This window comes from Anabrus simplex, chromosome 9 (assembly GCF_040414725.1).
Source record: "Anabrus simplex isolate iqAnaSimp1 chromosome 9, ASM4041472v1, whole genome shotgun sequence".
Classification (NCBI taxonomy): domain Eukaryota; kingdom Metazoa; phylum Arthropoda; class Insecta; order Orthoptera; family Tettigoniidae; genus Anabrus; species Anabrus simplex.
This window is the reverse complement of record NC_090273.1, coordinates 104,212,985-104,285,073: the sequence shown is the minus strand read 5'-3', so window position 1 is coordinate 104,285,073 and position 72,089 is coordinate 104,212,985.

The following is a 72,089-nucleotide window of genomic DNA, read 5'->3' as shown; positions in this document are numbered from 1 at the left end:
TGCATTCCATCTACGACATCGACAAGCCAACAGGGAACTCGCTGTGACATGGAATGTAGCTACGCTAGACCACTGCTTCCATCCCAAATACTTGGGCGTCACTCTCGATTGCAGTCTCACCTTCAAGGTGCACTGCATGAATGTAAAACAAAAGGTCTCTTCCAGGAACACACTACTTAGAAAACTTGTTGGATCTACTTGGGGCACACACCCACAAACTGTTATAACTACTGCACTAGCCTTATGCTACTCCGCCGGTGAATATGCCTGTCCAGCGTGGTACAAATCTGCCCACGTTAAACAGATTGATGTGGCACTCAATGTAAGCTGTAGAATAATTACTGGTGTCCTGAAGCCAACTCCTCTCGAGAAAATCAATTACCTTGCCGGTATTGCTCCTTGTGACGTCAGGAGAGAGGTTGCTGCTAACAACGAAAGGCTTAAAATAGAATTAATGCCTTCACATCCACTCTTTGGATACCAACCTGCCCAACGAAGATTGAAGTCCAGGAAAGCATTTTTAACATCTTCAGAACACCTGGAAGGATCATCGGACAAAGCCAGGATTACCAAATGGAAACAAAAGACCCCTGGCCTTTTGAAATGGATGGAACCACGGGAAGTGTTGCCTCCCGGTCACACCGAGGACTGGTTGACATGGAGGTCCTTAAACCGACTTACATCTAGAGTGGGTAGAACCAGAGCGACTCTACAGAAATGGAACTTCCCCCTTCATACGGCCTTTTGTGACTGTGGTGAACTTCAGACAACTGCTATGTTGTCTCTTGTGTCCATCAAACTGCACAATGGAAGACTTGGTGCTGGCCAATCCAAATGCCCTTGAAGTGGCCAAATTTTGGGCCGAATCTGTATGACATATATTGTTGTAGACCTTTTACTTGTATATATTTGTGTATATAGTTTGTTTCTTTTAAATGTAGTATTATTCTATTGTACTTCTGATTCGAATAAAGAAAGAAAGAAAGATCAAAAGGAACAAAGCAGAAAAATATCAAATTTATCTCCGTTAATATTAGCATATTTGAAAAACTGTAAATCATAAAAGTTGAATAAAAGATAATTCTCAATATTTTATGTCTGATGCATTTTAACCTAAAGAATATTAACATAATTTTTATAAATTTCTAAATGTCTTAGTTATTATAAAATCAATCTAAGAAGTCTGCATAACAATTATAGAAAATATATCGTAAATTTCAAATACTCAAAAGAGTAGGGAAAATGACACTTTAGTGTACTGTCAACACCTTCTACACTGTTTTATCAGAAATAGTCTCTGGTTGGTCGAAATCCACTTGCGAGTAAGGCAGACAAGGATAGTCAGAGTGATTAAATCAGAGAACACCTAAATTAACGGAGTTGAATTAATAGCTTCTTCGCCTGATTACCGGTACTACACTGAGGTTCCGTACCCATCTACAGCAAAATCAAAATGGTGACTCTGCATTCCCAGTTCAAGTAATCTGCCGCCATTACCGTGTTGACTAATTTATAGATTAATCCGTTTCCGATAGATAAATATCGCATATATTGTACAGTGTTACAAAAAATTTCATATTACCTTAATTAATCCAGGACCAGATGACCATGCGTACGACTGTGTTAGCTTAGTGGACTGTTCGCTACTTCAAATAAAATTTTGATGTTTTTTTGCTAGTGGCTTTACGTCGCACCAACACAGATAGGTGACGATGGGATAGGAAAGGCCTAGGAGTTGGAAGGAAACGGCCGTGGCCTTAATTAAGGCACATCACCAGCATTTGCCTGGTGTGAACATGAGAAACCACGGAAAACCATATTCAGGGCTACCGACAGTGAGATTCGAGCCCACTATCTCCCAGATGCAAGTTCACAGCCGCGCGCCCCTAACCGCACGGCCAACTCGCCCGGTAATTTTGATGTTTTATTCCCCTCATAACTGCATGAGTGTGCACCAAACAAAACAGTCGTTGCATGAGTTAAACACGGATGGTTTGCATGAGGTCGTATCAACATTATTTATAATACTAAAATTGAATTTCAAAATAAGTGAATTAACTATGGAATGAAATAAAATATTGTACGCAACAGCCACTAAAGTAATGAGTTTCAAATTCTCACTTGCAACGTAAAATATCCCTTTCCGTGGTAGTTGCGTAAATAACTGTTCTTAATTTAAGTAACAGTTACAACCCGCGTTTCACCCGTTGTGTATATCTCGGTATATTTTATGACACTTGCAGGGCAACTTGCTGCAGATGGATTTGACCTTAATGAAAGCTGGAAGCATGAGTGGTCAACAAAACATTGGGAACAAGTGTCCACCATCTTGATCCCACAAAAAAGCCAAAGGGTTTTGACCTACCGAGGAATCTCTGGTGCCGTATTAACAGGTTAAGGACTGGACATGGTTGCTGCAATTACTTAAGGTACAAGTGGGGCTGGATCAGTTCACCAATGTGTGATTGTTACCTGGAAGAACAGACGATTGAGCACCTGGTCCAACACTGTCCTCTTCATTCGTACCCTGGCACTCCTGACGATTTGTTCGATCTCACACTCGGTTGAACTGAATGGCTGAGAAGGATGAACTTTAAAGTTTGATTTTGCAACACAACAATGGCTGATTAAGGCCTAAGATCTAAAAGTGAAAGGGTTATAATAGTGGTTTTGCATATGATTTGGGTATCACCATTTACCTATATACAGTATGAAATCACGATACGATTAAATAAAATATATTTAGTATCGAGTGTGTGTACAAAAGCTGTAGCTTTTTATTTTTTATTTTATTGATAAATTGGGTTCCAGAGAGCAAGAACTCTGTCAAGAGGAACAATATATGTAGTTAATCACAACATTGGCGGATTAAGGCCTAAGATCTAAAAGTGAAAGGGTTATAATAGTGGTTTTGCATATGCTTTGGGTATCACCATTTACCAAATGGAGAGGATTATATTAAGTAAGTGGATTATTATCAAAGTAACAATACAGGAGGAACACTTTTTTTGACTTTAAAGGTGACTTTGGAAATAAAAAATATAATCGAAATAACAGTTACAGGTATTTCTTAAGATTATTACGAAATGGCACAGTTTTAGAGATGATTGCTATATTGTCAGGAACGCTGTTATATTCAGATATTACTAACTATTGCACTCCCTTAGTGCCAAACCTTGTTGTATAATTTTGAAAAACATGTAATTTATTTTTCTGCCTTGTCTTATATGAATGGATGTCAGTGACTTTAGGAAATTCAGAGTTTGTGAACATTTTATGATGTAAGTTGTTGAGTTTGTATAGTATTTCTCATTCTGTTAAGGTCTGGTGTTATACTGTACATTCATGTACATAATAGTCCTACGGTTGGATGTAACTTTGTGGAACTTAATACTTGGCTGCCGGAGATATGTGGGCCTCTTTACGATTAGCAGTTTGCATCCGTTGAGAACATGAACTGCAGTCATGGTCTCTTCTCTACATGGACACAATCATGGTGGTTTTAGCGATTCTGTGAACGTATTGAATTTCCCAGGGTTGGATAGGAATTGTGTTAGGATAAATGAGGTGAATATGTTGGTGAGTTGTCGGCAATATAGATCTGGAAAGAACAGTTTTATGTATGAGACTTTTGGAGACAATATGTAGAGTGGCCATAAAATTTGACTTATTCATGAATTCAGGCTTTTACCGGCACGTTCTCCAACGGTGAGCATAGATAACGTGGAAATCTTGTTCCATCGTCAGAATAACGAACTAGCCGGAGTTGTTTGTTTGTGGTTGCTTTTATAAGCTGTAACACCGGATGGTCATATTCCTCATTGATCAGGAACTGGGCAACCGTACCAGTGGTAGGTGCTGCTGTCATATTAATATATACATTTTGATATCAAATTTAATTATGATTAGTAATATTCTCTTTGTCAACTTACATAATTATGGTTTATAATATCCTTTTCATGTCGGATTAAATAATTATGACTTATAATTTTAATTCTATTACCACTTATTCGACAACGAACCGTTTCTAAGAAACAGTTACAGCTTGCAATATAAGAAATTTTAACACTATTTAGGAAAAAAAAAATGAAATGCTCCGACACTTCAACGAAGAATGAGGATATCGGCAAAGGAAATGGACGGGCCAGGAAAGACGTAAAAATGAAGGACTCCCTAAATTCTTTATGGTCAGGAAAAAACAAGATCTGATCAACGGTGGTGAGGCGTAAATTATATTTGATACAAGTAAATAAAAGTAATGTCAGGTAGGGGAACCATGGTCACCAACACACGTTCCCAAGGATAGATCCCTAGGTTTCCCTTTTAGTTGCCTCTCAAGACTGGAAGGGGATACCGTCGATGTATTCTACCACTCTCACTCACAGGGCGGTGGTACTGTACATGCCGTCGTGAAATATATTATATGCAGTTCATCAACTATGTCGGCGTCGACTTTCGATCCTACAGCCTTGATTATAGGAAACAAGTGCCTTAATAAGTACACAACACATCTTTGTTAAGAGCAATCGAGATTTTGGTTCCGTGTATAGCAAAGCTAAAGGTACCGATCACGCACGTGTTCTAAAAAATAATACCTTATTAATGAGCTTAAAAGTGTGAAATAACGTTGCATTCACGGTTTACGAATTAAACTACTGTACGTCAAACATCAGGCGTAGCGGTTTAACGGCCGTACTGTTACATCCTCTTTAAAGTCTCCCTCCGGTCTGGGATCGAACTGAACCCTGCATTAAAGGACACAGTGTCTCTCTAACAGCCTTTCTCTGGACGGATACGTATTATAGTCTGGAAAGTTTCCGATATCGTGAGCTGGAGGGAAACAAAGAGAGGGATCTGATGGCGTGAAGAAGATAAGAAAGAAATGAGGCAGAAAAGAAGACATAAAATGTGACCGTGTGGTGAAAGAAGGTGACATTAAAGAACGAATTATTACAAGCTGAAAGCTCGATAAAATATTCTTCTAAAAGCCTGTTCAGTATTCTGGAGGAATAACGCTCGATTAAGTTTTCATCTATTCCTAGGTTCAAAATTAAATCGTTTGACTTCCCGTTATCTATCACTGAAAGACAAGCGAACTAAACGGTTTTTACTTACTGTATCAGACCTAAGAGATAAATGTAAAATATTTTCAGTAATTGTCTATCCTTTACAGGTTCTCTTCTTTCTTCCCTGTATTTCCAGTTCAATAATACAGCAATTTATTTCTTACCGGCTAAACTTTTATATCATACAGCGTTTCAAATATTAATAATAATAATAATAATAATAAATATTATTGGCTCTACGTCCCACTAACTACATTATTAAGGGTTTCGGAGACGCAGAGGTGTCGGAATTTAGTCCTGCCGGAGTTCTTTTACGTGCCAGTATATCTACCGGCACGAGGTTGACGTACTTGAGCACTTTCGAACACCACTGGTCTGAGCCAGGATCGAACCTGGCAAGTTGGAGTCAGAAGGCCAGCGCCTTAACCATCTGAGTCACTCAGACCGGCAATAATAATAATAATAATAATAATAATAATAATAATAATAATAATAATAATAATAATAATAATAATAATAATAATAATATATAATTGGTGCAGTGTGTATGATATGAAAATCATAATTTTTAAGATGCCGTTCGGGAAGAAGCCTAAGACGATTGAATGTCAGGTCTGGAATACAAAAATGGAACACGTAGATCACTTCAAGTATCAACGATGTGTATTCCCCCAGAATTGATAGACTGAATCAATGTACAGCGAAGCTAATGCAGGGAGCTCCCAGTTACGATCAAATGTTTCTGTAAGAAAGAACTACATTTACGCCGGTCTGTGTTCAGACCGACTTTGCTGTATGGGAGTAAAAACTCGATGGACCTAGGATAACTTATTCATGTTAGAAGTAAGACATCAAAGTAACGAGAATGATCGCTGGTACAAACAGGTGGGAATAATTGCAGGAGGGAATTCGGAATGAGGAGGTAAGGGCTAATTTAGGAATGAGCCCGATTGATTAAGCGGTTCGCATAAACCGGCTTCGGTGTTGTGGTCGTGTGAGTTGAATTGAGGAAGATAGGTTACTTAGAAGAACAATACACTCGGTCATGGAGGGTAAGAGAAGCAGAGGGAGACAGAGGTGATGATGGTTAGACTCAGTTTCTAATGATTTAAAGATAATAAGTATGCAGTAAATCAGGCCTCAGAGCTAATTACAAATATATAATAGTGACGGCGTTTGGTTAAATCACAGAGGCTTGCTGGTCGAACGCTAAAAGGCACACAGTCTCTAATGAAGGTGTGTAATCATTGATGATAATAATAATAATAATAATGGGAATAAGAAGACAACCTCCCCCTATTACTCCGCACGTGTTTTCGGAACACTCAATATATCTTAAATAGGGCGTTGAATTTCTAGTCTGTATTCAAGTGACTGTAAATTACAGTATTTGCTTGACTATTTTACGCTTGTAGAGGAAAATTTACTTAAAAGCAAATAGTAGAGTCTATAACTTCTTGTACCTGGAATATCTCTGGAAATATGTTAGCAGAACCACCATTCGAGAAGGAGGCTTCTTGATTATCACATGCATTATGATCTATTACTACATGAAATCCTGGCCTTAATCATAGCATTTACCCTGGCACATTAAGACAAGTGTGGTTCATATACGTCGAGGTATACGCACTACAATCTTGAGTGGAACATCGGCGTATGGCAGGGATTGTTATCCTAGGTGACACGTGAATACGACTTCGGTGGCACTCCACATAACATACTAACATATTTTAATTTTTTTAACATGTACTCAATAGGTCGAAAATCTAGCAACATAGCATATTTCAACATTACGCTTTAATAAAGTAATATGACTCAATGAAAATTCCATTCCCCTTTTTTAGCAAAGTTTATTATGTTTTTAAAATGTACGTGTTTTTAAAATGCAATTTCCAATGATGGTTGCAAGACAAAACCATGAAATATTCAGTCGAATGGATTTATATGTCATACAATGTTATACCTAAACCATAAAATATTCAGTCAAATGGATTTATATGTCATACAATCATATACCGAAACCATGAAATATTCAGTCGAATGGATTTATATGTCGTACAATCTAATACCTAAACCATGAATTATTCAGTCGAATGGATTTATATGTCATACAATCTTATACCTAAACCATGAAATATTCAGTCAAATGGATTTAAATGTCATACAATCTTATACCTAAACCATGAAATATTCAGAGAAATGGATTTATATGTCATAAATCTTATACCTAAACCATGAAATATTCAGTCGAATGGATTTATATGTCATACAATGTTATACCTAAACCATAAAATATTCAGTCAAATGGATTTATATGTCGTACAATCTTATACCCAAACCATGAAATATTCAGAGAAATGGATTTATATGTCATAAATCTTATACCTAAACCATGAAATATTCAGTCGAATGGATTTATATGTCATACAATGTTATACCTAAACCATGAAATATTCAGTCGAATGGATTTATATGTCATACAATCTTATACCTAAACCATGAAATATTCAGTCGAATGGATTTATATGTCATACAATCTTATACCTAAACCATGAAATATTCAGTCGAATGGAATTATATGACATACAGTCTTATACCTAAACTATGAAATATTCAGTCGAATGGATTTATATGTCATACAATGTTATACCTAAACCATAAAATATTCAGTCAAATGGATTTATATGTCATACAATCTTATACCTAAACCATGAAATCTTCAGTCGAATGGATTTATATGTCATACAATGTAATACCTAAACCATGAAATATTCAGTCGAATGGATTTATATGTCATAAAATCTTATACCTAAACCATGAAATATACAGTCGAATGGATTTATATCTCATATAATGTTATACCTGAACCATAAAATATTCAGTCAAATGGATTTATATGTCGTACAATCTTATACCTAAACCATGAAATATTCAGTCGAATGTATTTATATGTCATACAATCTTATACCTAAACCATGAAATATTCAGTCGAATGGATTTATATGTCACACAATCTTATACCTAAATCATGAAATATTCAGTCAAATGGATTTATATGTCATACAGTCTTATACCTAAACCATGAAATGTTCAGTCGAATGGATTTATATGTCATACAATCCTATACCTAAACCATGAAATATTCAGTCGAATGGATTTATATGTCGTACAATCTTACACCTAAACCATGAAATATTCAGTCGAATGGATTTATATGTCATACAATGTTATACCTAAACCATGAAATATTCAGTCAAATGGATTTATATGTCATAAAATCTTATACCTAAACCATGAAATATTCAGTCGAATGGATTTATATGTCGTACAATCTTATACCTAAACCATGAAATATTCAGTCGAATGGATTTATATGTCATACAATCTTATACCTAAACCATGAAATATTCAGTCGAATGGATTTATATGTCACACAATCTTATACCTAAACCATGAAATATTCAGTCAAATGGATTTATATGTCATACAGTCTTATACCTAAACCATGAAATGTTCAGTCGAATGGATTTATGTCATACAATCCTATACCTAAACCATGAAATATTCAGTCGAATGGATTTATATGTCATACAATCTTATACCTAAACCATGAAATATTCAGTCGAATGGATTTATATGTCATACAATCTTATACCTAAACCGTGAAATATTCAGTCAAATGGATTTATATGTCATACAATCTTATACCTAAACCATGAAATATTCAGTCAAATGGATTTATATGTCGTACAATCTAATACCTAAACCATGAAATATTCAGTCGAATGGATTTATATGTCGTACAATCTAATACCTAAACCATGAAATATTCAGTCGAATGGATTTATATGTCATACAATCTTATACCTAAACCATGAAATATTCAGTCAAATGGATTTAAATGTCATACAATCTTATACCTAAACCATGAAATATTCAGTGAAATGGATTTATATGTCATAAATCTTATACCTAAACCATGAAATATTCAGTCGAATGGATTTATATGTCATAAATCTTATACCTAAACCATGAAATATTCAGTCGAATGGATTTATATGTCGTACAATGTTATACCTAAACCATAAAATATTCAGTCAAATGGATTTATATGTCGTACAATCTTATACCTAAACCATGAAATATTCAGTCGAATGGATTTATATGTCATACAATCTAATACCTAAACCATGAAATATTCCGTCGAATGGATTTACATGTCACACAATCTAATAGGCCTACCTAAACCATGAAATGTTCAGTCTAATGGATTTACATGTCATACAATCTAATACCTAAACCATGAAATATTCAGTCGAATGGATTTATATGTCATACAATCTTATACCTAAACCATGAAATACTCAGTCGGATGGATTTATATGTCATACAATCTAATACCTAACTGAAAGTAAATGAGGATTTTCATGACGATTTTAAAAGAAAATAACCGATGGCACACTAGACAGTAAAACGTAATACCCAAGACCTTAATTGACACGCTAGTCGGCTGAGGTTTGCCATTCCTGGCGCACGGTGTGATCGCAGGTGATGCGTATATCGGAGTGGAGTGATAATGGCTAAAAATCGCTTACTTCATATAGTAATGTACCAATACAAATTTTCTCAAAGTACCTATCCTGACCGTAGTTTCTTAAATTTTCTAGAGCCGGGCTGAGTGGCTCAGAGGGTTGAGGCGCTGGCCTTCTGGCCCCAACTTGGCAGGTTCGATCCTGGCTCAGTCCGGTGGTATTTGAAGGTGCTCAAATAGGTCAGCCTCGGTTCGGTAGATTTACTGGCACGTAAAAGAACTCCTGCGGGACTAAATTCCGGCACCTCGGCGTCTCCGACAACCGTAAAAGGGTAGTTAGTGGGACGTAAAACAAATAACATCTTTATTATTTAAATTTTTCTAGAGATTTTATTCTTAACTTCAGTTAGAAGATACGGAATGTACACAGAGTTGTGTTAAAGACATCGTCTGCAAGACCTCTCATTTGGCGGCAATAAATATCGGCAGTGATGGTTATACCCCGAGGACGCAATTCGTAAAACAGCACACCCTCTTTGTCCCACCAGATAGATAGCATTATCTCTTAACGTAGACTTGCGCTCCTCGACAACGGATACATGGAAATATTTTGTTTTTTTTGTTTTTACAACTTGCTTTAAGTCGCACCGACACAGATAGGTGTTAGGCGACGATGGGATAGGAAAGGCCTAGGAGTGGCAAGGAAGTGGCCGTAGCCTTAATTAGGGTACAGCCCCAGCATTTACCTGGAGTGAAAATGAGGAACCACGGAAAGCCATCTTCAGGGGTGCCAAGAGTGGGGTTCGAACTCACTATCTCACGGAAGCAAGCTCACTGCTGCGCGTCCCTAATCGCAGGGCCAATTTTCCTGGTAGGAACATATTTTAAAGTCGCTTTTAGTGTTGGTGTAGATCAGGTATATCGATTGTGTTTAATGTCTTAATTGACAGATAAAGGAAAGAGGAGCCTACCTGTTGCAAAAGAAAAACATGAAAATCTGAAACGTACTTTTTAAGAGATAGCGCCTCAAAGTAAGGTAAAATTTGCGCTAAATACGTGACGTCACACGCATACTCTGTTATAAAATGGCGCTGTGTTGACTCCCGCCCTCAATTGGAGGTTAGCTGTCGCTGTGAATACGTCATGATCAGTTGTATAGAATAACAAATTTAAATTTATATTGAAAATATGTCTCTTATTTCTCATATTACGGACTCATAGTACACAATGCAAGTGTCCCTCGTTCTATTGAATACAATTTATCAACATAATGTTTCTTTTATTTCTAATAAGACCGAGCTCGATAGCTGCAGTCGCTTAAGTGCGGCCAGTATCCAGTATTCGGGAGATAGTAGGTTCGAACCCCACTGTCGGCAGCCCTGAAAATGGTTTTCCGTGGTTTCCCATTTTCCCACCAGGCAAATGCTGGGGCTGTACCTTAATTAAGGCCACGGCCGCTTCCTTCCCACTCCTAGCCCTTTCCTGTCCCATCGTCGCCGTAAGACCTATCTGTGTCGGTGCGACGTAAAACAACCAGCAAAAAATAAATAAATAATAAAATATATATATATATATTTCTAATAAGTAAGTAAGAAACCAACAAAACCCTGCGGCAGTTATATTAGTGACCACGTACCGGCAAGTTTTTTGTGGATGCGGATTGGCCTTTGTTCGGCGAGCTGCTATCTGCTTTTTTATTAGGACTCGTCAGTTCTTTTCTTTTCCTTGGGTTTGCTTAAAAGACACCATTTGTGGTCACCAGTAAATGTATTGGATAGGAATGGTCGATGTTTTTCACAAGCCAGTCGATGACGAGCAAGCAAAGATGCACATATGGCCACCCGATGAATTTTGTTATTTTGGCTTAGAGCATGCGTTACTCTTAAACCGGATTTCTGAACGCGTTGCCCATTGAATGCAAATGTTGCACAATGGCTGAGTGGTCACAGTTCTCCCCCTGCGGGTGGTGGCGGTAGAATAACACCCACGGTATCCCTTGCCTGTCGTAAGAGGCTACTAAAAGAGGCCCTAGAGCCTCTTAACTTGGGAGAGTTGGTTGGCGACCAGGGAGTCTTTAGTTGATTTCATGCATTACTTCCGTTTACTTGTGCCAGGATCATCAGTTTCATCTAGCTTATACGACGTCCCTTGGTCAACTCGTATTATTTTCCGACCGCGACAGTATTAGAGAATTTGAGGGCTAGGGGCCCTTTTTATTTTCACACCCTTCGTGGTCCTTGTCTTTCTTTGGCCGATATATTCATTCTCGAAGTGTGGAATCCCTTCCCCCTGTGTGTGGGGGCGGTAGAATAACACCCACGGTATCCCCTGCCTGTCGTAAGAGGCGACTAAAAGGGGCCCCAGGGGCTCTGAAGTTTGGAGCGTGGGTTGGTGACCACGGGGCCCTTAGCTGAGTCCTGGCATTGCTTCCACTTACTTGTGCCAGGCTCCTAACTTTCATCTATCCTATCCGACCTTTCTTGGTCAATTCTTGTTCTTTTCCGACTCCGACGCTATTAGGTTGCGAGGGCTAGGGAGTCTTTCATTTTCACCCCCTTCGTGGCCCTTGTCTTCCTTTGGCCGATATCTTCATTTTTCGAAGTGTCGGACCCCTTCCATTTTTTCCCTCTGATTAGTGTTATATAGAGGATGGTTGCCCAGTTGTATTTCCTCTTAAAACAATAATCACCACCACCACCACCACCACCAGTGGAATCCCTTCAATTTTTTCTCTCTGATTAGTGATATTGCGGATGTTTGCCTCGTTTTATTTCCTATTAAAATCATAATCACAACCACCACCGGTTGAGAAGTCATAGTTTGAGGATCTTCGGGTGGATCATTGAAGATTGATATGTTTAAATGGTCTTCATCAAACTCAGAAGGTCTTCCAGAACGTGGAGTGTCACCCATGTCAAAACAACCTCCTTTAAACGAGTTGAACTCAAAAAGAAGAATACGTCGGAAATGTTCACTTTCTCCATTTTACACTCCATTTTGTAACGTCCACAGTGAAACTCACTGTCTGCAAAAATGAAGAACGTGTAGAACAATACTTGAAATTCAAAACGAAAATGACAATCAATGAAGTAGCCAACCAGAGTGCTTGTATGCTTCAGAATGCCTGGGATTAACAACCAGGAAAGACAATGAAGAAATTGAGAAGAAGGAAAGAAAGATTCTAAGAAAAATCCTCGGTCCAAAGAAATGTACTGACACATATCGATTACGCAGTAACAAAGGAATATATAAACCATGCAGTAGGATTTCAGATGTCATTCGAAAGCTAAGAATTAAATTCTTTGGACATATATCAAGAATGCCTGATGACAGACTTGCCAAGAAAATCTTTAACCACTTCAATAAGCCCAATAGGAAAGGCATCTCTCATGAAAAATGGTTTGTTAACACGAAGAAGGATTTGCAAGAAATGCACATCACACATCAAGACATCCGCAATAGAACCACCTTAAGAAAAAAGCTACACTCATTTAAGGGTTTCCTAGAGCCAGAAACAGCGACCAAGAAGAAACAACAATGGACGGCTGAAAGAAAAGAAGCAGCAAGCAGGAGGATGAAGGAGTACTGGCGCCAAAGAAAGTTTAAATCATGAGGAGTTATTTACGTGGTCCACAGCTGGCCAAAATCGATAAAAGAAGGAGAAGAAGTAGCCGAAATCAAACGAAGTACCAAGAAGCAAAACAAAAATGTATTTATTTCGTATGGCAAGAGGATACACTGTTATATGTACAAATTAGTAGTAGGTTTTTCTCACATCGGAGTATCCTCTAATTGCTGGGATATCCATAAAGAAAAGCTTTAGATCCAGCAGCCAAAGTACTTGCTATCCTGGCACCACCCAGGGGTTCACGTGTAGGGCAATTTAAAGTTACATTACGGACGTGCAGCAACGATGACCCCGATAGGGCAAGAGAGAGAGATTGCTCGTTCGACAAATGGCACCCGAAAGTAGGGCACCGCAAAGAACATTTTTTTGCTAGTGAATTTACGTCGCATCGACACAGATAGGTCTTATGGCGACGATTTGATAGGAAAGGCCGAGGAGTTGGAAGGAAGCGGTCGTCGGCTTAATTAAGGTACAGCCCCAGCATTTGCCTGGTGTGAAAATGGGAAACCACGGAAAACCATCTTCAGGGCTGCCGACAGTGGGATTCGAACCCACTATCTCCCGGATATGAGCTCAAAGCCGCGCACCTCTAACCGCATGGCCAACTCGCCGGTCCGTTGAGAACTAGTGGAGTGCAAATCTACATGTGGTTTCCTAGGTATCAGTCGAGAAAATTCAATATGGTAACAGCTGGGTCAAGATTTTAAAAACAATAACACTCCTAGTAGATTAATCTATGGACCCATTATATAGAATCAAATATAGAGGAACGCACGGCAATGAAGTTAAGCCAATACACACCATATAAAACAACAAACATAGTTTGTAGATGATGCAAATAATATTTCATCACTATCTCATCATAAAACAAAAACACAGAAATTCTCTTGAAACCGCAAACACAAATGATATCACGAATAAAGATGTTAAAAAGCATTCATATCCACTGCACATTATCTTCATGGCCTGATGCGGCTACGGACTCGCGCATCAACCTAGTACATCGTCTGGTTGAAGGGTGAAACATAACTCTAGCCTTTATAACAAAAAAAAAAAATGATGGAAAAATGCATAACAAACACAATGATAGTGTAAAGGAAATATGGCAGAGAATGAATATGAGCCTATTTTCTGAGAATTGAATCCATTTAAATGTCAGTATCCAGAGGGTGCGATGTGTCTTTCTGCTTCAGTTCGAATGACATGCATTAACACCTATTCCGGCGCGATAAAATATATCCTTTAAAGCTGAAAAATCTTCGTTGGTACATGTCTCAAAGTTTAAAGTGAATGAGATTACGCGATTCATAATTAATCTTCCTTTCCTTTATTTTTCGTGTATATATATATTTCTTTCATAATTTATCTTTCGCTCTGAATCTCTTTCCTCTGCCCCGTACGCAGAGTAGTGTACAATATGGCCCTTTCCTGCTCACTAAATCCTTCCTCTGAAAGCAGATTTAGCATTTCTAGATAAGATAATCCCAAAGTTAAATACAATTTATTCTCGAGGATAATGCAGCGAAAGCAGAGTAGAGCTGAGTTGAGTCAGATAACCTTTGGGTAAATAAGAGCTTGTACCTCATGACGCTTAACTTTAAATTCTTCATCTCAGGTCTAAATTCATATTTTATCCTGGTTCCTGTAAAAGACAGGGCAGTGACATATCAGTTCATTCATATTCCACTCCTTCTAAACCTTTGATAGACGTTAGAGTTTGTTCCAGTGGACACTCATACAAAGCCCTACTCTTTTTCACGCCTTTTCTTTGCTTTAAGCTTTGAACACAGTCAACATGTAAAATTACCTACTGGATTAATCGAAGGCAGTTCTATTTTAAGAAAGGTCACTTCAGTGAGTCTCAGTGTTTCTAGGATTCCAGAAAGATACAGCAGATATTTTAGATTCAGGAGGACAAACGGACTATCTTGATCCATCTATGTATTTTAGTAGAGTAGATCACGGGAGATTACCGATGTAATTGAAGACCATTGGACTAAACAAGGGAGTGATTAATGGTTGACTACGTTTCTACAAAATAGAACTCAGAAAATTATAATATCTGATCTTGCAAAGATTAAGACAGGGGTCGGCAAGGCAGTGTTATTGGACCTTTGTTTCCTCACATATATAAATGATATAGTAAAGCACTCGAATCAACAGATACGCCTCTTTTCCGATGTTGTTATACTGTACAGAATACTAAATAATTTATGAAGGTGTGAGGTGAACAATATGGTATACTGATATTAGCTAGGTGTTAACATAAGGAAAAATATTCATTGCTGTAGTCTCATAAACGGGATAGATCTATTCGTATTTTTGTGAGGGTATTTAGGGGTTGTAGTAAGGATGTAAGGAGAAGGCATGCATGACTTCGGTAAGACCACAATTAGAGTATGGTTCCTTTACTAGGATTTTTTTTTTTTGCTAGGGGCTTTACGTCGCACCGACACAGATAGGTCTTATGGCGACGATGGGATAGGAAAGGCCTAGGAGTTGGAAGGAAGTGGCCGTGGCCTTAATTAAGGTACAGCCCCAGCATTTGCCTGGTGTGAAAATGGGAAACCACGGAAAACCATCTTCAGGGCTGCCGATAGTGGGATTCGAACCTACTATCTCCCGGATGCAAGCTCACAGCCGCGCGCCTCTACGCGCACGGCCAACTCGCCCGGTTTTTACTAGGATTACTTGACTCGAGAACCATGGGAAAAAGTCCAAAGAAAAGAAGCTCAATTGGGTCTAGGTAATCTCCACCGAAAGAGGAGCGTTATCTAAAAGCTGCATATTTGGGCTGGAAAGACTTGGAATCAAGGAGACGATATGCTCAACTAAGCATTGGAATTTGCCAAGGATGGTGTTGTATACAAGAAGCCAAACCAAATCAAACCCCATGGCTCTACAGCCCTTGAAGGACCTTGGCCTACCAAGCGACCGCTGCTCAGCCCGAAGGCCTGCAGATTACGAGATGTCGTGTGATCAGCACGACGAATCCTCTCGGCCGTTATTCTTGGCTTTCTAGACCGGGGCCGCTATCTCACCGTCAGATAGCTCCTCAATTCTAATCACGTAGGCTGAGTGGACCTCGAACCAGCTCTCAAGTCCAGGTAAAAATCCCTGACCTGGCCGGGAATCGAACCCGGGGCCTCCGGGTAACAGGCAGGCACGCTACCCCTACACCACGGGGCCGGCTATACAAGAAGCACTGTATACAAAACACAACTTAAAAGTAAAGAAACAAGCGATTTTAGGAAGTTTTTCCGGAACTGTATTTAGGCTGGAAGTGATTTTCGAATTTTTTTTTGTTTGATATATTTATCCAAGACTCGCAATTTGAAATATTTTCGTTCCGTTTAGGCCTTCAATTTTTCGGCACAATTGAGGTATTCGCTTAATGTTACGTTTTCCGTAGCGTGGGGACCCTTACTTTGCCAAGAAATGTTTTCAACGTTAACACTTTCCAACTCGTTGGCTGAATGGTCAGCGTACTGACCTTCAGTTCAGAGGGTCCCGGGTTCGATTCCCGGCCGGGTCGGGGATTTTAATCTTAATTGGTTAATTCCAATGGCTCGGGGGCTGGGTGTGTGTGTGTGTGGCGTATTCAACATTGGAAATAATCGTAGGTAGGACCCTCATCTTCAGAGACATGCAGGTCGCCTAATAGGCCGTCTACTAGGAAAAGACCTGCACCAGGCCTCTCCGGAGGCCATACTCCATTATTATTATAACGGTAACACTTTATGCAATCTACGGTAATGGGTCATATTTTCCTTCACTAAAGTGTACATGACAGTTGATTAGAGAAGGCTAGGACCGGGCGAGTTGGCCGTGCGCGTAGAGGCGCGCGGCTGTGAGCTTGCATCCGGGAGATAGTAGGTTCGAATCCCACTATCGGCAGCCCTGAAGATGGTTTTCCGTGGTTTCCCATTTTCACACCAGGCAAATGCTGGGGCTGTACCTTACTTAAGGCCACGGCCGCTTCCTTCCAACTCCTAGGCCTTTCCTATCCCATCGTCGCCATAAGACCTATCTGTGTCGGTGCGACGTAAAGCCCCTAGCAAAAAAAAAAAAAAGAGAAGGCTAGGTTAAATTTGAATCTACCGAGCTCGATAGCTGCAGTCGCTTAAGTGCGGCCAGTATCCAGTATTCGGGAGATAGTAGGTTCGAACCCCACTGTCGGCAGCCCTGAAAATGGTTTTCCGTGGTTTCCCATTTTCACACCAGGCAAATGCTGGGGCTGTACCTTAATTAAGGCCACGGCCGCTTCCTTCCCACTCCTAGCCCTTTCCTGTCTCATCGTTGCCATAAGACCTATCTGTGTCGATGCGACGTAAAGCAACTAGAAAAAAAAAGAATCTCTGTTTACGTATTCTAATGAAAGTTAGCCACGTGCGTCACATTCAGACACGCGACCCTTTTAACATCTTTCCTTACGTGTGAAGGAAGTACACCACGCACACGCACGTGTATGAATGCAATACTAATAATAACGTTATTGGCTTTACGTCGCACTAACTACTTTTTGACGGTTTTTGGAGACTTCTACTTGCCGGAAATTAATCTCGCAGGAGTTCTTTTACGTGCCAGAAAAAATCTACCGACTCGAGGCGGACTGATTTGAGCACCTTCAAATATCACTGGACTGAGCCAGGATCAAACCTGCCAACTTAGGGTCAGTAGGCCAGCACCACAACCGTCTGAGCCACTCAACCCGGCTGTTCTGAACGTCAGAGAGCCCGCTCTAGAGTTAAAATCTAGTAGTAAAATGTGTAAATAAGTCACATATATATATTAATATTCACAGTGCATCACGGCATGTAATAAAATATTAACTAGAAATCAGAGCCTCAGATGAATTTCTCAATTTCGTAAGTATTCGTGTCATAGTTCCTTGTTGCTTCGTGAAACTGGATATTAAATTCCTAGACAACGCGAGTAGTGGGGAAAAAGACGATGGATGCAGCAGCAAAGATACAGAGCCGCAGTTTTCCACTGAAACTGATTGCTGTGTCGTAATAATGGTGTAATAAGATCGCGCTGGATTCTTTATTTCTCTTTCTTTCTGGAACACTCCGAGATATATTAATATATGGGAGATTCGTCTTTTCCCGAAAAGCAATTTTCTTGGATATATTCACAGCGCAATACTTTTGAAATAAAAATGGATATTAATGGTAGAATATAAAATTATAAGAATGCTTTTGTGATACGGTCGTAAAAAGAGGTCAAAAGGTGAAACCGATATCCATAATCATACGTGTCGACTTATAGAAAATAGAATTTTAGATCAGAAACAAGTACGGTCCACCTCTGCGGTGTAGTAGTTAGTGTGATTAGCTGCCACCACGGAGATCCGCGTTCGATTCCCGGCTTTGCCAAGAAATTTTAAAAATCGTACGAGTGTTGGAACGGGCTCCACTCAGCCTCAGGAGGTCAACTGAGTAGAGGGCGGTTCGATTCCCACCTCAGCCATCCTCGAAGTGGCTTTCCACTTCTCCTCCAGAAAAACGCTGGGATCTTACCTAACTTAAGGCCATGACCTTTTCTTTCCCTCTTTCTTGCCTATTCCTTCCAATCTTACCATCCTCCACAAGACCCCTGTTCGGCATAGCAGGTGAGGCCGCCTGGGCGAGGTACTGGTCATTCTCCCCAGTAGTATTCCCGACCCAAAATATTACGCTCCAGGACACTGGTAGGTGGTAGAGGTGGGATCCCTCGCAAAGTCTGAGGGAGAAACCAACCCTGGATGATAAACGGATGAAGAAAGGTAGAAAGAAGGAAGTACTTTCTATGTCCACCCTCAGCAGTTAGTTATTTCTCACAGATCAGACAGCAAATCAGTTCCAGGCGAGTGCTATAGTACTATAATTCGTTTCAGCTTCAAGACAACTTCCCGTACACTGGTCTGAAATAACTATGGATATTCACCTAGGAAGAGGAACTCATGATGTGATATTATGTGGCCTAGTGCAAGTCTATCTTGTTGACACCTGTGGAAGAATTGCACGTCTGGACTTCTTATGATGATGATAATGATTTAGAGAGGGGGTCAAACTGGTGTCAGCACACGGCTTACTCCTGGCAAAAATGATGTGTTGAAGCATTAACGTTCCCATCCGACGGACAAATCACCACTTCTCCTACCCTTCAAGCAAACATTTTGATGGTGAAAGTGTTTTCCACAGTCTGGATTTGAAATAGCTGAGTACGGTGTCAGATCATACAGATTTGACACCTTAATGGTCATAGCCACTGGGTGAGCTATACTTGCTTTCAGAATGGTTTTCCGTGGTTTCCCGTTTTCACAGCAGGCAAATGTTATCGCTGTACCATAATTAAGGCCACATTCGCTACCTTCCCAATCCTACCTTTCCGAGCCTTAAGTCGCTGAAAATCTTCGATGTGTTCGTGCGACATTAAACTATTACTAAAAAATAAACCATTGGTCCGATCTCGATCTCCAACGATGTCATTGGTCTACTGATGAGTGGAAGTGAAGTTGCTAAGTTTAAACTGACTACAGTAAAATCTAGGATTTGTAAAAATGTTGACAACATATCTTAGCAGACAAAGTTGGAGTCCCCATTCTTCATCAATCTTAAAATTAAGCAATTTCCTCAATTGTGTTGAAAGTTGAAGGGCTAAAGGGCCCAGAAAGACTTCAAGTTTTGAGTCTTGGATAGCTCTATCACCCTAAAATACAGTTTTTGAAATTCTCTTCCGGACTAAATGCAGTTTCGGAAAAACAGCCTAAAATCGCTTCTTTCTTTACTCGCCTTCATTTTTATTCAACTCCTAGCCAAATTAACTCATTTACACAATTATTTCTGCAATGTGTTCCTTAGTTCAATAACCTCAAATGTTTTTTTGATTTTTTGAAAAATGTCCAAATCGAATGTAGTTAGAAGACCTTAGGTGAAACTCTGCATTGACTCACATTAGCGCTCGTAGTGGTAGAAAAAGGCAAACTGCTAATCTAATCGACTGTATAACGATGATTAAGGAAAGGATTGTAATTGCTTAGGAATAAATAAAGAATACATTCTTACTTTACTATACAGTATTTTATTTACCTAAAATTCGTAATTTATATCCCTAGGATGTTTTCAAAATTGAGTTTCTTTGCCTGAGGGGATTTTTTTTGCAATCTTCTGTACGTGGCACCGACACAGATAGGTCTTATGGCGACGATAGGATAAGAAAGGAAGTGACCGTGACCTTATGAGGGTACAGCTTCTATTAGCCCGGTGTGAAAATAGGAAACCATGGAAAACCAAGGTTATCGGCTGTGGGGTTGGAACCCACAATCTCCTGAATGCAAGCTGATATCTACTTGAAGCAAACCCTACAGTCTCTTGCCAGGTCTAAGACATTCATGAATGACAGTAAGAATATTTGCATTTCATTGGTAACCTTAGGAGAATATTACACCAGTAAGTTTGTGCAAATCCGAACATTGGGTGAAAGTAATGGACTTCAGTATTAGCACAGGAAACTTGTGATCTGATGTGATGCTTGCCTTTTTATACGTCTAGGTTCATTGAGCCTACCACTTACCCGGAAGCTCTGGTTCGATTCCCGATCAGGCCGGGAAACTAGACCTGAATCAGAGGGATGATCTGAGGTCTACTCAGCCTACCTGGGAACTATTGAGGAGCTACCTGATGATGACATCGCTTCTTCGGTCTAGGAAACGAAGAAAGACGGTCGAGAGGAATCGTCTTTCGGAGCATCCGTCCCCTCAATTCGCTAGCCTCCGGTTTGAGCAGCAGTCGATTGGTAGATCAATGTTCAACTGGGATGTAGTGTTAGAATGGTGCTGGTTTGTTTGTTTGCTGATAATCGTTAGCACAGCCATCAGCACAAGGCTACAAGCAAACAGGGAGTTTAACAGGTGATTTTCTAATTAGCTCCTCAAGTTCACTGTTACATCATGCGATAAGAGGATGGTATATCACGTGACAGCATCGCGGCCGAGCTTGAAGTTTTAGTGTCGATCTCTTTTGCCATCTCTTTCTCTCCATGCACCCTTGCAATGGCATGTCATGTGTGGTTACATAGTTTTCGCCATGCTTTTCTATTTTGCGCTAGATACGCCACTTGATATAGAGACCTCCCAACAAAATCCTTCATCTGGTCAATCCACCTCGCTGGAATTCTTCCTCCGATCCTTTTTCCCTTGCACTTTGCCATATAAAATCAGCGTTTCTATAGCTCCAGTATTTCTTGATATGTGGCCAAAGTATTTCAAATAGACCTAGCTACTACTATATGGTCTTCCTTCCTGGTTTCCAACGACAACAGAAAAACTGAGGAAACTAGGTGTCCAGTGAGGAGAAGAACGTATGATTAATACACACATCCCTCTAAACACAGCCACGTAATTGCCACCAGTGAACTCGTTATGTAAACAAATAGACGTGGCCTTCCTTAATAAATCCCTGACAGACAACACCTACAGCTCCCTTTTTCACCGCCTGCAACTGAAACACTGTTCTGTTAAGAGAGGCCAAGAAGTTACTATGTTTCCAACCCTCGCCAGAACAACCTCATATTTAACTGCATTTTACGCACGGTCTGCTCGTCTCTGGAATCTTCTACCCTCTGAAGTAAAACTGCTCCCTCTTCCTCACTTCCTCCACGCAGTGAATAAATATGTAAATAGAGACCCATAGGTGATGTATATAACTAGTATAAATTAGAATTTCAAGAATTATGTTTGCAAGTACAGTTGAATGTGGGCGAATGCGTATGCGTGGGGGTGTGAGAGTGGATGTGAATGAGTATGTATACAGGTAGTATGAATGAGGATATAAATGACTAGGTCTTCTTACTCTAATATGTGTAGTACAAATCAAACCGAGCTCGATAGCTGCAGTCGCTTAAGTGCGGCCAGTATCCAGTATTCGGGAGATAGTAGGTTCGAACCCCACTGTCGGCAGCCCTGAAAATGGTTTTCCGTGGTTTCCCATTTTCACACCAGGGGCTGTACCTTAATTAAGGCCACGGCCGCTTCCTTCTCCCTCCTAGCCCTTCCCTGTCCCATCGTCGCCATAAGACCTATCTGTGTCGGTGCGACGTAAAGCAACTAGCAAAAAAAAAAGTACAAATCAAGATAATTATTATTATACGAGGGCAAGTCAATAAGTACCTGCAATTTTGCTCTAATTGTCTTTAAACTGGCTCTGTAGTGTTGTGTGCTCATCAGCCACTAGATGGCACCGTCGTCTACGTCTGTGGTAGGTTTCAGCGTTATGAGATCAATCCATCTTGCGCTGCTGCGACGTAAAAATGGCCGCGCCACTCGCTGTTTGCACCAAAGAAGAACAGCAGAACCATGGCTAATGTGCATGTGGTTTGCCACGTCATCAACAGTCACTAGTCTGTTATACAGGATCATATCACGCACTTGTTCAATGTCAGCATCAGTTATGGCTGGAGATGGACGCCTGGATCTTTAATCTTCCTGCGCGCTCGTGTGACCCCTTTTGAACTGTTCAGTCCACTGGTAAACACTTTGCTGTGGCAAAATATTGTCCCCGTATTGTGCTGAAAGTCTTCTATGAATTTTCGTTTCAGGTATATCCTCCTACTACAAAAAACGAATTACGAAACGCTGTTTTTCCTTGGTGCAAGCAGAGTGGCACGGCCATATTTACGTCACAACAGCGTAAACTGTACGGATATGATAACGATGAAAACTACCACAGACGTAGACAACGGTGCCATGTAACGGCTGGTGACCACACAATGCCATAGAGCTAACCTAAAGACAATTAGAGCAAACTTTCAGACACTTATTGACTTGCCTACGTGGGAATACAGTGTTTGGAGTGTAAATATGTAAATTTAAAATTGCCTACGCATATGTATTCAGTTTACGTAAATATACATACGGGGATGGAGGCACTTCCGTGTATGTGGGGCTTACCTTTTCTCCATGTACCACCCTTAGATCGAACATATACAATTTAAGGAAAATAATGATAATAATAGTTTTAATAATAATAATCTTCTTCATGAGCATGTCCTTGATCTTGAGGTCTTCGTGCGGTGCTCGGTCCAGGATACTCTTAGAATTCGGCGGTACTCCCACATTTCAATCGCTTGCCATCTAGGAATCCATAAGTGAAGAAATGCACTCGGAAGACAATTGTTATACTTACCAACGAATGAATGTCTGTAACCATTGTGATATGGTGCCAATCACTAAATAATTGGGCGATAAATCCGGTGAACGCGGAGGCCAAGGAAGCATTGGTGGCCATCCATGAATTCTCGAACGATGTGTACCACTTGTGATCGTGCATTGTTCTGTTGGTGCAGAGCCAAAGGCTGGTCCTGAAGGAAGGGGATGATGCAGGCTGCAACACCTCCGCGATGTAATGGTTGCAGGTTAGTATGCCAGCAATACGGGCTAAGCGCAAGCGGGATTGGAGTCTGATGATAGCCCATGCCACAAATTCAGGAGCCAGAGTGCTATGATGGTGCATATTGCAGGACTGAGCCAAGCGTGCGCCAGACACGAATATGACCATCGTGGCGCTACAAACAGAAGCGGGATTTGTTAGAGAATATGATGGCATGCCATTCGTCCGTCATGGTCTGACATTCTACGCACCATTGCAGCCACTGACACCTGATGTAAGCAGTCAGTGGCAGCTGCAGTGATGGGTGCCTGGACAATGTGGCCCGTTGCTGCAGCTGACCACTAATCGTGATGTAAGAAATCCTGAGCGAAGATGTTGGATATTGTTGTACGGTCGTTAATCGCTGTGTACACCAGATGTCTGCTCAAGAACTCGGTTGTGTGACAAGCCCGTTAGCTTCCAGCACGTTCGTCAGCTCATCCCTCCTCGACACTGATCCCACATCAGCTTAAATGTGTTTACATGTCTTCAAACGCTAAAACAAATTTCGTGATAAGAGAATCCACAGTTCCAATAAACCACGATTCTGCCGCAGCCAAAGGCATAAACCTCTTCGTGTTGTAATTGTTGTGTTCATCGACGCGGCATGTAATTTCTGCCTGCGTTCACGAATGACAGTGAAGCTCAATGCCGCTGCCTATCAGCATATCGACCTCCCTTGGTCAACTTTTGTTATTTTCCGACTCCGGCGATATTAGAGCATTCGAGGCCTAGGGAGTCTTTCATTTTCACGCCCTTCCTGGCCCTCGCCTTTCTTCGTCCGTTACTTAATTTTGCGAAGTGACGGATCCCTTCCTTTTCTTCTTTTTTTCTCTTTATCTACCCCCTGTGAGTGGGGAACGCAGACGAAGAATACATCCACGGTATGCCCCGCCTGTCGTAAGAGGCGATTAAAAGGGGAGACCAAGAGATGATTGTATTAGAACCGAGAAACGACTTGTGATTAGTAGCAGCGGAGAAAGTGGCTCACTGTGGGTTTCCAGTACCCGTGATTAGTACCACTGTGAGAAACACCACACGTCTGGACGTCGCCTATGATTAGTACCACTATATGAGCGACATCGTTGGTCTGCGTTACCTGTGATTAGTACCCGCTATATGAGGAACACCACGACAATATCGGCGCTCGTGTTTATTACAACGAGGTGAGGAACACCATGAGTTTGCGTTGCCTATGAGCGGCGCCATTATGTGATAAATACCATAGGTTTGCGTTACCTGTGCGACGTACAATACTAGTGAGTAGTATCTTATTGTGTGGAACACCGTGAGTCTACGCTACTTTTGATTAGTACCGCAACATGACAAATACCATGGTTCTACTTTACTAGCGATAAGTGGCATTATGAGGGGCCTTTGACCTGGATATTGGACCCCTTTAGACAACAAGCATCCTCGATTCAGGATTGTGCTTTAGAAGCAGTCCCTCGGTCAGTAATACTATTGTTTATGCTAGTTTCTGAATCGGATCCACTGATTGTTTTAAATTCATATCAATCCATTCATTCATCACATTTTTATTCTGGTCAGCGGATGATTTTGAACTTTTAAATTGTCATTACATTTTGTACCATTAGGGGCCGATGACCTAGATGTTAGGCGCCTTTAAACAACAAGCATCATCATCATCATCATCATCTCAGCGTATGTACGACCTCTACTAATGTCTCACTTGTCACTATCGCCATTGGTTCATGTGCTACACCAATCGTTCGAACATATAGTCACACTCTACGCACTCTCGCAATGTGGAGTCCATCAGGTTCGTGTTTCTTGGTGTTGCAGTGTATTTCACGTTTTAAAAGAGGACACACAGTTTTATTATCATTATTAGGACATGAAATTAAATATTTCTAGAGGATCTATTCAGTGATGCAATTAAAAGGAATTACGTATCACTGATAAATCTGGATATCTCTAATTGCTCTCCAGTAATGAAAGGCTTGCTCAACGCATTACACGAATAACGCTATCAAGAACTCTGAAAATTAAAATAATCATCTCATACATATAATGAAATCGGAGAGGCGGATTAAATTCTACATATATGCTAGTCTGCTTTCATTTAGTACTTCCTTCTAATCAGACCTATTCATAGAATTCATGACATGTTCACTTCATATTGAACACTTTAGGTCCATATTGAGGGATACCTACCTTCCTTACCTATCAGCAAAGTTCATGAGATCTGTCTCTTGGGTCGTTTCGGGTTCGTCACTTGGTGAGGTAAAGGTAGGGTTCATTAATTCTAATCTATCTACTGGAATGAAAGGTCTGTTTAAAAGATTCCTATTTATTCAGGAAAATTCTGAAGCATGTCAATGGTATCATAGAAGTCAATTGTGTCCACTGGACACCACAATCATTTTTACATAAACGTCAGAACACTGGTGTGAGACTTTAACGTAACTGCCTGATGGGCATTCTTACTAGAAACCATTATCTCAATTATTAATCATTTAAGAAAGGAAAGTCTGGAAATCCTTAAATTCGGCTTCCATGTGAGACCACATGTACCATCATAGTGATTCGTTATGGTCCAGCCCTCGTAACACGAACTCTGGACTCTGGGAATAATTAAGGCCGTCCAATCGGTGTGTGCCACACAGTGGTTCTACGGCATGGACCCTTAATTGAATCGATGTGACCTGCGTCTATGTCATGGACCGACATCTACTCTTCTAAGTTACTTTAAAGTCATTGTGGATGATGACCGCAAGGAAATGATGCTACAATGGCATATGGCCCTAATCTAAGTCACTGAGGTTGATGACCCCCCTGACCATCCAAGTTTCTAGGCTGAAGGCTAAACACAATTAAGTTACATCGGTTTATGACCAAAGTTCCACTTTACTATCCCCAGCACATTCACTGCTCAATCAATCAAAGTTCAATAATTACAACAATAGCAATGCTCACAAACTTTGTGGCAGTAAAATCCATTTCCTTCGGATATGTCCCCTTAATCGTTACTTTACATGTTAACATTCCCCAGAAAACAAACTAAAATTTCCAGAATGCATCTCCAAGTTATTCGCTTGATTAAAGTTATTTCAAATGCGGTTTCACTAAATTTAATAATTAAATAAATTTAAATGATTTAACGAAATATTAACGAACAACAAATTTTATCTCCGCGGACTCTGGTTTCTTCACAAATTTCTACGCAGCTGTGATGTGAGTTCAATATTGCGATGTTTATCTGGCTGGAAAAGAATTTTACATAATTCATGTCCAGCTATATATATCCTGTCTCGTGATATCATGCTTAAAAATCTAATCTAGTCCTAACCGTTATTAACACTTGGATATCCTAATAATCTACGTATAAACCAAACAACTCGCCATATAATTACGATGTCATATCTCGTCATTACCATTATGAATTTTGCACACCCCTCACAGACAAACCGATCATCACGACCATCGCTCTATATTTTGGACAACCCTGAATTAGGTGACACAGTTCCTTATACTCAAAGTTCGTGATTTCAAATGTTCGTTACGTCCCCATTTACAGTATTTCACAATACTTAGATCATTACCGGCTATGAATTTCAACTAAATCCAGCATTTTAACGTTTCCCCTGGCCGAGAATTACAATCTCAATACCAAGCCTGTCCCGTTATCATAACTGAGGCCTCTCATCCCCCCAAGCTCGCTTGGCAGTTACAGGAAACACCTGGTTTATTCACAGTTGACTGACTTCTCAAAATGCTCCCTTTAAACTCTGCCGACATAATTAAACAAATACGATATTCTAACCAACAAAATGCACAGATTATGCTTCAAGATGCCCACACTAATTACACGCGTCGCCAATTATTACCGCTATGGATTTCTATGAATTTCTTTCCATTCCCAACATTATAAAATATTCCTCGGGCTATCATGTCCCGGCTTCAAATGACAGGACTCTAACCTGATTCGCACATCTCATCTCAACTCATATAAAACATTCCTCGGGCTTCCGTGTCCCGGCTTCAATGACAGGTCCAACCTGATTCACAAATCTCATATCAACAAACTAACCTCTGTTTCCCAGCTCCACAATTATCATCGACAAAGAACTGGAATAAAATCCTCACTAGAAATCCCGACGTCTAATATCGCACAATGCATTAATCATGAATAACTTCGCATAAATGATATCGTATTTAATAACTTGATTTTTACGAGAAATGACTGAAACATTCTACTAGATCTTCTATTGTCAGTCAGACACAGTTTAAAATGGGCATTAAAAAAAACCGTTTCTCTCCGTGACCAAATTCATCACCCTAGGTTCTCACCCGACAGCGCGCTTCCACTCGATTGAAAATGAGTGGCCATGGATTATTATTATTAACGTCAAATTGCCGACAGAAGAATTTTACGTCGAATGAACATCTTAATTTGACATCACAAAATATAGGCAGTACACTCACACGGATGACGATCTACATTGGACGTGATATCACTTCGGAACCCTATGCAATAACTTTTTACAACATTATACGGCACTCGCAAGACTTCAAACTTTCATCCAAGTGGAAAATAAAACAAATGACTCTTTTAGTCGTACTCTCACATTTACAAAACTTAGTAGGGGTGACCACTGCGTCGTATATCCCCATTCAAATACAAGAAATCACGAGACAAGATATAAGAGGTAGTAAGATGGAAAGTCACCTACCTCATGTCGTCACGCCAGTATTCGTCATAGGGCCCACCTGTGACCCTGGCATTTTATTTAGCCATTTTTACATTCATGGCTTCACAATTTATTATTATTTCTTCAGGTTTCCTGGAATAAAGCATAAAAAAAAGAAAATACCCTTCACTTGTTTGCTTGAACGCACACGAATTACTTAATCACATTAGAATTTATTCAGTACTTTGACCGTCCTATCTGGTACAATTATTTCACTCAAGAAAACTACCTCCTCATGGAGTCAAGACTTAGCCGCAATGGCTAAAATCTGCAGTTGAACTCAGTCTACTTTCGTTGGTTTGATTTCGCAGAGCAGCTCAACAATTTTTCGTCCGCTTTGTATCACAAATGCCGGAGAAGGAGGCTTCGTCATGGCGTCCCTTCATATTTATAGCAGTTACCCCCTCTCTTCGGATCTCTCCCTTCGCCGCCAAGAAAATTTCTATAAATTTTCTGACTTACCTAAACTGCAATTTCAAGAGTTTTGAAAGTGACTGCATGCTTGCTACATTTCTGGCGGTAGTGTTCACGGACATTTAAAATTTTTACGGGTTCGATTTGTGAGATGATTGACCTCCTTTGATAGGCACTATATTTTTTTGACTTGGCGTGGTCACGCCATGTACACGCGCTTTGAAATAGTTCATAAAAATGACTTGAGATTCTTCCGCCGTCGACACGTGTGGTTGACGTCACGTACCCCAGAGCGTGGGACCGAAGGTAATCACCCCCTCGTCACGTGTCAAATCCATGCTATCAAGAATCCAACTTTTAGTTTAATTGTTACATTATGCATAATGTTCTTAGGGCACAAAGGTCATGGGTTCAATATCTAGTATACTGCTATTTTTAATTACGTATGAGAAAGCAGATGTACACATGTAGAGACGAACAGGACTGGAGCTTACAGTATTTGGAGAATATTGTTTTTTAATTTTCTATCATTCATTCAGCTTTGAAGGAATTATAAATTTCATATTGCGTGGTATCCGCTCCTTTTGCTTAATCCTGCTGATATTCTAATTCTTTTCTCTATCAAACTTGATTCTTGTCGATCATCAAAAATAATTGTTATGCACATCTATCGAAAATCATATCAGCTATATAATTATGGCAAATCCAGTGTCACACCGAGAAGTAATTTATTTGTGTAATGTGTTGTGACTTGTTCTAAAATTTCGTCGATGTCATGCAGTGTGTTCCACTAGAAGTATTTGGGATGGTATGGAGTACCAAAGATGGGGGTGGGAGGTGGTGGTAAACATTTATATTCCGTACCAGGACAGGATACAGTGGGCCTCATAGATGGTTACGCCATCTCTCAGGCGGATGAGATACTTATCGGTGATCTGATATACAGAGAAGGTGAGGTTGGTGCGGCCGTGACCTATAAAGGAACTGTTCCGGTATTTTCTTTAGTGAAGGAGAATGGAAAACCACGGAAAACCATTCTCAGGACAGTCGATGGTTAGGACTAGCCCTCCGTATTCCGAGTGAAGAGCCACAAGGCCAGTCAAAACTAGCCGTTCCTCCGAAGCCTACCCGAACGTTTTTCTGCCCTTAATAATATGGCAACCTAATCAAAAATCACGAGATTATAGGTCATCTAATCAAATTTTAATCGTAATAATTTAATATATACCCAATCAGGTCTTGGATATTTTATGAGGTAAAGGACTAATTACATTTATTTGAAATGCGCTATCTTACTTCATAACTTTCGAATTGGTTTAAACATGCCGAAAGACCGCCTTTTGTGCGTTTGGTAACATAGTGCAATCTATCAGGACTGTTCCAAAATTGGAGAAATGAGCGGAAACTTGCGTAAACAGTCCCAATTTTTTCAAATGTATTAGTATTTATTTTATGAAATACTTCCTCTCATGCAGAGGCCGCCTTGCGACAAGGTATACTTCTACATTCATTTTTTGAAGAGAAATAGATATATTTGAGAAATGTTGAAGGTAACCTAATTGTAACAATGATTTCTTAGATTTATCAATGAACCCCTTAAGGCTATGATGGCGATGTAACTTTGTAACTGGCAGATACATCTGTTTCCAAAATTTGGCGGCAGTAAGGAATTGTTGGTAGGTAAATATTCATTTTCTCGAGGTTGACATCTGAGGGCTGCGACATACGGCTTTAGAAGAGGACAGTGGAGGTCAATTATGTGACTTCTCTTTTTATTCTTGAGAGACAATGATGTCGATCCTTACGTGGTTTCCGTTGTCCGTTAAGCCATAAACCTCTTCAAATACCTGGAAACCATCGTCTTTCAGCGTTGTCGCAATTGACGAGCAGATTTTATGATGACGCGTATTCCTTAAAAGTTCATCACGGGGACAAGATGCCAGAACATCCGCAAGAGTTGCAATCTCCTTGAGGCAGCGCCTACAAAGGGAATCGTTCCGAGATCTTCCTGGTACCGATCGACCTGCTGAAATGTTTGCTGTCGTCTTAATTGTCTCACGCCATTCATTACAAGACAAGCCTTGATGATCTCGAATCCAAGAGTTGGCAGGAGAATATTCATTGTAAAAACATACACCTATTCCTTTCTGCTACAAATTACACCACTTACTGAATGCCCTTCTTCTCAGTACTCTTCTCGCTTTTCTGGCATGCGTTGTTCCTAAGCGAGGATGTAGCAAACTGTCAGATAGATGGACATTGAGGGATTGTATGAGAATGTTATTTCTTCTTTGAGATTTCTTGTACTATGTATGTATTCGTCACCTGAGCTTAATAGTACCTTAAAGATGTTAATGTGCTGAAGATGCGCTTCCCAAGTGGCGCTAAAGAGTACCAACTCCTTATATTTTTTCTCAGTGTAGACCATTCCATTACGAATATCTGCAAGTATTTGAAGAATTTACTTAAGAGCACTTCGTATTAGTATGTCTGTATCAGCAAGGAACATTTTCGGAATTTTCTCTGGTTTGATAGTTTAGAATGGGTATATGAGAGATGGGCAGATAATTGTGTTTATAACTTTAAATTTCTGATCAGCATGCAATAGTGGAGAAGAAATGAATTTCTCCATTTTATTTTGTAATTTTTTAAGTTCCTGTGTAGGTTGAAAAATGATTTCATTTAATAAATTAACTCTCAGATAGCGAATTGTTTCTTAATGTTGCAAACTTGATATAGCATAGTTCTTAAATTCAGCTGAGTGTTTGATTAATTTTCCACGTTCGATGCAGATTGAAGTAGATTTCATTGGGCTGATATAAAGTCATATTTCATGAAATCTTCTTGCGACTATTTGCGAGAGCTCATGTGCTGCTACCGGGTGAGTTGGGCGTGCGGTTTGGGGCGTGCAGCTGTTAGCTTGCATCCAGGGGATAGTGGGTTCAAACTCCACTGTCGGTAGCCCTGAAGATGGTTTTCCGTGGTTTCCCATTTTCACACCAGGCAAATGCTGGGGCTGTACCTTAATTAAGGCTACGGCCGCTTACTTGCCAGTCCTAGGCCTTTCCTATTCCATCGTCGCCGTAAGATCTATCTGTGTCGGTGCGACGTTTATTATTATTAAAGTGCTGCTGTTCGACTATTGTCTATGACAACCAAGTCATCAGCGAAATCCATGACTGTTAAAGGTGGAAGATGTGCTACCAAAGAATGTTCATAGTGGTTTGTGAGAGAAGCCTCAGTTAGTTCGTCTAAGATATGATCTGTCGCTAGATTGTAGAGACTGGGAGAAAGAGGTGAGCCCTGCATAGCACCCCTTATTAGACAAAAGGTGGCTGTCTTTCCAGTTACAGTTTCTATTTTTGTATTGTTTCCCGTCTGGAAATTAACTACTAATTCCTTTAATTTTCAGGAATTCCTAATGTTTTTAAGGTCCCGTGTAAATGATGGTGCCCAACATTGTCAAACGCCTTTCTGACGGCTAGAAAAATCACTGTTATATCAGTGCTAGAACGGCCATCGTGGTTTCTAACCCAGCGGTTTGCAGGAGGAAAGTCCTAGTACACTCACTCCCAGACCTTTGCTTCTCAACTGGCTCCATTTCTCAAATTCAGATTCTCGTTATTTTTTTTTTTTTGCTACTTGCTTTACGTCGCACCGACACAGATATGTCTTAGGGCGACGATGGGATAGGAAAGGCCTAGGAATGGGAAGGAAGCGGCCGTGGCCTTAATTAAGGTACAGCCCCAGCATTTGCCTGGTGTGAAAATGGGAAGCCACGGAAAACCATCTTCAGGGCTGCCGACAGTGGGGCTCGAACCCACTATCTCCCGATTACTGGATACTGGCCGCACTTAAGCGACTGCAGCTATCGAGCTCGGTGATTCTCGTTATTTATTTCTGAGTTTCTATACCTGTTCTTTATATCCTCACTTCTATCATTTACATTTAGGTTCAATTGTGCCGGCCCCGTTGTGTAGGGGTAGCGTGCCTGCCTCTTACCCGGAGGCCCCGGGTTCGATTCCCGGCCAGGTCAGTGATTTTTACCTGGACCTGAGGGCTGGCTCGAGGTCCACTCAGCCTACATGATTAGAACTGAGGACCTATCTGACGGTGTGATAGCGGCCCCGGTCTAGAAAGCCAAGAATAACGGCCGAGAGGATTCGTCGTGCTGACCACACAACACCTCGCAACCTGCAGGCCTTCGGGCTGAGCAACGGTCGCTCGGCAGGCCTTGGCTCTTCAAGGGCTGAAGTGCCATGGGGGAGGGGGGTAGTTTCAATTAAGCATCTGTTCATTTCTTCATCTAGTGGCTACAATATATTGATTCCCATCCCCTTTCAGAATTTTGGAGCTGTTTATATGCTGACTAAAATTCTCAGCTTGCCCTAGCGTACGTGGCTTTAATTAAGGTACAGCTCATTTTCCAGGCGTGAAAATGGGAAAGCACGGAAACTATCTTCAGGTCTACCGACAGTGGGGTTCGAACCCACTATTGCTTTCGCAATCGCATGGAACTAGTTTTGTCAGTATTAAAGATACCAAATTTATTCCAACTAACAAATTGTCACAACATATTTTTATTTTTATTTTTATTTTTACATTTCACTTTACATCGCACCGACTTATGACGACGATGCAATAGGCAAGGGCTAGGAGTTGAAACGAAGCGGCCGTGGCCTTAACTAAGGTACAACTCTAGAATTTTCCTGGTGTGTAAGTAGGAAACAACAGAAAACCGTTTTCTGGGCTGCCGACAGTGGTGTTCGAACCCACATTCTCCCGAATAGAAGCTCACAGCTGCGCGCCCCTAACAGCACGGCCACTTGCTCGGTCAACACATACATAAATTTTATAGTAGTGCTATTGTACCTATTCTATGAAAGTTAGTCCTCTCTTCTGTAACTCAATGTAATTTTCTCTACTTTTACCTTCTTCATTTTTCTATATTCCTTTGATAAAGTTACAAAATGTTGACGTTCTTCCTGGTTTCTTCAATTCTTTAATAGCTTAACACGTATGTTAAGTTCATATTCATTTTTAATTTTACCTATTTCTTTCCCGCTTGTAAAGAAGGTAGAAGTAAAACTCAAACGTAACTTTACAAACGTCTCAGCTCATCCTAAGTAAATGTAAATCTCTTAAACGCAATAGGTTGTGACTTGAAAATTATTCTGTTTTAAGTGTGATTTCCGTGTCCAATGAGTGTTAGTAGAACGTCTAGATGTTATTCGGCATACGACTGACGCGTACTCAGGGTCTTCTCTTCTCTTTCCTCTTTGACATCCTCTGCTGTACCCCAGAGTGGGAAGGTGGAATTCCATATTATGGTGACAGAAATGGCGTTGTAGGATAAATCGTGTAATGTACATTTTTTATCCTCTTGGTTCTTGCCATTTCTTTGTGTTATTCATTTTATCTCTCCTTTTCTTTCATATTTTTCATTTCATTCTTTTTGTCAATTACCTGCGAATATGCCTTTATTTCAAATTTATTTATATCTATCTTATTGACTTAGTATTGTTTAAGTTAATCACCCGATAAGAGTTCTTATTCCGGTTCGAACATATTATTGTTTTCTGAACATTCCATGCAGTTTCCCGACGTTTAAAAAATCCCCAGTTCTACCCCCTCAGGCAAGGAACTCAATGTTGAAAACATCCTAGGTATATGAGCTACGAATTTTAGGGACATAAAATATATAATAAAGTATGAGAATATATTATTCTTTTATTACTAAATATTACAATCCTTTTCTTAATCATCGTTATCCGATCGACTATATCATAGCCGACTGGATCCTTCGCTGCGAGATGGCGGCCCAGGTTTAGGAGGCTAAGAATAACGGCCGAGAGGATTCATCTTGCTGACCACACGATACCTCATAATATGCGGGGCTTCGGGATGAGTGTCGCTAACTTGGTAGGCCATGGTCCTTCAGGTATCTTGTGGCATGGGGTTTGGTTTTGGTTTTAGACAGCCTGCATGTCAATTTTGATATTCGGTTTCACTGTGCCAGATGCTAGAATAAACCAAATCCCTCCTGGTGGTTCGATGGTTAAATTTTAATTAATTTTGTCTAGTAAGCAACAAATGTGTCACCAGAGAACGTTTACGTGCCGATATTGTACGATACAGAGTGTACAATGGACCCTTTTCACCCTTCAAAAATTCGATTACCTCTGCCTGGTTTGAACCCACAATCCTCGAATCCGGGGGCCACCATTCTACCTCAGAGGGATTAAATTTACACTTAAATGCATCATTATCATTCCTGAACAACTTATCAATATTTACTGTATACACAACTAAATACTACTACAGTCAGCAAGTTCGTGGATTGGCGCCTACAGTGTACGCAGCACGGCGTGCACTCATGTACTAAACTCAATAACCTCTTGGATTGCCTCATAGTGTAGGCAACACAGAGTACAATCGCGATCACAAGAATTTCGGGTGGAAGAGGAAACAGGTAACGTTTGGGCGAAGACTTTGGCCAGCCTTGAGGATGAAGGAGAAGTAACCAAGACAACGTCACATGTTTTTGTCTTCCAGGTGGTGTGGCTTGCGACGTTGCGTACTCACAGTCAGAGGCCACTCCCAACTCCATTTTTTCGGGAACTGATTAAGATGTTTCTGTGGTTAAATATTCTGGCTATACTAGCATTTCCTAATCAATGAAAACTTTTAACTGTTATTTAATTGAGATGTAATCCCACCCCAATATATGGCATTTATTTGTTTGATCAGCGCTGACAATAACTTCATAGGGACAGTTTTCCAAACGCCCTTGCGTTATTGCCAGGTTATTTTTACTTTGGTCTTTGAGGAAGACAATTATTATTATTATTATTATTATTATTATTATTATTATTATTATTATTATTATTATTATTCTTGCGTTCCGGCCTTCTAAGGACCACGTTACAATTTCAATTGTTCCTCCTTAGTTGTTCTTTCCTTTTCTTCCGGTATTCTTTCATTGTTTCACTGTGTTTATTTTTCCTGTCTTCAGTCCACTTTGTGCCTGTTTTCTTTTCCTTCCTCCCTTGGAATCCTTCCATTTGTAAGACTTTCTTCCTAAAAATCTTTTTTTCCAATAATTCTTCTTCTCGTATGTTGTTCCTTTCCAGGTCTATCTTGATTTCTTGAATCCAGGTGGTAATTGATTTCTTTTCCCAAAGGTACTTGAAGATTCCTTTAGTTAGTCTATTGTCATCCATTCTGTAAATGTATCCAAGAAATAGCAATCTCCTTTCTCTTATTGTTTCTGATATGTTTTCTACGTTCTGGTAAATTTCATTGTTACTTATTAATTTCCAAAACTCTGCAATTCTTAGAGGACCTAATATTTTCCTTATAATTCTTCTTTCTAATATTTCAAATTTATCAAGCTTGTAGTTCATTGCTAGACATTCGCTGGCATAAAGGCATTCTGGTTTCACTACTGTGTTGCAGTGCTTTATTTTAAGTTTTCTTGATAAGCACTTTTTGTTGTAAGTATTCTTAGTTATACCGTACGCTCTTTCCATCTTTTGTATCCTCTCCTCTATAGCAGATTTTTCTAAACCATTTTCTTGAGTTGTCTCACCCAAATATTTGAATTTCTTTACCTTTTCTATTTGACCAATATCCGTAACTAAAAACTTTGGGGCACTTTTTATATTTGTCAAAAATTTTGTTTTCTCAGCAGAGATTCTCAAGCTTGTCATGTTGGCTGTCTTTTCAAGGAGATTGACTTGCATTGCTGCATCTGTAAGGCTTTCTGAAAGTATGGCAAAGTCATCTGCAGCAATATTTTAGATTCTTTCAGTTTTTCATTCCAAATTCTTACAATTTTCTCCATGACACAATTGAAAAGGAGTGGAGATAGACCATCGCCCTGCCTGACACCTGTATTTATTTTGAAAAATCGAGATACTTCACCCATAAATTTTACTTTCGAGATAGTGTCTTTAAGTGTTTTACGAATTAGGTTTGCCAATTTAGTTCTAACTCCAAATTCACGGATTACTTTATCTAGGAAGAAATTAAAATAACTCAGCATCGCAAATGGCCAGAATTATCTAAACAGATTAATAGTGCAGCGAAGAAAGTATTTGGATCAGTTAAAACTAAAAAGAAAATGTGGTGGAATAACGTATGTGAGGAAGCACTTACAGAAAGAACGAAAAAGTGGAAAAAATGGAAATGTTCCGGAAAGAATGAACACTATGAGCTATTTAAACAACAAAGAAAGGAAACAACAAGAATAATAAGGCAGGTTAAAAGATCTTTTGAAAAATCGCAGCTAGTAGAAAATGAGAATAATTTTGTAAGAAATAACTCCCGAAATTTCTATCAGACCTTTAAGAATAACCTGAAAGGTTATCAGTCCCGGAGCATTTGCTTCAGAGATGCAAATGGTAATATTGGCCTTAACAATGCAGAGAATTGTGAGATTCTGGCAAAACACTTCGAACACCTGCTGAACTGCTCTGAGCCAAATCATAAATTCGAATTTTCAGTAATTCAGGAAAATCTAGAAGCTGATTCACCTCCAACAGCAGAAGAAATAAAGGAAGCATTAAAAATCTTAAAAATAACAAAGCTAGTGGGGAAGACTCCATAACAGCTGAACTTTTAAAATGGGCTGAACCAAAAATTATAGAAGATCTACAAATAATCTTTGAAGAAATTTGGGAAACAGAAAAGATCCCAGAGAATTGGAAAGTGGCTCTAATACACCCATTACACAAGAAGGGCAACAAGCAAGATGTCAACAATTACAGAGGTATCTCTCTCTTGCCAGTTGCTTACAAGATATTCTCAACAATACTACTAAATAGAGTAAAATCGACACTGGACAGTCAATTGGGTGAATATCAAGGTAGATTTAGAGAAGGAAGATCTAGCTCCGAACAGATTTTCTACCTGAAATCTATAATTCGACACAGATTAATAAACTCCAAAGACATAGTTGTAACATTTATTACTATTATTTTGCAACTTGTTTTACGTCGCACCGACATAGATAGGTCTTATGGTGACGATGGGAATGAAAAGGGCTAGGAGTGGGAAGGAAACTGCCGTGGCCTTTATTAAGGTACAGCCCCAGCATTTGCCTGGTGTGAAAATGGGAAACCACGGAACAACATATTCAGGACTGCCGACAGTGGGGTTCGAACCCACTATCTCCCGAATACTGGACACTGGCTGCACTTAAGCGACTGCAGCTATCAAGCTCGGTATTCTTGTTCTTCTTCTCCTTCCTCTTCTTAGTAGTAGTAGTAGTAGTAGTTAACAGGGCCTATATTGACGAAAATAAGGGTCATTCTTTCTGACAGTGGTTGTGCACGATGCCATTTTATAATGAAATCATAGTCGAGACCGCTAACATTTCAACCAGACCTCGCACACAAGAATTACAAAGAAACTGGAGAATTTGACCCTCAATGAGTCGACAAACACATTACGTCTGTTGCCTTGAAGGAGGCGTGTAGTTCCTCCCTTAATTCCCCTCTCCCTTTATTGTAGAGCCAGTGGGACATGTGGGCAGGCGGGGAAGCAAGTGCTCTTCCCCTCCGCGTGTGTTTCGCTCATGCTAGCTATCCTCGTACTTCCGTCTTCTCCACCTCCCCTCACTCTTCAGATGTGTGCATATGTTAACGCGTCTGGTGGGTGTGACCAATAAGAGAGAGAGTAAAACCAGGTACTGGGTGGTTCTGAGGGCTGTACTGATTTCTTGCCTGAAATTAATATTTTTGGCCACGAGTGCACACCTATGTTCGTGGACTGGAGCTGAAAGTTGAAGGATTGCGTAGTATTTTGACCTGCCTTTTCACGTCTTCTTCCCGTCGTGGTGATACGGGCGATTTCGACTTGATTACCTCAAATGTTTCACTAGCGGATTTACCTCATTTTTGGCAGAGCTTGAAATTTGCCCGTTGCTCAAATTTCGACATTTTCAAGTTCCGCCGCTAACCTTCACCTACCTTCCACAACAGAGACAGTGGTACTTCTGCTTATAGGACTGTATGTACGCAACTATCTCTTACGAAGAACTGTCATGGCAACATCCTGTGGTGCAAACTCTCCGCTCCAATGCGCTACAGCGACACTAGATGGACAGTCCACAAACTTAATGGCTCTACTGTGTATATCCGAGGTAAATATCTGATTTATAGAATTAAATATTTTTTAACACCAAAAAATTAAATTTACATTTTTTTGTACGTTGTGATCCATTTACTGGATAAAGGAAGTCTAACCATGGCATACAAAGACCTTAGAATCTATCTGACTGCCTGTCTGTATATATGTTGTGCCCAGTGCAATTCTGGGACGTGATCCAAAATGGCGCCTACGGAAGGTAAAGACCACTCAAGCTAAAAGAGTGCATAACAAGGTCTTAACATTTAAATGCATTAGGAGGCCATGACTTACTCGGAACTAATATATTACGAAGGCGGTGCGGAACACAGTCGAGTCCAGTAGATTGTTATAAAAACAAGAAAATATAGAAAGGATTATTAGAAAGAAAAAAAGAGAGAACTTGTCTTAAAAATTCAACTCAAGAGGATAAGAAGCAACTCATATCGCTCTGCAGAAATAAGATTACTAAGATTTTAATATAAATATTGAAGAAAAGCTTCGAGTTTATTGAAGAAGACGGCGAAATAACGGACAAAATACGGTAGAGGACACAAGATACACCGAGAATCACGAAAATTCATTCAGATACGTAAGCTGATTGTCTCGAAGTTCAAGACCTATTGTACTACGAAAACAGAGACTGAAAACTGCAGCAGGAGGAAACGATAGCAGAGAATTACTGAGTTTAAAAGAGGAATTGTGAAGAAAAATATCACTTCTGAAGTTAAATAATTTAATTTCAATATTTGAGCAAGACGAGGCGCGAACTATTTTACGCAAACCTCAAGAATTGGATAATTATTTTACGGAAGAAAACTAAGAAAAATATATCCCAGGAGAAATATTAATTTAACAAAAGTCTAAAATGAAGATATACTTCTCACAGATATTCATTCCTATTAGCAGTTTCCCTAAGAAGATGATGGCCTGCTAAACATCCAGATGGACCGACCTGGAGGGAGATATCATCCGAGCAGTTAAAACTACCCGAGATGAGAGAAGGATATCGCTCAGCCAGATCAACCTAAGATGAGGAATCCAGCCAGTCATCGAACCATGGCCAGAGTACCAGCCATGTGACGAACGGAAAAGGAGCAACTGAGGCCCGAGATGCCGAAAGACGAGCTAAGTGTTTACATTAAGTAATCTAATTCTTAATTCATCTATTTTCGTGAAATATGCGGTAGAATAGAATAGTCTAAGCATGAGATGATTAAGTGTGCAAGTGAAGTGATGAAGTGAAATATGATATATTTAAGATTCTAATAATATGTTAAGTCTGTGTAAAACTGAATGGATATCTAGTGGAATATGGTTAAGTATTAGCAAGTAAGTCAACGAGGTAAGTGAGAATACAATTAAGAAGCGAAATATTATCACAGCTGATTTTAAAGAGTACCAAGTGATGAAAAGGATCTATCATTTTCGTCAAGCCATCCAGTCTTAGTTTACGTCATAAGTGGATTGCGTATTGAGAAGTGTTATTTGGAGTCATGATATTCCTTGTTGCATGATATCATTAAAAGTACATATACAGTATTTAGGTTTATGTATCGTCTATTATAGTGAATTGGATAATAAGAAGGCACAGTTACGCGAAATAAACGTCATGTCTCAATAATATTAAATAGTATAAAGGAGGTTATACGTGTTGAATATAGATGTTGTGGAAGGTAAGAATGTAATAGTTGTTGGACATAAATGATAATATGGAGTTCGCTGATACGATTTGAGAATAATATTGCGTGTTGTGAGAATTAATGAGACATGTATGTAATGAATAGACGACTTAAATGGATGAGTTGGTACAGTTAACGATGAAAGTACTGGAAATGAATACGCCGCAGGAATAACTTATAATAAGTTATGGATGATTAAAAATACGTATTTAGTTGAGAATTGAAGATGATTTGGTAGTAGTTACAGCTGTTAATAGATCATTATATGTGTTTCGTATTGTATTCTCAGTGAATATAGATTGCGAGGTACACAAGACCATATATGTAGCCGACGTAATATGCATAATACCGAGATGTCATACTGCAAACACTAGTTGAATTTCTTGCACACATAGTATATGTAAAAGAAGCCTATCGGCGGAACGCATATTGAACCGTAATACAATGAATTAAGAATTATACAGGTAGAGTAGGGAAATAGAGTATTTCATATGTGGAGTATTGTATTATATTTTAAATTGGAATATTATAAAAATAGATAATAGACTACGAGCCGTAATTCAAATGGCAGTAGGGTCGAAAACCTTAGCACGTCGTCGACTTCTTATTTTCATCAGAAGATATTCGATGCCAACGAACTCAGATTTTACTATAGCGAAATGTGTAAATTATTTGAAGGAATCATGAAATTTTCTTAATGATGAAATAATTGTCTTATGTTAATGCATGTAAGTGACTGACTTAATTTTGCGAGGATAATTAGGGAAGATTTGACTTCATTTCAGAGATATTAAGTTCATGATATCATAATAGTTTAAAGAAAATATAAGCCAGCGCTGACTTAAAACTTTGATTGCTGTAGAAGAATTTGAATTGTTTTTGAGACAATAAATGTGGAGTTCATGACGATATTTAGGCCTATTCTCATTTCTTGCGATATTTCATTCGTTCAATAAATATGTTCCTTGATAGTTTTTATAATTCAATGAATGATCACTTATAGTGATAGATAGTAATCAGACTTAGCATGTAAGGTAGTTTTAAGTAAGTTGCGTTATAAGATGATGATCATAGATAAATCCGCGAATATTGCGATGCGATGAAGACGTTCGTTTGGACGGTATCGCGTAAGGTAATTGTGTCTCTCTTCGAATCCACGTAAAACTTAATTTATAGAAAAATTAAACATTTTTCTGACTCGAGGATACCCTGAGACTATATCTGACTAGCCGGAGTGGTAGCTATGTCTTACCTGGACGCGGGTAGGGTGCAATGTGTATGTTTGATTTTTATGTTAATTGACCCTTCATTATACAGTATATCAGCTGTTGAATACGACAAAAAGAATTTACCTTTCACAATAACATAAGAAAAACATTTGACTATTTATAGTGATAAGTTACGACCTTGCTAATGCGAAATATTACCCCGGGATGACTCCTAATTTACATATTCAAAACACTGATCTACTTTGAGATTAGTCTTAGAGTGGCCACCTAATTTAAATATAGCACGATAAAATTATATGCAAAATAGGAATTAAAAGAATGCTATAAACAAATTTCACGTAATGACAACCTATAACCCACGAATAATAAAAGTAAACTGAATTCTGGTGAATACAAATCACCACATATGATGACCAGCAATGCACATTATGAGGGTCTGAACCCCTTTTACCTGAACAACACTGTCAATGAATTCTCACGAAATCTACCTTCAATAAAATATTTACCTAAACATCATATACAAACACTTATAATACCTGAAAGAGAAAAACATATTATACAAATATTGGCTGCATTTTTATTTACACGTTGCTGTGTGACTAACGACCCTCACGTGCCTCCGATTTCGAAATGGGGGCCTCGGTTTGGCCATAAATAGGGATCCTGAAAGCCAAAACCCTAGCTGTCACATCAAATGTGTAATAATTAAATGTTCCTACATTAATACCATCCTAGCTTGTTACAAATGTGGAAACCAAATAGAAATACATCTCCTGCTAAAAGATGAATATTGTGTCTGAGAACCTTGCGTTTTAAAAGCCAGCATAGCGAGGTCGGTTCGCTTGTCTCACTCTTAAATGTTTCTCCCCTCTCTAGATCGCCATAAATCTAGTCCTGCAGCGCGCACAACACGGAGCAAGAACCTATTTCAAACAAACTTCTCCACAAGTAAATACCTCCTCTATGCATCTTCAGCGGTTCATTATTTCAATGCAATAACACGGATGCACTTTTCAATATGCTAAAATCAGCTCGTGCGTTCATCACATCTATAATAATAAAAGGAAGTGTGCGTCTGTCTGTCTGTCTGTCTGTCTGTGCGCGATGCCCAGCAAAATCTACAGCACGCAGAGATCTGAAATTTTGAACATAGCTAGTTGGAAGGGTGTCCGAATGCACCTCGAAGCCGGAATTTTCATTTTCATTTTCGCTTTCGTTGGTGAGTTATGAACGAAAAACCATCGGAAAACATGTGTTTGGATATGACAATCCAACGTGCTGTCACCAAGATTAAATGCATAGAGTCACTGTCGCTAGGCAACGTACATAAGATAGGTAGGGAACACAATATTCAAGGAGGCATTTTACGTCCAGGGTGTAGGAAGCCGTTTTTGGTCGTACATAGTGTGAGGGCATATGACGCTGTTGATGGTGATTCGTCCGTTGGATAGGGACGTAAAGTCTTGAGTTATTCGAGAGGAATGGGCTATGTGCCGGCGCCAGGTTTCATCCTTTCATTCTTACTATCATATGTCATGTCATTCATTTCATGTCAACAACCAATATGATTAGGTTGACGTCATGAAAGTCATCCGGTCGTAAAAACTCGCTACGAAGATTCATTTCCCTTCATACCCAAACCCCGTAGAGAAAGGGGAGAAGGGGTGGACACGTATACATTTAGAGGAAATATATAGGACACGGGATAGACGATGATAATAATAAATAAGGAATAGTGCGTATATCAGTCAAATTGCCATTTTAAGTCCGTGGAATAAGAAGCCATTTTTCCTTCTATCCATGTCTGTCTGTGTTCATGTGTGCGATGCCCAGCCAAATCCACGGCAAGCAAAGATCTAAAATGTTTGTCATAGGTGGGCACAGGTTTTCACCTACAACGCATGGATGTGTCTAAGAGCAATTCTTGTACCAAGACATGAAGCTGTCAACGTCATCAACAAGCAACACTCACAAGAATTATCCGGTTTCCTATAAATTGAAAAGTCTATCGACACGACATGTCATACAGATGAGGCTGTCAACTACACGACACAGATTTTGAACAATGTGGAGTCACCTGGAGCACCCCAGAACATCTTGGGATGGACGATTGTGGCACCGATTATCCTTCTCAGGAATATGAATCCTGTTCTCTGCAATGAACACGGCTCTGAAACTGATGACGGATATTACTGAAGACAGCATTATGACTGAGCATGCCGCGGGCGAAGTAGTATTCCTCGGACTGTAAGTCCATTGAGTTGGAAGTCATTTTAGGCCCGCGACACGAGGAGCCACCAGCCCGTAATATTCGGAAGTGTTTGTGTGTATGTGTGCGAAGCTCAGTCATATCTACGACACACAGAGATCTGCAATTTTGACATAGGACAATCGCTTGAAGTTGTAGGACTCAATCTTCGAAAACGGTGCTTTTGCCATTGCCAACTGTACGTGGATTGTTCCAGAGTTCGAAAGGCAAACACAATAAAGTATACATCTTACCTCCAAATGGAAGGACGTTAATATACTTTATTCCGAGGCTCCATAAGGAAACAATATATTTTGTATTATATAACATGGTCTTTTACATGGTTTTAATATTATTAGTACCATCCATCAACCCGGTATCTTAAGCATTGCAAGTAACAATATAATAAAAATAAAATAATGTATTTCATGCAATTTACGCCAAAACGATGTGAGTTAATAAATATAATGTTTTAATTTGCTTTTAAATAAATAGTTTAGAAACATCTAACGGTTGAATTAATAAACGCGGGCAAAGCTGTGGGCACATGCTACTTATATAAATATTTCTCAATTTCATGCCGCTATATCATTTCAATTTTTCTCAAGATACAGAAGGCCGGAGTGTGTAGTGATATGAATTGAATTTTCTTTGAATAAACCAGCATTTAATCACAAATGAAAATAAATGAAAAATTAATAAAGGAGGACGTGCACGCGGGTCTAGCTACTGATGGGAGGATGGACTTTCAAACCCCGTGCACGACGTATTCTTCACACACAGGTCATACAGCCACTTCTTAACCTAGGATGTAATAAACTCTACAACTTTACATCATAATAGTTATTACGATCGCCGAATCTACTCTACATATTCCTACCTTGTTTACTGCTGCTTGCTTCTACTTCCTTCTCGCCGCACCATGCACCTCACTCACCTGTCGTCTACTTGACTGATTACGTCATCTTCGCTGCACTTCGCTGTGCCTGTGCGCTGTGTAACCACGTGACATTATGTTTCTAGAACTCACTGGCTTGTAGCCTGGGCTCTTTTTCTGGAATCTTCTTTTCTACTATATATTGCTCACTCCGCCTTTCCTCCGTTGAGTCGGGCTTCGTGGCGGAGTGGTGGACCACACACTATAACTGTGCTTATTGTAATCATGTCAATTTCGTCTGGACTCTATCTACAGCGACTCGGTGAGCAAGACTTATAACATTTATCTGCATTTGGACTCAAAACTTTCATTCGGGCTATTGCCTGCTGTAATACTTTCTTCTGTCGAGTGGTTATGCTTTCCTTTAAAAACTCATAACTTAGACTGCTTCTATTCACGCACTGCGCTACGGACGATTGTAAATTATTTTCAGACGTCATCCTAGATCTATGCTATTACTAAACTTCAGGAATACCCGGTGAAGAAAATCCTTTCCCCGTCCTAATACTCATCCTACTTCCCTTCCCCCTCTCTTTCATGCTTTTCCTCTTTCAGGGTTCAGTTTCAATGTATATTGTACACTTCCAATTTATTCGATTTATTGGATTTTTCTTCTACTTGCAATTATTTATCTTGTTGTTAAATTATGGTTGTTAAATATATATTCTATTTCGCATTGTTATTTTGGTGATCTTCTATTGGCCTAGCTTCTTCCTTACTGCGCGATTTTCCTTTATTTATACTACTTCTCATCATCATTTATTATTATTATTATTATTATTATTATTCTAGTACGCTGAGCTCTCTACTGTATCGCTATATTCTTTGCATATTTCACTGCGTACTTCTGATTTATTATCGTTACTTGTACTTTTGTCTAAACACGCTACCACCCCGACTGTTATGGTAGCGCTATTATTATAGTATGATAGCAGAGGTCCTTCCTCCCTCACTACATAGTATGGTAGCAGACAAACTTAGGTTCGATTCCCGTCTCTTCTTTTCTACACTCTTTGGCCTTTTGCTTGTTTTCTTATTATGGCTTACTTTTCCGACAATTTTTCTCCTTATCAATCCGACACTTCTTCTACTTCTTCTTCCAGTCCCCTTAATTTTTCCGCTCCAAACCCTTTTCTTACTTATAATTTACTTTCTGCTATTTCCTCTTCTTCTTCTTCTTCAGAATGTTCCTTCTCTCGCCTTGTTAGATTCTGGGGCTTCTATTTCACTATCTTACTATCCCCACATTTAAAAAGTACTGTCCAAAAGCCTTGGTGAAGATCCTACCGTCATATTATCCTGACTCAATATTGAATAATTAACTCGGAGGAAAGCTACTACATTCACTCACCAAAATTAAAATACCCTCCCACCTTTCTTATGACAGTACTCTTGACCACAAATAACCCCAATACATGCTCATGCAATTAAGTAAATTGGGACTCGCAGAATGATTTTATTCCATGGCGCCGGGGTAGTAGATCATGGGTTCCAGATGTCCCTCGATGACTCTTGAAGTATCCATGGTCTCTCTCAATTTGAAAGTTAAAATATTTGTTAATCTGATTCCGGCAAATGCTACGGTGTTTCAGTCAGACCAAAGTAGTACAGTTATAGCTGTTTCAAACTGTCACAGTCTAAAATACATTTTTTTTAAACGTACGTGGCATTGGGTTCCTCTGTTAAACCCCTGTCTCGTATGTCTGTTTCTTTGCGTTTATCGACGATTATTCCGTAGTTTAGCACGGTAAATTAGACCTGGAATTATGTTTACATCATTTTACATGGACTTTCGTGCTTTTACCCGCGAGTCAATTCTCACAATTTTTCGGTTTATTCACTCACACTCCACGGTCTCTCTCTACCAGAAGAGATTAATTAAAGGACTGTTTTATTCGTCCGACGTTCGGCATGACACAGCGTCATAGTTACGCGATGCCTACGTACGTCGTAGTTCATTTGATTCCGCGGCGCGTCGGGACTGATCCGTAGTTCATACGGCACTATCGCTCAATTACTGTCTTACACTGACAATACACTCGAAAATTTTATTCAATCTTTGCACTCCTGTTTACTTCATGGTTTCACCACAAAGACAAAGCAGAGTCCTACCACAAACGTCCGTGTGGTTACCTCAGAGACACACTGTCGACTACCAAGCCACCCTCAGAAGTGCAAGCATATATGGTCTCACATGGGGTGGGGGGCGAACAGATCCCCACTCCAAATTTGAGATCTCAAGATCCACGAAGTATCCAAAAATCAGCGATGCGTCAGATTGTGTGGCCCGCCAATCACTAATACTTGTTGTATTGAGTAACGCAAAGCGATCAGTAGTTTAATAATAATTCGGCCGTCTAAATCAGGCCTTCGGCGGGGAATCCCTATTGGCTGTCTGCATCATAGCTAGCGCGAGGACGCTCCGGCCTCGTATGTAACCCCTTTGAGGCGTAATTTCATAAATAGTATTATATTATTTTGTTCTATAATTTTACCAATGACCAAAATATTCTTGATGTTATTTCGACGTGTGATTCATGTTTAATTTAAGCGTTATTTTCCCAAAAGTACTTCCAAAATCACCTACCCGCGTTGGCTTCACTGTGAGTCGGCTTTTGTTTCAGGGGCGGAGTCAGCTAAATATATTTGTCTTCCTTGTCTTCCCACATCATGAGCTCTCACTTTGGGGGTTTTATCAGCTACAATTCGCGTGAGTTTGGCGTCATGCCGGCGGGTATGTTGCGCAATATGATGCAACAGGGCTCCCATCCTGACAAAGAAGCTGGAAGCATGTATACTTCCCACTTATTAATTGCGTAATAAATATTCATAGCGACTATACGGTCACATCTTATATCAACATTCGACAAACATAACGCAGATATATTAAGCATGATCGGGTCCACATATTTGCCACTTGCCAGTATGCAAACAATAGTACCAGAGATACATGAAATACAATCTCAAAGAACCAGAAGGTTCTATGGAGCAAATGTACACCAAAGATGAATCTTAATTTGTTTAGTTTGATTCCTTGCCTTCAAAAATATTTTGTAATGTTTGTTCCTTTACGGAGAATATGTAAAAAAAGAAGTTACATAAATAGTATTTTCTTGACATATGTGTCCTAATACTTCAGTTTGTAAACATATTGACAATACATTTATTCCGGAAATATGGAGTAATGCTTTGTCTGCGAATAATTTTCTCGTGCTGTCATACTCCTATGCTTCGTAATATCCATCTTATTGGTTCCACATGGGCCATACTCGAAATAATAATAATAATAATAATAATAATAATAATAATAATAATAATAATAATAATAATAATAATAAAGGAAAATTCTCCGGAATATGTAAGGTCCCACGTGAGAAAATGGAATGTGGATTAAGAGGAGAGACGCGGACCTCTACCCATTAACTGTCAGGTTCACTGATGCCGTACGCAAGAAACACCTGAGATTCTATGGCCATATCTATAGGATTGACAGCGACAGACTCATCGATAGATTATTTATAGTAATCAACTCAAAGGAGGTCAAAATAAATTGCCTAGAAGAAACTAAGGCCGACCTCCAAGAAATGAATATCACGGAGGACATCATAGAAGATCGTGCGGCCTTTAGTACAATAGTAGCCAAACACACATTCGTGGAAAAAAAAACTAAAAAATGAAAACTGGTACGAAGTGATCCACGGAACGCAACACAGTGCGTTCATTAAGAGATTTTGGGAGGATAAGAAGGCGAAAGGGAGCCTCCGTGGCTCAGACGGCAGCGCGTCGGCCTCTCACCGCTGGATACCGTGGTTCAAATCCCGGTGACACCATGTGAGATTTGTGCTGGACAAAGCGGAGGCGGGACAGGTTTTTCTCCGGGTACTCCGGTTTTCCCTGTCATCTTTCATTCCAGCAACACTCTCCATTATCATTTCATAGCATTTATCATTCATTAACAAATCACCTTGGGAGTGGCGACCCCATTGTAATAACAGCCTATATATGTTTCATTCATTCCATCCCTGACCCGGTCAATGACTGGAAAACAGGTTGTAGGTTTTCATTTTCAAGAAGGCGAAAACCTTCAGGCCAACGAACAAGTACAAACGCGCTTTTTGAATGGGCATAAGGAGGAAAGAAGAAGAATAAGAAGAAATGCATTTTTTATGGTAGCATTATCTTCGTGCATAACCACTGTACGCATAAAGCCTGTCTGGTGCTCCGGTTTCCCTCAATAGCCAGCCGTCACGAGCGGAGCAAGCATATGATGATGATGCTTGTTGTTTAAAGGGGCCTAACATCTAGATCATCGGCCCCTCAGCACATGTAGTCCCTGATCCCTAGAGCAAAGATCTGATGCCCCATGCCCTCTAAAATCTGTACCAGTTCCTAACTCAATTTCGGCCAGCACAACCATGTCATCTGCGAATCTCAGCCAGGTCACTTTCTCTACCTAGACCCTTACTCCTCCCGTTTCTACTAGTTTCTCCTTCACATCGTCCATTGCCTTTTGGATGCAACCGTTGAACAAATAATTGAGCAACCGTGTTGCACTTCTTGTTTTAGGCTTCTTCCTGATATACACCACATCTCATCACAGCGAAATATACGCAAATAAATACCTCAATATATTCAGTAGTGTAAAACATTAATTCATTCCTACTGGGAACCAGTTGCTTTACAACAAAACCTATAACAAGTACTAGATAATATTAGATTACTTTTATTACCTCTGAAATATGACATAGAAATATCGACCATCATTACGATATAAAATATGAATCAATTTCGGTTAATTGAAACCTACGTCATTTCATTCTAATTTAAATGAACGTTCTAAATTGGCTTCCTCAGGGCCACACCAATATTGGATTTATTTTATTGCACACAGTATAGTCAGTTCATGGAACAGAGGATTGAGCATCATTTTAATTTTTAAAAAATGATATAGGACGGTAAAGCTATTCATTGACTCTCTTGTATGAGAGCTAATATTCAAAAGTAGTTCCTTTTCCCTCTTTTACACAATCTCCACGCCTTTGCTGGCAAGACCTAGTGTTTACAGTGCACTATGTCTTCTGGTGTGGGCTAGAGCAATTTTGTTACTTTCATTCTCTTTGACAATATGAAAGTAACTGAGGTATGAGCGATGCTAGTAATGCATTCCTTCTGCAGCCAGTCCCTGCTATGAATGGTGTGAAAATGTTGCTCATAGGGTCGGTTGGTCCATACATTTGAGTGGGATTGGCAGAGTGATAATGTAATAGCAACTTCTGGCTCGGTGAGGAAAGCAACGGGGAACTACCTCGCTCCTCATTTCCCTAGTACGCCTCTTCAGTGATGCCTAGGCCATGCATGACAGCTGATGGTGGAGATGTTGAGGATCCAACCAGCCTTCGGTCTGAAGACTGAACATACACACAATCTCCATCATTAAAACAAGTGTGAACATCCTTACGACCTGATCAAAATATGGCTTAGGGGCCGATGACCTCGATGTTAGGTCCCTTTAAACAACAAGCATCATCATTATCATCAAAATATGGCTTCCGATTGAGGTAAATAACTAAAATTCAGGAACTTCAATCGTAAGATTACCAATGTTTCTCCTCACTGAAACATGGGCTCCCGATTAGATACCGCACTTCCCAAGAGACACGCGGCTGTGAGCTTGCATCCGGGAGATAGTAGGTTCGAATCCCACTATCGGCAGCCCTGAAAATGGTTTTCCGTGGTTTCCCATTTTCACACCAGGCAAATGCTGGGGCTGTACCTTAATTAAGGCCACGGCCGCTTACTTCCAACTCCTAGGCCTTTCCTATCCCATCGTCGCCATAAGACCTATCTGTGTCGGTGCGCCGTAAAGCCCCTAGCAAAAAAAAAAAAAAAAAAACTCTGCCTCTCAGGCCAGGAGATTTGCGGTGGTGATGAAGATGTGTGGAGAAGGCGGGAGGTTTGACGACCGTGGCCTATACTAGGAACTGTCCCAGCATTCGCCTTAGTGCAGGATAATGGAAAAGCACAGAAAATAATTCTCAGGACCCCCCCCTGTGGGTGGAAGAGGTAGAATAACACCTACGGTATCCCCTGCCTTTCGTAAGAGGTGACTAAAAGAGACCACAGGGGCTCTGAACTTGAGAGCGTGGGTTGGCGACCACGGGGCTCTTAGCGGAGTCCTGGTATTGATTCCACTTACTTATGCGAGGCTCCTCACATTCACCGTCAAATCTTGTTCTTTTCCGACCCTGACGGTATAAGAGCACTCATGGCCTAAGGAGTATTTCATTCTCACGCCCTTCGTCGCCCTTGTCTTCCTTTGGCCGATACCTTCATTTTACGAAGTGTCGGACCCCTTCTATTTTTTCTCTGATTACTGTTATATTGAGGATGTTTGCCTAGTTGTACTTCGTCATAAAACAATCATCATCATCATCATCACCACCACTGAGGACCGCCCCTCTCCGTTTCCCGAACGGTAGAGCCTTAGCTATTATTAGGCGGATCCGCCCATGTCATCATCATCATCATCATCATCATCATCTACTATATGCTGTGCTTTGTCACTGTAGCCACATCTGACGAGCTTTTGCTAGCCTCGTCATGTTGCTATATGAACCACATGTCAGTTCACCGACGGAGTTCCTGATGTATGATATCTTTGGTCTCCCCTGCGTCTCTTTCGCAGTACTTTACCTTCGTTAATTGTTTGGAGAAGAGAGTCATTTCTCTTCATGTGTCCAAGGAAGTGTGTTTTCTTCTTTGTTATCGTATTTAAGAAACGTTTACATTTTTTTTAACAAGATCATTCGTTTTTTTCCATCCAACTTCTCTTTGTACTTCTTCTCCAAAACTACATTTCTGCAGCCTCAAGTTTTGTTTCTTCCTATTTCTCTAATGTCCAGGTTTCGCATCCATACAGTAGCACGCTCCAAATGCCAACGTACTAGGGGAGAAATATATCTCCACTTGCTATATAGGGCCTATCTTATACCCTTCTGCGCTAGCATGACCTAAAGTATGACTTCTGATTGGGATAGCTAAATAAAATTCAGGCAACTCCGCCACTTGATGGCTTGCAGTTATGTGGTTACCGGTGTGGTGTGTGGGTAGGTGCGGTATCCAGCTGGTGAGCCCAGGCCATACTGGAGGCAAATGCTGGTAATCTTACGATTACCGGGCGAGCTGGCCGTGTGTTTAGCGATGCGCAGCTGTGAGCTTGCATCCGGTAGATAGTGGGTTCAAACCCCAATGTCGGCAGCCATGAATATGTATCCGTAGCTTCCTATTTTCACACCAGGCAAATGCTCGGGCAGTACCTTAATTAAGATCACGGTCGCTTCTTTCTCACTGATAGGCCTTTCCTATCCCATCGTCGCCATAAAACATATCTGTGTTGGTACGACGTAAAACACATTCTAAAAAAAGTCTTACGATTGAGTTTCTGAATTTAACCCTTACGACTAAAATTCATTTACTAAACTTCATAGATGTACAGTAGTTATGATACTGCACATAGTTGTATGTCTCGTTCCTCATGACCAAATATGCTGTGCCTTTTTCAACAGGAAACTTCTATTTGTGGGTTATGTGTTAATTGAGCAAGTTTTCCCATTATTTGTCTGAAAGGAATGGTAAAAGTAAAATGCTGTACCGTATATAAAACAGGACGTAACTAATTGTTTAGGGATGGAATAATAAACAATGAGAACAAATAACACTGCTGACAATTTTTAACATGACTTTGTTATTGTTTGGGTTATCAGTACATAGACTTGTTAGATGCAGACCTCCATGTCACCCCATCCTAGGCTAACCTTTTCATTTCCACGTATTTACTACAGCTTACATCTATTCTAATGTGTTTCTAATATTCATGTCTTGGCCTGCTTGTACCATTCATACCGCCTATATTTCCCTCTAAATCTAACCGAACAAGTCCTGCGTGTCTTAAGATGAGTCCCTTCATTCTATCTTTCTTTCTGGTCAAATTTTGTAAAATTGATCACCTATGACAAATTCGATTCAGTATCTCTTCATTCGTAATTCGATCTACCCATCTGACGTTCAGCATTCTTCTGTAAAATAACATTTCAAAAGATTCTATTCCCCTTATTTCTGACCTAGATACTGTCCATATTTCGCACAATGCCACGCTCCACGCGAGAGTGTTCAAAAATATATTTCTAATTCCTATATTAATGACTAGCAAGATACCCGTGCTTCGCTACGGTATTATACTGAAATTTATAATTGAATGCTTATTGTTTTAGATATATAATCCGCCGAAATTCGCGATCTGACTCGTTCTCTGCGAGAATCCACCAAAATTCCCGATCTATTATTTTACGGCACGTTTCCTCCCATTTTTAAATCTTCCTTTCCAGCAATCGATTTCGTACTTCCCGGGTTAGGCTCAGGTATTCCTCCAGGTCAGTTGGGTCCATAAATCTTTGCCATCTTTTCCTATAATATTTTTAATACGGATATAATCCTTCAGGAGATCCGGCGTGCTGTCATACTGGGTGCCTTGGCGGCACTGAACCCGCGACCGGACTGCATTCTTAGTCATTACCCCTCCAGGAGCCGTTTCCATCGCGGTCCGCAATTTGACGACGGTCCGGAATATTATTATTATTATTATTATTATTATTATTATTATTATTATTATGTGTTGCTGGAATGGCTGATGACAGGGAAAACCGGAGTATCCGGAGAAAAACCTGTCCCGCCTCCGTTTTGTCCAGCACGAATGCCACATGGAGTGACCGGGATTTGAACCACGGAACCCAGCTGTGAGAGGCCGGCGCGCTGCCGCCTGAGCAACGGAGGATCCTTATAAGTACATTAATAACAGTAAAATCAATTGGTCGCACCTCCTTCTACACCCCACCGCCGTTAAGTTTATTTACAGCCACCCCCCCCCTCGAAAAAGAATTAAAAGGATGCTTGTTTCTTTATGTTTAAGGGAGATTCTAAACACCAATGTTCACGTCTATTACCTTCAGTTTTGAGATATAAGTATCCACATAAAAATAATTTACTTTTTTTTCACTTCATTTCACAATAATCTCTCCTCCCCCTAAATGAATTTTCCAGCAAAAGAATACTTGTTTCTTTAATAGTAAAGGATCTTCTAAATACCAATTATCAAGACTCTAACTTCTTCAGTTTTTGATTTATGTGTCCTCATGAAAGGAATTCAACTCTTTTACACTCCCGCCCTCCAAGATGGTTTCCCCACCAAAACGCCTTTTTTCTTTGTTTTTAAAGGAGATCCAAATACGAATTTTCACGTCTGTAACAACTTTAGTATTAGATGTATGTATTCTCATACAATTAAGTCAACTAATGTTTCAATTCTTTCACCCCCCCCCCTTCATTGGATTTTCCGAGAATACGTGTTTCTTTACTTTTAAAGCAGATTGCAAATATCAAATTTCACATCTGTAACATCTTCATTTTTGAGATATCAGTAGCCTAATTAAAAGAATTCATCAACATTTTCAGTCACTTTTACCCCCCCCACCCCGCCCTCCACCCAAGTGGTATTTCCGAAAACTAAAAATACACTTTTCTTTATGTTTAATAGAGATAAAAAAATACCATTTTTCACTTCTGTAACATGTTAAGTTTTTTAGATATCCGAAAAAATTCTCATTTTAAAATTTCACCCCTTTTGGGTTCCCCTTAAGTAGAGTTTCCAAAACAAATAACCTATATTTATTTACATTTACAGGAGATTTACACCCACTTTTTACGTCTGTAACATTTTACGATTCCAAGATATTCTGTAGATATAGTCTTTCAAAAAATTCACCCCAATTTGTCACTCCTGTTTAACCGCCATTAATTGGCTTTTCCAAAAACTAAAAAATACGTGTTTCTTTATTTTTAAAGGAGATCCCATTTGCGAATTATCAGTTCTATAATATCTTTCATTTCTGAGATATGTGTATCCTCATTAAAGGCATTCAACACATTTTTCACCCTTTTACACCCCTCCTATTAGGACTTACTGGAAACAAAAAAATACGTGTTCCTTTATTTTTAGAGGAGATTCTAACCACCAATTTTTACATCTGTAAATTTTAAAGTTTTAAGATGTAGACACACTCATTTTAAAAAATTCACCCCCGTTTTCACCCCCTAATATTTGGATTTTCCAAAAACGAGAAAATACATGTTTCTTTACTTTTAAAGTAGATCCAAAATACCAATTTTCAGGTTTGTAATATCTTCAGGTTCTGAAATATAAGTATCCTCATGAAAGGCATTCAACCCATTATTCACCCTTTTACACCCTTCCTATTGGGATTTTCCGAAAACAAAAGAATACGTGTTTCTTTATTTTTAAAGGAGATTCTAAATACCAATTTTTACATCTATAAACTTAAAAAGTTTTGAGATATAGATACACTCATTTTAAAAAATCACCCCCTTTTCACCCCCCCCCCCATTAATTGTATTTTGCACAAACAAAAAATACGTATTTATTTATTTTTAAAGGAGATCCCAAACACCAATTTTCAGGTCTGTAATATCTTCAGGTTCTGAAATATAAGTAGACTCATGAAATGCATTCGACCCCTTTTTCAACCTTTTCCACCCTTCCTATTAGGATTTTCCGAAAACAAAATATACGTGTTTCTTTATCTTTAATGGAGATTCTAAATACCTATTTTTACACCTATAACCTTTAAAAGTTTTGAGATATAGATACACTCATTTTAAAATATTACCCCTTTTTTACCCCCCTTAATTGGGTTTTCCAAAAACAAACAATACGTGTTTCTTTATTTTTAAAGGAGATCCCAAACACCAATTTTCAGGTCTATAATATCCTCATTTTCTGAGATATAAGTAGCCTCATTAAAGGCATTCAACCCCTTTTTCACCCCTTTTCATACCTCCTATTGCGATTTTCCGAAAACAAAAAAATACGTGTTTCTTTATTTTTAATGAAGATTCTAAATACCAATTTTTACATCTGCAAACTTTAAAAGTTTGGAGATATAGATTCACTAATTTTAAAAATTCACCCCCTTTTCACCCTCCCATTAATTAGATTTTCAAAAACAAAAAAAATACGTGTTTCTTTATTTTTAAAAGAGATCAAAAGTACCAATTTTCAGGTCTGTAATATCTTCAGTTTCTGAGATATAAGTACCGGTATCCTGATTAAAGGCATTCAACACATTTTCCCCCATTTTCACCCTTTTTCACCCCTCCTATTGGGATTTTCTGAAAACAAAAAATACGTGTTTCCTTATTTTCAAAGAAGATTCTAAATACCAATTTTTACATTTGTAAACTTTTAAAGTTTTAAGATATAGGTGCACTCATTTTAAAACTTCACCCCCCCTTTTCACCCCCTTAGCAACGGAATATCCAAAAATCCTCTCTTAGCGAGCACCTACATCTTAATATAAATGCATCCCCAAAATTTCATTTCATTATGTCCAGTAGTTTTGGCTCGGCGATGATGAATCAGTCAGTCAGTCAGTCAGGACAAGCTATTTTATATATATATAGATTGAATTGACATATTTAATTTCTAAAGAAAGGCCTGCTAATCTGCACTTTGTCGTCCTTAATTCTATCATAGTTACTCCACTACCGAAGTAATTGGAGCTAATTATTTCAAAAAAATTCAGTCAGATGTTCTACTCAATTGGTTTATTATTACGGATTTTTTTCACTTATTGTTGTATACAAGAAGCACAATATACATAACACAACTTAAAAATTTATTTTCTTGCAATCTTTCGTACAATACACAAAATATAGGAACTTGATGTGGAGAACATACTAAATAATACTGTGAGCAAGTTTGCTGTTTGAACAAGACGTATTTACATTTATACAACTTTGGTCCTATATGTACAATTAACCCCCTGCGGGTGGGGGACGCACATGTAGAATACACCCGCGGTATCCCCTGCCTGTCGTAAGAGGCGACTAAAAGGGGCGACCAAGGGCTGACTGAATTAGAACCATGAAACTAATTTTGAATCGTACCATCACGCGGGGAACACCATGGGTTACCTGGACTTGCGAGTAGTACCACTAAATTCGGTACGAAATAGGTTTGTGATTAGTAGCAGTAAAAGCCTGGCCTGGTGGATTCCAGTACCCGTGCGTCGTACCCATGTGTGCAACACCGCGGGTCTGGGCGTAGCCTGTGAGTTGTACCACTATATGAGCAGCACCGTGGGTCTGCGTTGCCTGTGATTAGTACCCACTGTGTGAGGAACACCACGGGAATACCGGCGCCCGTGTTTAGTACACCTAGGTGGGGAACCTTCTCGGTTTGCGTTGACTCTGAGTTGGGCCATTGTGTGAGACACGCCATAGGTTTGCGTTACTTGTACGTATTGCAATACTTGTGAGTAGTACCATCTTTTGTGGAACACCGTGAGTCTTCGCTACTTCTGATTAATACCCCAACATGACACATACCATGGTTCTATTTTACTCGCGACATGTACCATTCTGTGGGGCCTTCGACGTGGATTTTGCACCCCCTTTAGACACCAAGCATCATTGTGCTTTATAAGTGGTTCCTTGGTCGGTAATAATGTTATTTTCGATCTGTATTGAGTCCGATCCACTGGTTTTTGTTTGTTTGTTTTGTGTTTTGTTGAGTTCCTGTGCATCCATTCATTCTTCATGCCATATTTTATTTTTATTTTGGTCAGTGGATGCCTTTATTTCTGTTCTTTCATTTCCTACCATTAGGGGCCGATGACCTTCGATGTTAGGCCCCTTAAAACAACAAGCATCATCATCATCATCATCATATGTACAATTATATCTATAGTGACGATATAGGGTGCCACTAACATGTGAAAATGTCTGATAGCTGTTGGCTGTCTAATGTCTGGAAGTCTGGCTTGAACGTAATGCGAAGTTCTTTCTAGCAGAATACTATAATGGTGTAGGCTAAGTTATAAGGAAGGCGGGAATCTTGAGGCCGTAGTTAGTCCGGAGGTGAGACCTCTTGATCAGAGTTCAGTCCGCCTATTCAGTCCACATTCTCAAGAGGGGTACCTCAGTGTCTGACCTACGGCATAGAGCTGATCGCTGGACACAGCTGATTGCCTACAGCGGCAGAATCGGAGCTCCAATTTATACTGGCTGGCTGACGTCACAAGTCATGAATCAGCGCTCTAGCTGGACACACTCACACATTCCAGGTGTTTCGATGCGCGAGCGGGTTGCATAACTGCAAGGCGGAGGACACTACAACACTTATCTTTTCATTTATCACATTATTTTTTCTATTTCTATTGAACTAAACTTGTAGGAATATTCATTTCTGGAGCGGGGCGTCTGCCATCATCTCTTTTGGACACCATATAACTTTCTAATCGATATGTTCTTATACAGGATATATGAATCATGGATATGATATCAGGTAAATGATATCCCTGGATATCGTGGGTAGGCAATGCAAAACTGGACCGGAAAATAGTTACAGTAGGACTACCGCGGGATTGACCCTTGTTAATGAAGTAGGCCCGGATGTTTATGCAGTAATAGGTTAGAATGCAAACTTACTGAAGCGAGTAATAAGTAGAGTCTACCCGCACGACGGTAATGCTATGAGGTTTGCATAAACATTAGCGGTTCGGCCTACTAGAACCTCCTAGAATTTATGTTACTCCCACTACATTACGTTAGATCGGGCTAATCGACATTTCCTACTAACAAAGTTATTTAGTAACAAAATTATTTAGTAGGAAATGTCGACTAGCCCGATCTAACGTAATGTATTGGGAGTAACATAAATTCGAGGGGTTTTAATGGGCCGAACCCCTAATGTTTATGCAAACCTCATAGCATTACCGTCGTGCGGGTAGACGCTACTTATTACTCGCTTCAGTAAATTTGCATTCTAACCTATTACAGCATAAACATCCGGGCCCTATTAATGAACATGACAGAAGATGCTGGAAATGGCCTCATCTCGAGAAATGAAAACTGAGGATCCAAAAGTCCTGACTCTACTTCACTCAGAAACCTCCGACAGAACTCAACATTTGAAGGTTCGTCTGGACGCTTGAACGCATATACAACAGTAAATTTGTAATGACACAGATGCAGGTCCTTTTTGATGATGTTTTGACACGATGATCTGTTAATTCCCACTTGCACAGATAAACGGCGTTGAGATTTCGTCCGAGACTGAACCAAGCTTTCGTTCACTCGTGTAATGTTTTCTGGTGTCCGAACTCTTTTCGGATAGTTACGGTCTTTATTCGCTACAGAGGCCGTTTCATGTCATTTTGACACGATATGCTGGAGGTTTTGCCAAAACACTTCCATTCTTAAACTCTTGCGCAAGCAGGTTTTCTACGAATTGTGCTTCGCATAACACTCGACAATCAATACGCACTCTTTTATCTTGAAGACCATTTTGTGCTGGTCATTAAATACATTTACTCCTCTTAGTCATTCACTCGTAATGACAGAGGGACGTACTCGGGAGGTGCGCATGCGCAGACATGTGACAGAAACAAATTGGTGCATCGAAATCGCGGTTTCCAGCATTTCCTGTGATGACCACTTCTGCCGTTCATTAACATGGGTCAATTCCACGTCAGTCTTATAAATATTCCAGTTTTATTTTGCCCACCATGTCCTTTAGGTTAAAATTCCCCACACAGCCGGGATCGAATCCGGTCCCCGTGGACAAAGGCCAACATTTAGCCATGGAACCGTACGAATCAATGTTGACTCAATTGACTCCGTAATAATGAAAAACTAAAGACTGCGCAATTTCTAACCAAGCTTGTCGTTCTTTCCTGCTTCTAGTGTGTGTGTTAGCGTCTTCAATAATCTAGAATCGAAACGTATTTCATAGCGTTGGAAAGTGAACAGTGTTCCTTGGGCAAGCGAAATTATTACTACCAGTAGCACGTGAATCTATTCATAGCTCTATAATTGAGGTACAATAATGTAACCTCTGTTTAGTGTAATTTGTCACTTAAGCTTCTGTAAGACTTCAAACAGCAGGATTAGCAATTATACTTTAGTACAGTATTCTCCCCAGAGAAGGAAGACGCGGCTGATTTACTGGCCTGTAGACAGTGATGAACTCGATGTTGTAGAAGAAGCGACAACCTTTTAGATGTTCTGTTGTTGAGTAAACATAGGTTACTGCCCAACGTGTCTTCGTGTTGGTGACGTAGATTGATGAGGCCTTGTCTCACATTTAACATAGAGAAACACGACGAAGTGGTCGGTGTCTAGAGACCCGTCGCAAGTCCTTTGGAGTCGGAGTAATTCTGAAGTCTCCTTCCATACCATAACTTGGTTTGTGTTAGTGTAATTACGCCAATTTAATATTATGTTAGAGAAATTGTAGAAAACGTCTACCACTAGTGAACAATATTGTATATTGTAATCCCTGCAAAGAAATGTAAACAAGAACTGACAGCGGAAACAATATAAATAATAATGTTATTTGAAGATGTAGACTTTTACGACCACTAAATTGCAACCAGAATAATGTTGACAAAAATGACGGCTCCATAGTTAACTCGTCAATGTCTTTCTCCTCGACTCTGTAGGCTCTGCAACGAACTACATGTCTAACAGGGTCTCTCTATCTTGAGTCTGGTTACTATGGAGTGACAGTTGCCAAAATTATTCTCAAGACAATCGTAGCTGCAGGTTCGAAACGCATCAGCGTATTATAAGCATTACACGACCTAATATCCCCCAAAATAAGTATTATAATAATGTTATTATTTTTACGTCCCACTAACTACTTTTGAACGGTTTTAGGAGACGCCGAGGTTTCGGAATTTTGTCCCACAGGAGTTCTTTTACGTGACAATAAATCTATCGACAAGAAGCTAACGTATTTCAGCGTCTTAAAATATCTCCAGACTGAGTCAGGATCGACCTTGCCAAGTTTGAGTCAGAAGGCAAGCGCCTCAACCATCATATCCACTCAGCCTGGCACGGAAAATACGAGCGACATGGTTACGCGGTGTGTTTCGTGTATCTATACGGTAGCATTTGAAAGATGGTGGTTCAAAACCACCGTGGAGTAGGGAGGATATATTCCGCGATTATTCAGTTTCACTCCAGAAAAATATCATCCACGGTCATTAAATTCACAGCCTTGGCCATTTCCTATCACAGCGTCGCCTTCTAGTTACATCTAGGAAGTGCACCCGTGCTCGCTGCAGTATTCCACCTTGTATACGGATTTCTACGTAAATTGCTGTACACGCAGTGAGTTGCATGTATCTTAACGTTATCCGAGAAACAGCACTGGGAGGACCTCATACGTTGTTTGCGATATAAGGTGCGCTTTGGGAAGTTTTGATGAAAACGGAAGGGCACATTTCCTACCCCAATTCACAACTGAGTTCGGAAGTTTCTACTATAACGGCAGGCTAACTTGCCTACTGCCATTCACAATTGAGATGTGGAGTTTTCATTACAAAGACAGGCCCTTTTTCCTAATACCAGTCAGAATCGAAGTTGGGAGGTTGTGATTGTAATTGAGAAATGCAGCTCTATCTACAGCTAAAAACAAGTGGGTGTATTTCAAAAATGAAATGTGTCTCACTAAATTGTGATGTGTGAATTACGGATTTAAGAAAGCGTTAAAAGAGGAGAAATTTAGGCATAGTGATTCTTAGATAAGAAGATTACTTACGGTGTTATTATTTAAGATTAAAGAGGCAAGGCAGAGGCAACAAATTAAAGCAGAAGACGGAAGTAGAAGAGAAATGCACTAAAAATTATACTAAATTCCAGAAAGCACCTTATGGTGTGAAATAATGGGCTACACTCCGCGTACAGTTTAAATATTAACAACCACCCTTAGAGCTATTCGAAGACGATTGTAACCTCCAACGGTATTCCGCAAATATCCCGCAGAATGGCAGCTTGACGTCTCTCTCGTCTTTTACCCAACGAGCAACCACGAGATTACAGGAATAATGACGAAAATGGCAATAAGTTACTTCCCTGCTTGTAAGCAGCCAGAGACGTTACCATGGTAACCGATAGGTTCCTTGGTGGTGGAGGTGCTGGTTACTGTTTTAAGAGGAAGTACAACTGGGCAACCATTCTCTATATAACACTAACCAGAGAAAAAAAACGGAAGGGGTCCAACTCTTCGAAAAAAGAAGGTGTTCGTCAAAGAAAGACAAGGGCCACGAAAGGCTCCTTAGGCCTCGCAAACCTAATAGTGTCGGGGTCGGAAAAGAACAAGAGTTGACCGAGGAAGGTTGGATAGGATAGATGAAAGTGAGGAGCTTGGCTCAAGTAAGTGGAAGAAATGTCGTGACTCAGTTGAGGCCCCGGGGCCCCTTTTTCTCGCCTCTTACGACAGGCAGGGGACACCATGGATGTTATTCTACCGCCCCTACCTACAGGGGGAGTAGATTCGTTTTCGGTCACTAATGCAGAACATGACACTTGCAGAAAATAGTAATTTTCTCCGTCATTTGAAGGGCAAGTGAAATTATTTTTAAAACAAAGGTTGTTTAAAATGAAAAGTTTTCACATACGGTCTTCGGGTTTTACATAAAATCAATAATACGAGAGAAAATTGAAAGAACCTTTTTGGTTTTCGTATAAACCCTCAGTCTATTCAGTAATTTTAAAATTAGATGCATATCTAAACTTGCTTCTGGAGGAGTTCTTAATATGAAGTTTGGTCGAGATGTATCCAGCCGTTTCGCCGTGATGGTGTAACAGTCGGACAAACAGACATGAAAGGTTAAACTACTGATACACTCTTGAGTTGACCTAAAATGGATAAATATGTAAAAAAAATTGACAAAATAAACAAAATTACAGACAGCAAACCCCCTACAACTTTATTTATATAGATGCACGTATCGGTACATATGCTGCCGCATGTATCATAGGCCTATGGACGTACTAGAACGTTTCGTATATTTTTTCTCATCTACAGTGCACAATCATGCAGTGACGTCAATTAGGGGGGGGGATAAGGGAGATATATTCCCCCAAAGCGTTTGTACTCATTATTTTTCATACAATCATTAATAAAGCCCAAATTTTTATGCAGTAACAGGTTAGATTGCAAACTAATTTGGTTACTAGGAAGTGTCGGCCACCCGCTCATCCATAATATAGCAAGAGTAACATAAACTACAGGGGTTCTGATAGGCAGTACCCCTTATGTCTATGCAAACCTCATAGCATAATCGTTGTGAAGGTAGACTATACTTGCTACTCGCTTCAGGAAGTTTGCATTTTACCTATTAATGCATAAACCTCCGGGCTCTAATTATTAACGTAAAAGTAATACAATAATGAAAAATACATTTAAAATAACAATAATAATTTATATCTTCTCCAAAAGGGAAAGTATCTACACCGCTGCATACTTGTAAAATTCCTTCTAGAGTACAAGTGGTGACGTAGTTCCTCATGCTTTTGAAATATGCTTCAAGGTGATTGTTATTCATCGAAAAATTATTTTGAACTTGTGGCTAACCTCAGGTATCGTGTTTTGTGAACATTTTTGACTGGCTCAAGTCGTTCGCTGAATGAAGTAGAGAATTACCCAGTCTAAGCGGTGGACAAATTTACATCTCGCTGCTTGACTTTTGTTATCCAAACGCGAGTCAGTTATTGTACCAGCATTTCGTTCATGCTTCTAGTATGACAAACTATTTTTTTCATTAATGACTTTTTTACATGGAGGTGCTCAGGCTGAAAAGCCTCTTATTATACCGAACCATATAATTATATACCTGCATAAATATAATACCCTCAGAATTATAACTACTTAAAATTAAAAGTAAATTTAATATAACGCAAGATTAACAATCATTTTATGTATCTGAAACTATTATAATTGGTGGTAAATACCGAATAAAGATGATCGAAACCAAAATGCGAAAATGGAATTTGGATGAAATAGGAATCACGCGAAATCTGTTAAGTTACAGAAAAAATCACAGATATCATCAGGAAACAACTATTACAGTATTATGGTCACTTATATAGAATGGATAATGACAGGCTCACGAGGAGAATTTTAAACTCATCCTTACCAATGAAAAATGACAATAATTGTTTGAAAGAAGATCTAAATGAAATTGGCATTCATGAAGAAACCATTCAGTATAGATTAAAATTCAGGACCTTAAATAACAGACACAAATTTTCTGTAAAGCCTACACGACTAAATACAGGATGTACTGAACAACGTACGTAAGAAAGGAACAGAGCGAGAGGATGAGGAGATATTGGGAAGAGAAGAAGGAACGAAAAAATGTACTAATAAATCCAACGCGCTCCTTATTTGGGCATAACGAATAAAAAAAGACCAAAGGTAACGTAAAATGAACATATCTATTAAGAAGGAAACAAACACTCAGCTCTTGAGCTAAATAAATTGATCACAGGACGAGTTAGCCGTGCGGTTAGGAGCGGGCAGCTGTGAGCTCGCATCCGGAAAATAGTGGGTTCGAACCCCACTACCGGCAGCTCTGAAGATGTTTTTCCATGGTTTCCCATTTTCACACCAGGCAAATGCTGTGGATGTACCTTAGTTAAGGCCACGGCCGCTTCCTTCCCATTCCTAGGCCTTTCTTGTCCCATCGTCGCCATAAGACCTATAAGCAAAAAAGGCAATGGATCAGATGTGGCAAAAATCCCCAGCCTGAGTGGAAATCGAATCCAGGTCTTTTGAACCAAAGCTGACTATGCTGCCTATTCAGTCAAGGATATGGACGTCTATGGTTCAAGCACCGATCCTGTAAAATGATCACCCTATTTGATTGTCAAGGAATTCGCAACTTTGAGCACTTAAACTATAGTGAGACTGAGAACAGAACCGAGATAGTTGGCTAGGATTAAGTGAACATGAGATGTATCCTTTCTGGCAATATAAAGTTATAATTAGTAGACGAATGAGGCTATATCTGCAGAGTTAGCAAGTGCGATAATGAATTCTGTGAAAGGAAACTTTAACTATTACTTTTGAATTATGATGTCTATTAAATCATCTCTGTATAATTAATTAAAACAGACTTATAATCTGCTAGTGGTAGTATGAATTCATTCTTTAGGTTTTTTGCAACCGTTTCTAATTTTCCTGGAATAAAACGAGACATGCTCTGTAGCGATCCCGTGAATAGAATTTACAGTCCTTAGGAGTGGGAGAACTCTCGCACAAGCTTTATCCGGATTAATTAATTAGTCTCTCGACATTGGTTGCGAATGAGATTGCAGGGAGGAGAAATGGAGAGCTCTGTTTGTGTCTAGATCAATATACAGAATTTAATTTCACTTGAATGTTCAGAATTCGTTACCTACCAATCTCAATGTTTCGAGTTTTAATCCTGTATCATCAGTGCCATTCTATAGCATTTTTTGAAGTGACGTCTAAATAGGACCTTACTGTAATGGAACCATACGTTCACATTCGGGATTTTGAATTAAACATCCGATTCAAATGCTTGTACTATGTAGGTTTTCGTAATGACAAATGTAACCGATAACATAGTTTTGTTTTAGAATTCGTACACAAATTAAATTGATATTTACTCCCTGGAAAGTCTGTGTAACACCTTTGGACTTGGCGCTGTTTTACGCCCGGATGACCTTCCTCACATCAACCATAAGTGGGGAGATGTAATCATTATTGCGCGTTTCTGTGGCTGTTGGTAGTTTCGTGTGCTGTGTGTATATGAGGAGCAGTGCTGGGACAAACGCAAGTACTCAGTCCCCGAGGCAAAACAATTAATCTGACGCGATTAAAATTCTCGACCCTGATGGAAATCGAAACTAGGTTCTCTGTTCCGAAGGTCTGAAAGCTGACCATTTAGTTCTGGGCACATGCAGTTAGGGTCGCGTAGCTGTGAGTTTGTATTCGGGAGATGGTGGGTTCGAATCGACCGTCGGCTGTCCTGAAAATGGTTTTCTGTTGTTTTCCATTTTCACATCAGCCAACTGAGGCTACACCTTCTCAGTCCCAGCCCTTTCCTATCCTTACGTCACCGAAAACCTTCATTGTGTTATTGCAACATTAAATCACTAATAACTAAAAGTTTTGGTCGCTGAGTATAAAAAGTAATGCGTTAATAGTAATAAAATAATATGAATGCATACTGTGACCAGTAACACGCATGGACGTGCGTTTCTTTTCTTTCTTAATCTGTTTACACTCCAGGGTTGGTTTTTTCCCTCGGACTCAGCGAGGGATCCCACCTCTACCGCCTCAAGGGCAGTGCCCTGGAGCGTGAGACACTGGGTCGGGGATACAATTGGGGAGGATGACCAGTAACTTGCTCAGGCGGCCTCGCCTGCGATGCTGAACAGGGGCCTTCTGGGGGGGATGGGAAGATTGGAATGGATAGACAAGGAAGAGGGAAAGAAGCGGCCGTGGCCTGAAGTTAGGTACCATCCCGGTATTTACCTGGAGGAGAAGTGCGAACCACGGAAAACCACTTTCAGGATGGCTCTGAGGTGGGAATCGAACCGTCCTCTACTCAGTTGACCTCCCGAGGCTGAGTGGATCCCGTTCCACCCATCGTACCACTTTAAAAATTTCGTGGCAGAGCCGGGAATCGAATCTGGGCCTTCGGGGGTGACAGCTTAACACACTAACCACTACACCACAGAGGCGGACGTGTTTCTTTTACTTCATAATAATAATTCTTTTTACGTCCCACTAACTTCTTTTAGGGCTTCCGGTGACGCCCAGATACCGACGTTGTGTCCCGCAGGAGTTATTTTCTCCTGCTTAATATACCACTTTTTCCCAACATCTTTGGGATCGCGGGTGCGCACTGTGTCACACATGTGGATTTGGCCCTATTTTATCCCGGATACCCTTCCTGACGCCAACCCTGTATGGAGGGATTTATTCGGTGGTTGATAGTGTAGTGTGTTGCCTGAATATGAAGAAGAATCTGTTGGGCCAAACACAAAGGCCCAGTCCCCTAGCCAGAAGAATTAAACATACGTGATTAAAATCCCCAACCCATCCGGGAATCAAACTTGGTACCCTCTGAACTGTAGGCCTCAACGCTGACTATTCAGCCAATGTTTCTGACCCTGTAGTTCTTTTACGTGCCACTAAATCTACCGACACGAGGCTGACTTACTTGAGCATCTTCAAATACCACCGGACTGAGCCAGGGTCGAACCTTCGAACCGTACAAACTACTCAGCACGGCTTTTCTTAATTTTACTCATTAAAAGTGGTAAATTTGTACTAGCTCCGCTTTTTTGATCTGACGATATCAACTAACAGAGTTGTGCGAGGAATTACGAAAATTTACTGACGGATGAACCAATATAAATGCAATTACTTTTCATATTAACGTAACTGTAAGTAAAATTGGACTTATGGACTCTCATCCGAATGCCAGGGCAATGTTCCAGGATATCGTCGTGTTCCTCGCTTCATCTGCTTGACTGGTATGCGTTTCATAATATCTGAATCAATGCCCACCAATCTAGATGCAGTTACATTTTGCTCCGTCCACAATAATTTACGCGGATATTTAATAGCAGATATGTGGGACAACCTCTGCTCAATTAATCATCCGTGGCTTTGACATATTTATAACCCTTGTTCACTGCAAATTAATATGTTATCTTTGGTACCTGTTATTACTCGAATGTTAATTTCATAACCTGTAGTCGTCACCGACTAAAATATATTATTCTCTACCGAGATGTGACATATTTCGATTACAAACTGTTTCAGAAGTATTTATAATATTATTAATGATAGGTTAGCCCCATCGTTGAAATATGGGCAATGGCCACCTAATTATCACAATGAGAATATTTTTCTTTTTAACATGCTGTATGCTGTTTGATAAACTGGAGAGCTGCCTCTGTGGTTGTGTTCAAATCATGGTTAAAAGTCTACGAGTTTGAACCCGTCGGAGGTAAAAATTTTGAAAGTCAAAGATCTTGGAACTACATGGTGTTGTTGCTGGCATGATAAAGATCTCTAGTTGTTTATTCGGTGTCAGTGGACAAAATTAAGTTAACTCAGCCATAGGAACTGTCCAATAGAATTCCACTTTCGTTCCAAGACAGCACCACAAACGAAATGCCGGAATTTGTACGTAGGCCGCCAAGATGACACCTCTTTACGTCGATAGCTGAGTACTTACGATTATTATTCTACTCGTTATGTACTGACCACCTTTACATCCTGCACCAAATCTTCTATCTTTGAAACTTATTTCCTTTTCTTTGCACTCATTCCAGTTATTCTTAAGCCTTCTTAAGGCTTCTCCTGTGTCACTCTTCATTCGAGATGTGGCGTGACTTGACGAGTTTCTCCGGTGCATCCCTCATTCCCGCAATTTTCTTACTAACATTTGTGCCTTCCTGTATATCTCGCACCCAGCTCGATAGCTGCAGTCGCTTAAGTGCGGCCAGTATCCAGTAATAGGAAGATAGTGGGTTCGAATCCCACTGTCGGCAGCCCTGCAGATGGTTTTCCGTGGTTTCCGCATTTTCACTCCAGGCAAATGCTGGGGCTGTACCTTAATTGAGGCGACGGCCGCTTCCTTCCCATTCCTAAGCCTTTCCTATCCCATCGTCGCCATAAGACCTATCTGTGTCGGTGCGACGTAAAGCAAATAGCAAAAAAAAAAGAATGTATATATCCCTCGTATATCCCCACTTTTTCCAAGTCGTCATTAACCTCCTTAAGCCTTAAATGTTGTCCCTTCCACCTTTCTGTTCTTGCCATTTGTTTTACGTCGCACCGACACAGATAGGTCCTATGGCGACGATGGGACAAGAAAGGACTATGAATGGGAAGGAAGCGACCGTGGCTTTAAGGTACAGCCCCAGCATTTGTCTGGTGTTGAAATGGGAAACCACGGAAAATCATCTTCAGGGTTGCCGACATTGGGGTTCGAACTCTCTATCTCCCGGATGCGAGCTCACAACTGCGCGCTCTTAACTGCACGGCCAACTCGCCCGGTCTTCCAGCTTTCTTGTAGAGTGTGTATCCTGTGTGCCAGTCTGGTTGGATTCAACGTCTCAATATGCCAATAAAATAAACTTATTCATAAAGTCCTGTATTCGGTATCAATCGGAATATGAGTTGTGAATCTATTGACTCCTTTGGACCTAAGATTTCCTTAAGGAATCTCCTTTCCCTTTTTTCAATGACTGGGTCGGTTACCCTCGTCATGATTTCCACCGTATATAGACACTGCGCTCTGGCCAACGTCCAATGATTTTTATTTTAGCTTGGATTGATATTGCAGGAGTGCTTCATTCAATAAATGGAAATGGCCAAGACGAAAGCAGCACGCTTTCTTCCGGGCGATTTCCAACGAATGAGTGTGTTATGAAAATATTTAAAACTTCGGGCTGGGAAAACTTGGAAGTATGGGTATTATTATTATTATTATTATTATTATTATTATTATTATTATTATAAGGGGCATTCAAATGAAAACCGAACACCCGCCATAACGTACATTCCGCGCGAAAGGTGGCAACATTCTTGTTACGTATCGAGACTGCCATTGCTGTGGTAGGAGAACTGCATAGTGGCAACTCGCAGGTGCACGTAGTTGTTGGGTTATATCTCTGTTGGTGCTCGGACTGGTCTAGTGTGTTCGTCCGGCTGTAGAAATGGAGGTAAGCAAACAAGTTTGGTTCGTTTTCTGGTGGTTGAGGGTGCTGGAGTACGCGAAAGTCATCGTCGAACGTTTGTTGTGTATAGTGAACACTGCATGTCCATGACGAGTCTGCACGAGTGGCATAGGGGATTCCGAGAAGGCGCACATCACTACCTCCATACTTCCAATCTGGCCAAGGCTACGCTTCAGCGATGTGGTGGGTAAACACTACAACATCCACTGTACAGTCCGGATCATTCACCTTGTGATTTTCACATTTTTGGCGACCTGAAGAAAGACATTCGTGGATGACCTCCTGTGGGTGGAGAACGCAGACGAGAATACACCCACGGTATCCTCTGCCTGTCGTAAGGGACGACTAAAAGTGGCTCCAGGGGCTATCAACTTGGGAGCGTGGGGTTGGCGACCACGGGGCACTTAGCAGAGTCCCGGCATTGCTTCCACTTACCTGTGCCAGGCTCCTCACTTTCATCTATCCTGTCTGACCTCCCTTGGTCAACTCTTGCTCATTTCAGACCTCGATGGTATTAGAGCATTCGAGGCCTAGGGAGTCTTTCATTTTCACGCCCTTCATGGCCCTTGCCTTCCTTCGTCCGTTTCTTCGTTTTTCGAAATGACTGATCCCTTCTTTTTCCTCTCTCTCCATCGCCTGTAGGTGGGGGGACACAGCCGAAGTATACACCCACGGTATCCCCTGCCTGTCCTAAGAGGCGATTAAAAGGGGCCACCAAGGGATTACCGTATTAGAACTATGAAACTACTCGCGATTATTACCATCACGCGGGTAACACAATGGGTCACCTTTACTTTCGAGTAGTACCCCTATTTTAGGTACACAATAGGTTTGTGATTTGTAGCAACAGAGAGTGAATCAGTATGAGTTTTACAGTACCCGTGATTAGTACCATTGGGGGAAACAGCACGGGACTGGGGGTTGCCTGTGATTAGTACCCGCTATATGAGGAACACCATGGGAATACTGGCGCCCTTGATTAGTACACCTAGGCGAGGGCCATCGTGGGATTGCGTTGCAAGTGAATGGCGCCATTACGTGAGAAACACCATAGGTCTGCGTTACCTGTGCGACGTACAATACGTGTGAGTAGTGTCATAACGACCGGGCGAGTTGGCCGTGCGCGTAGAGGCGCGCGGCTGTGAGCTTGCATCCGGGAGATAGTAGGTTCGAATCCCACTATCGGCAGCCCTGAAGATGGTTTTCCGTGGTTTCCCATTTTCACACCAGGCAAATGCTGGGGCTGTATCTTAATTAAGGCCACGGCCGCTTCCTTCCAACTCCTAGGCCTTTCCTATCCCATCGTCGCCATAAGACCTATCTGTGTCGGTGCGACGTAAAGCCCATAACAAAAAAAAAAGTGTCATAACGTGTGGAACAGCGCGAGTCTACGCTACTTTTGATTAGTACCGCAACATGACAAATAACATGGTTCTACTTTACTAGCGATAAGTACCATTCTGAGGAGTCGTTGACCTGGATTTTTGACCCCTTTAGACAATAAGCATCGCCGAGTCAGGATTGTGCTTTACAAGCAGTCCCTTGGTCAGTAATACTATTGTTTATGATAGTTTCTGAGTCGGATCCACTGATTGTTTTAAATTCGTATGTGTCCATTCATTCCTCATCATCACGGTTTTTATTCTGTTTCAGTGGATGATTTTGAACTTTTAAATTGTCATTACATTTCGTCTCATTTCGTACCATTAGTTTTTTTTTTCGTTTTTTGCTTTACATCGCACCGACACAGATATGTCTTATGGCGACGATGGGATAGGAAAGTTTTATGAACTGGAATGATGATGATGCTTGTTGTATAAATGGGCCTAACATTTACGTCATCGGCCCCTAATGGTACGACCGAGCTCGGCCTTAATTAAGGTTCATCCCCGGCATTTGCCTGGTGCGAAAATGGGAAACTACGGAAAACCATCTTCAGGGCTGCCGATAGTGGGGCTCGAACCCACTGTCTCCCGATTACTGGATACTGGCCGCACTTAACGACTGCAGCTATCGAGCTCGGTCGTACCATTAGGGGCCGATGACCTAAATGTTAGGCCCATTTATACAACAAGCATCATCATCATCATCATCATCATTAGTGGACGTCGGTTTTATTCGGGCGAGGAAGTGTAATAGTGGGTGCGTTTGTAGATCCGTCAGTACCGGGAGAGTTGGCCGTGCGGTTAGGGTCGTGCAACTGTGAGCTTGCATCCGGGAGATAGTGGGTTCGAACCCCACTGTCGGCAGCCCTGAAGATGGTTTTCCGTGGTTTCCCAGTTTCACACCAGGCAAATGCTTGGGCTGTACCTTAATTAAGGCCACGGCCGCTTCCTTCCCACTCCTAGGCCTTTCCAGTCCCATCGTCGCCATAAGACCTATCTGTGTCGGTGCGACGTAAAGCTAATACAAAAATGATGTAGATCCGTCAGCGACCTACCTCTTTAT